The sequence below is a fragment of the Etheostoma spectabile genome, chromosome 10, assembly GCF_008692095.1.
Source record: "Etheostoma spectabile isolate EspeVRDwgs_2016 chromosome 10, UIUC_Espe_1.0, whole genome shotgun sequence".
NCBI lineage: Eukaryota > Metazoa > Chordata > Actinopteri > Perciformes > Percidae > Etheostoma > Etheostoma spectabile.
Genome location: NC_045742.1, coordinates 6,424,116 through 6,477,227, shown reverse-complemented (window position 1 = coordinate 6,477,227; position 53,112 = coordinate 6,424,116). Strand labels below are relative to the sequence as shown.

The 53,112-nt window shown below is 39.7% G+C and overlaps 3 protein-coding genes across 10 annotated transcripts in view; all 3 read right to left on the bottom strand.

The window, feature by feature from the left end:
- Positions 1 to 5,499, bottom strand: part of fgf24 (fibroblast growth factor 24) — a 14,393-nt gene extending 8,894 nt beyond the window's left edge. The window contains exons 1-2 of one of the 3 annotated variants that reach the window (XM_032527400.1): positions 4,627 to 5,499; positions 4,414 to 4,450 (exon numbers count right to left, since the gene is read on the bottom strand). In XM_032527400.1, the coding sequence (XP_032383291.1) occupies positions 4,414 to 4,450; positions 4,627 to 4,658 (69 nt within the window). In that variant the 5' untranslated portion in view covers positions 4,659 to 5,499. Of the gene's footprint in view, positions 689 to 4,413; positions 4,451 to 4,626 lie in introns of those variants that run through there. The other 2 variants (XM_032527398.1, XM_032527401.1) reach the window with 2 other exon arrangements.
- Positions 5,500 to 23,304: 17,805 nt separating this feature from the next.
- On the bottom strand, positions 23,305 to 43,736 carry npm1b (nucleophosmin 1b). 3 transcript variants are annotated; one of them, XR_004333716.1, is made up of 12 exons: positions 43,647 to 43,736; positions 43,249 to 43,331; positions 40,933 to 41,052; positions 40,477 to 40,570; positions 39,345 to 39,436; positions 38,910 to 38,968; positions 38,715 to 38,778; positions 33,223 to 33,321; positions 28,085 to 28,180; positions 27,919 to 27,993; positions 24,797 to 26,683; positions 23,305 to 24,656 (listed from the first exon to the last, which is right to left on the bottom strand). XR_004333716.1 is itself a non-coding variant. In XM_032527385.1 (11 exons), the coding sequence occupies exons 1-11, from the start codon at positions 43,693 to 43,695 to the stop codon at positions 26,630 to 26,632; spliced, it is 885 nt and encodes a 294-aa protein (XP_032383276.1). In that variant the 5' UTR covers positions 43,696 to 43,736; the 3' UTR covers positions 23,305 to 26,629. The 3 variants fall into 3 exon arrangements, 2 of the variants coding, with proteins under 2 accessions (XP_032383276.1, XP_032383277.1); XM_032527385.1 differs by having other exon boundaries at positions 23,305 to 26,683; XM_032527386.1 differs by having other exon boundaries at positions 23,305 to 26,683; positions 43,658 to 43,712.
- A 6,319-nt stretch (positions 43,737 to 50,055) lies between these two features.
- The window catches only part of tlx2 (T cell leukemia homeobox 2), a 12,711-nt gene continuing 9,654 nt past the window's right edge, over positions 50,056 to 53,112 (bottom strand). For 2 of the 4 annotated variants that reach the window (XM_032527372.1, XM_032527369.1), the window contains 3 exons: positions 50,951 to 51,131; positions 50,522 to 50,630; positions 50,056 to 50,440 (listed from right to left, as the gene is read on the bottom strand). In XM_032527372.1, the coding sequence (XP_032383263.1) occupies positions 50,403 to 50,440; positions 50,522 to 50,630; positions 50,951 to 51,131 (328 nt within the window). In that variant the 3' untranslated portion in view covers positions 50,056 to 50,402. Of the gene's footprint in view, positions 50,441 to 50,521; positions 50,631 to 50,914; positions 51,132 to 53,112 lie in introns of those variants that run through there. The other 2 variants (XM_032527371.1, XM_032527370.1) reach the window with 2 other exon arrangements.

Sequence of the window (53,112 nt, the reverse complement as noted above, 5' to 3'; positions counted from 1 at the left end):
AGCAGTATACTATGTGCCCCTGGCGATATTGAGAAACCTGTACTCCATTTCCACAAGCAAGCCACTAGCAATTATACACCTGAAGCATCCAGACCTGTTGCACTATCATCAAACAAATATCTGCCTGCAGGCAAAGTAGGGTCCATAAATTAGGAAATGCAGCAGGCGGAAGACAAGATGGCAAGAGGCACCTCAAACCACAAAAACACTCATGTAGGAAGACTTTCTGATCAAACTGTCCAATTCTATGTTTCAGAATTCACTATCCGGCTGTTTCCAAGTCATCTTAGAACTAACATAAAGAGAGAGGAAATCAGAGACTTTGACAGCATGGCAGAAAAGGAACTGTCACCCAACATGTGGAAGAGCAAGAGGAAACGTATACTTTCAGAATCCCTGGAATCTCACTTCACGCCAAGATCCCATTTCCCCAGCTGCATGGTGTGGTAATTGCACGGTAATGGCTTTTTATGTGGCTGTTCTCAGGTGGCTAATTATATACACATTACATACCCTGAATCCGTGTCATTCTAACTTCAGTAAATTAATGACAAGAAGCAAACATGATCGGAAATTGTGGCCTCAGAAGAACAAATCTTAAACTCAGAGAGGAAAAATTAAAATCTTCTGAAAGTTGGAGAGCAAATCTCATTGAGACGTTAAACATAGAACAGTTTGTGATCCCAATTCACTGCCTACTCCTTTAGAGAATAATGTCGCGAAAATGGGTTATTCAGGTTGGACCTATACGCCAAACTCCAGAAGGTGACCTATCAGAAACTAAAACTGATGGTCAATACAAGGAATTGGCCCTAAAATGCCCAATAGATTTTAAGATACATAATAAGGTAGCATCTCTGGGCCACATTTGGACTTTGGGCTATTGAAATAGAAAGTACTTGTTGGCTCATTATGACATATTCAGTCCAGAAATGTAGACCTCAGAGGATCCAGCCCCTGAACTGGGACACGGCTTCTGTATCTTGACATTTAGGAAACACGCCCATAATGTTACTTTTGGCATCAGGCAGTGTTTCGAAAACGGGAGGCTGGATATCAAAATGCATTACCTAGTGATGTAACAAAGTTGTGGTAATAATGTTGACTTCAAGTCATCAAACCACATGAATTACATGCAATGTCGGAGCCAGTATTGCTTGGGAGTAGCAGATTATGCATTTCTCTGATGGATAAATAGCTGTGACTCAATTGACTAATTTTTAAACCGCTTAGGTTCCAGTCCAGCCTCGTTTTCTCAAGAGAGGTGATATTTACTCCAAGTAAGTATTCCAACATGCAACACAGCCTGCATAAAACAGTTGCTTGGCCATGGCAACCATGCAATACATTGTCCTCTAATAAATGTTTTAATTCAGTCAACACAACATTAGAAAAATGAATAAGGACCATTTATTTCTGGAGCCCTAAAAATGAAACCCTATCCTATATAGGCAACCAATTCCTTAATTAAATCAACCAAGTACCCACAAGATTTATAATTTACAGCATGAAAAGCCAATGCAACCTATTCAATTCCAAACATGGCTTTGTCATTTTTAACACACCTGTGTGAGACGCTTTGTACAATACATGTCTGTGTTACGTTCAATAAACACATACGACAAAATGGGTACTAGTACTGTAAATCAAAACGTAAGGAAAGTCAAATATAAGCTATGTTAGGAGATTGGAGACCAAGTAGCTACAACAATGGAGCCAATAACTTGCAGAAGCTTTCATATTTGATGCTCTTAGTATTTGGTGTCTAGTGGGTGGTCACAAGGGAAACTCTGGAAAATTATTAATGTGAGGTCTGAGCATTAGCAGAAGCAGGAACAATGGCTGGACAAACAAAGACAAAAGTGGCACCTTCTCCTCCAAGGAAAAAGGCCGCTCAAATTAAATAACAAGTAATCTCTGCACTTCACAAGTTACAAAGTTTGGAAGCAAAAATATTACTAAAAAAATAAAGAAGCTGGATTCCCATGAACTACATGCTGGTTTAAAATTAAACATTCATGCTGCAGCAAAGTGTACATCCAGAACTACACACAAATGTGTTGAAAATGATGCATCCATTTCGAAAGCTAAACATCAGCAGCGTCTGTTGTCAACTTTCTCTCAAAATTAACCTCAATGCTGACGAGGTAGAAAATGAAGAAAAAAAACGAACAGACAACAAAATGTGGCTTAACTGGGCTGCTAAGGGATTTATCCCAAATCTTCCCCATCTCTAAACAAACATACAGGTGTGTTTGGTAGATAGTTGCATTTTGCGTCAGGGGAAGGGCAAGCCTAAGCACATGGCTGAGGTGAACACCAGCGATTTTTTTTTTTATCATGCTGTCTCCTTTCTTCAAAGACACAGAATGAAAACGGATATGGTTGAAACTTCAAAAGTCTGGCACTCATCTTCACCCAGGAAGCTTAGTTGTCGCATCCATCTAAGATACACCTTGCTATCTGCTTGACACACACAGACAGGGTCTCACACACACAAACGGGGGAAAGACACACTCTCACATGTTGGCAGTGCATTCAAAGTTGTGGTTGCTTCTGTTGTCTTTCCTCATGAAATCACAACCACATCATGACAAGTAAGAGTCATTAGCTGCATGCAAGAGTGCTGAGAAGAAGAATGGGCCAACAACATGGTGAGTCAATGTTAAAGGAGGACATTAAAGGGCTATTCCTGTATATTTTTTTGTTTGATCATTATCCTGAAAGCACTCCAAGAGCCACGATGCATTCCCTTTATTTGCCTTTACCTTATCTGACTTTTTCCTAAACTAAAGGAAACATCATTAAAACAACAAAAAAACATAAAACATAATTCCTCAAGGCACCTCATACGTCTGTTGAGACATTCTGCATGAAGTTCATCCTCTCTTACATGTGAGGAGTGGTCAGTCGACACCATAGCTTTGTTTGTGCCAGCTCTGTTGGAATAATCAGAGCACATAGACTTACGTAACATTGCAGTTTCTAGTTTTGGGAGTTTCAGGGTTTTATATTTTCTCTCTGAGAATATCCATTAAAAAAAACCTGAATCAGAAAATTTACTTTAAGAGTTTGACCTGCTATTTTTGAGTATACCTGAGAGCTATACTGGCCCCCCGGCCAGGACAAGGTGTTCCTAGCAGCACTAAATTAAAAAAAACAAGAGACTTGTGTAACCAATAAAATGTATTTTATATAGTTTACAAACAAACTTTGCCTCCAGCAGGGTTTTATTTGTGCCAAAAGGTCAAATGTTGACTCTCCATCTTGGTATGATTCCGTTTCCTATGACTTCAATATAAATAGATTTTGTAATCTGTTAAAGATACAATTACAGATAAAATGTTGCCAATTTACGTGGGAGTCAATGCATTCCAAAAATGGATGAGAGATAACAACCTAACCTGTTCTTTTTTTCTTCTTAAAAAAAATCATTCAATTCTGTTTTAATATTTAAGATCATAGTACTGAGATTAATTTAAAACAACAGCACGTGGATAATTAGGATCAAAAACGTCATAGCAATAAAGTGATCAGATAGCTTTACGAGTGGAGGAGCGTGCACTCCGCATCTTATCTGAATCACGGCGCGCAATTAGGTGAGTGGATGCCTGCAAATCATTACTGTTCAAAGTGAGACGGGACTAATAAAAAAACTGAGGCAACAAGCGCCAAACGAGCCCATCTGTTCAAAGAACAACTTTTAACCCCAGGGATCAAAAATATTTATTACACAATTCTGTTGTAAAAGACTGAAACTGCTACTTGAGCCCCAGATTAAAAACAAGTGGTTTTAATTATTATTATTATTATTATTATTACAGATTGATACTGATTTGAGACTAGATTTGTCCGGGGACAGAGCAGCTGATAAGCATCAGATAAGAGTTTCCCCAAATGCAGATTTCCCTATGACATTTCTTTACCACTACAGGGGGTTACAGTCTTTTGCGTTAGTGATTTTATTGGCACTATATAGCGAGAATTGGCAATGTATCTCGCGATGGTGCTGCTATAGTAAGAATGCAAATGACTTTACAGTGCGCCATACTGAGTTTGGTTACGTTTTCATACATTCATGATACTTGTATCATTGTGTATCACTAAAATATAGTTAGTATCTCATGTCTCTTCAGTTAGTTTATTAATCCTCTCCTTTTTTGCAATATCCTTTTTGATTCTAGAACTCATTTTATGCATAGCAAATGCTTTCCTTTTAAATGTACACGCCGTTTTTTCTCTCTCTTCAGGACCCTAATTGATATTAATGAATAGTAATTTAATATACGCTGGAAAATCCTGCGTTTGTAGAATGCAAATTTAAAATAATCATCAGCATTATTCACATTAAAAAAGATGCACAGTGACATGCATACACACAACAAAAAGAGTTGAACGAGGGAGGAAACATACCTGTAGCTGGAAATAGAGTACCAGAAAATGTAAACACCTATGTGGAGAGAGAGAAGGGAGGAGGGGAGTGAATCACACAGGCAATTACATGAAGAATAAACGCAGCCTAACCTGGATGAAAGCAATGCGCAAATATGAAGCTTTTAGCGACTTCTATTGGTAAGAATGCATGACCATCTGTAGAAAATACAAACGGAGATGTGAAACACTTACAGGTATATGAACCTCGAAGGCAGCACAGACATCTTGACTTGCAGAAATACACCTGCTTCCACAGATTTAGAGCCCCAGGAAAGGTTGGCGAAATCGCCACCCTCTCTATTGCGTTCGCTTCCCTGTAGGGTACGTCCTTTACGCACACAACTCCGGGGGTAAGTAGGAGACTGAATCCCAATGTAAGGATAGATCACTAGAGAGCAGCGACAGAGTCACGGAGTGCAACATTAGGTGTTTCCTTGTTGGGGGGTGGGGGGTGGGGGGGATTATCCAGAAGATTATTTTTTTAACTCAGTCTCCTCCGCTCCCCGAAATCCCACAACGTCTCCCTAAATCGGTGCCAAGAGTGGAACGGCTTCACAATTGAACCGCTCCAAAAATCCCTTCGCTCAAAAAATATCCTTTGAGTTTTGCACACCTAAAGCCAAGTTTCCGCACAATCCCAATCCTGTTGCTCCAGAGATCACAGGCTCCTCAACTCCGTCCGTACCTGCGGGGGGTTTCTACACCTTGCATGGGTCATTTTATTCTACCAAGTGCTGCGGTGGAAAATCGAAAAGGTGAATAATAAAACGCCCGTACACCAAAAAAGAACACGCTAAAAGTGAGCAAACAAACGTATCCGAATATACAAAAAGTTACGTTTAAAAAAAAAAATAGAAATCGCGGCGGCAGCGGGTCCCTGGAGAGGTTTGGGGTCTGATGATGGCGCAGCAGTGCCTGTCAGTGGTGTTTGTGCGTCTGCGGCTGGAGATTTGGGCACAGAGAGGCTTTTTTTGTTGTTGGTGGGTGGAAACATGTCAGCGGTTTGCACCTGATAGGGTAATCTTGGAGAGACCATCAGCTTGGAGAGGGTTTTTTTCCCTCTCGGTGGGCAAAGCGCTGCGCACAGGAAGACAAGAAGTAATTAAGTTTTTTTTCAATTTCTTTTTCAATTTCTTTTATTAATACACGACTTTGTCCCTAGTGAGTAGGTTTAGGAAATCATTTAATTGGCACTTGGATATGGACAAAGATATCATGATTTAAAAGAGCTACTGTACGTTTAATTACAAGCATAGGATAATATGAACTTTTGTGCTTATTTATGAATTTTATTTGACCAAGTTTTCATTTAGGTAATTTTAACTTTCACGTCAAACCACAGTTTCATTTTGTATTACGTGAAGGCCTATGCAATAATAACGCATTATTGTCATTATAACATTGTTACGGTCAGTGAAAAATAAAGAGATTCCCTTTGTGCGACAGAAACTGCTTCTCTTTCGGTTATTCGAGCTTTGTAACCTGCTGCTGGTTTGTGGATTGGCCTCGGCTCTTCCAGACAGCATTCAAATGCAGGTTGTTGTCGACCTCGATTTTTTTTCAATAATGTGCTATAACTTATCCCGAATTTAAATGAAAGAGAGGTGTGAATGTGTTTACGAGCTGGCAGCAGTAAAGTGAGCCCACATTCCCTGCTGCCATTAAAAAAAACCAAAAAAAAAACCTTTGTGGTTCGCCTTTATTGTCTCATTAAAACGGGATCCTCGGCATTCCTGCCCCATTGATATTCAAAATGAATCTAAATGATTACATACAAAACTTCCCATGTTGGGGATTTCAAAGGGCCTCCTGTTGGGAGTTCAGTGGGGAATGAAAATGAGTGTTTAACTCCAGCTGCTGATTGGAAAACAGACTGCAAAATAAACATAAATCAGTTATTTATCAGGAAAAATATTAATTGATGGCATTTGTTTAAAAGACTATCTAAGTGTTTGTGATTTATAATGAGGTGTTAAATTATTTGTGTTGTGTGCAAGTACAAATGTGGATAAAGTGGCTGTATGTGGGTTTAGCCTGTGATTCATGGCTGTCTAAGCTTGATCCTGTCAACCACAGTGCTCTTTATTAATCCCTGTAACACAACTCATGTATAATGTCATTTAAAGCATGACTAATTTAGTCTTGTCTGCCTAGGGGAGGGAAATCACAGCACAAATGGGCAAATAGTAATTATAGAGGAAGATAATTTGATGATCTCTTCACAAATACAAGGCGTTAGTTGTGTTTGATCAAATAAGGCTTACATTAGCTGCTGCTCACCCCCGATGAAGATTTCTCTGAATGTTCAAAATAAAAGCACCTGACAACTGATTTAAAGAAGGCAGGATGATAAACAGCAATTACCACACTGACTGTGATAGAGCCAGCATTGTGGAGTCACTCATCACCTCTTAAGCACATGTTTGTGACAAACTTCTCGGAGCATGACTGTAAGTCCACAACTGAGGGAAGAGAGTGCAGCAGCAGGCTTGATGTGGCCACCTGTGAGTAACGAGTAGAAGAAAAAGTATCTTTGCATGGGGAAAAAACGGAAGATCCTAGGACGTTTATTGCTTATAAGTCTTAAGAGTATGTGGAAAATAAGTAATGGCTACAAGCCACGTGTTAGATGGTTCAGCCATGCACTCATCTGGACAACCAGTCATGTTCACAGCTCGCCTATCAGGAGTCAGATGTATTCTAGAAATGTAAACTAACATGTGGCACCAAAGGAAGCAGAGTGGACAAGCAAAACATTTTTCTGCCCTACCTACACATAATCTGACAAATTGACAAAAAGGGACCCAGAGACAACAACTTGTGCAATTGTTGCATGTGGAGAACAAAGTGATATGAGGACTAATTCTTAATTCTAAGTAAACTAGGTTTCAAGACTTTTTTACTTATACAATTGTTTTAACTATACAATATACAAGTAGTTCCAGTTATTGATTGTGAATTATCCAGACTAAATAAGACTCTGTTTGGGCTTTTGAATTAAAAAAAAGGTTATCTGTCAATGCTTTAAGCACCACAAATGTAAATTCCATTCACCGTGGCGCAACTGTAATGGTGTGGTAGCTAAAATCAAAACTATCTAAGATGCTGTTTTCAATTCGGGGGAACTGACCCTTTAAAAGAATAGACTGCAGATGTGGATTTAAAACCACATTTTCACACCATCAGTCAAAAGAGTTGGTGCTTCCGCCAAATTGCCCGCTGACACTATATGAAAAAGTAAAAAAATTAAATAAAATAAAAACGGTAACAATCAATCAAATGCAGTATGCTGCTGGTCGAGCATAACAAGAGTTGAGCTTTATGAATGGGGAGAGCTGTTTCACAGTCCAGTTTCAGAGGCTTGGAGGAGGGAGGGTGGGGGGGGGGGCACTCAAGAATTGGGATAAGGTTACCCACAGAGATTAGCTGACAAGAGTGAGGGAGTGAGAAAAAACAAGCAAGCAAGTTAAAGGTCTTAGTTTACCTGGCTTGATGTGCTTGGCAGCCAATGAAAGTGCTTTCAAACCACAGATTCAAATGGGGCCTGAAATGAGACACTGCAGCCACATTTGCCAATTCTATTTCCATTTTGATGAAAACAAATTGAACTTTTAAGTCAAGAGGTGCAAAGTGGCGAATGATGTTATTTTGACGACTTAGATTCCTTTCAAGTCTTTGAATTTGAACCTTGCTGTGTCCTCGTGCAGCTATGCGTGTCTGTCCGCAGCGACGGGACTGTGGGAACGTCACAGAGGATATCTCATTGAAGCTAAAAGAGGATGCATCCGAAGGCGGGCGAGCGCTCAGCGGTTCAAAGGGCCCTAGCAGGCATTTAGGGCTTGACAAAAGAACTTGGCAGATCAGTAAGTGAAGCCCAATGTACTACATTAGTGTCAGGACCCCCTCCGCGTCCCTCCCACTTTGCACTTTCATCTCTGACACGGACGTATTGACTTAAAGGAAAGGGTCGCCAAGAAGGGGTGGGTAGTTGGGGTGTGTGTTTGGGGGAGAGGGTGTATGTGCCCTATTCAATTCTCAAGGTGAGACGATTGAAGCAGAGTTGTGACCACTGACTCATATAAGCCACCCAGAAGCCTTTTTTCTAACTAGAAGTCACAGGCCGACAAGCGTGTGAGACCTGAACAGGACGGCCTTCTTCCTCTCATCTCACTGAAATCAGCCTCACCCCATTAGTATATGCTGACCCCGCCACCGCCTCTCCAAACACACACTCACATCCCTTTTCACACTGTGGGCCATGCCCTTCTGCAGGCTACTGAAGTCCAACGGCTAACATGGGTTTGGGTCGTAACGGGGTCGCGACACCTTGACATTGTGGTGGGTGACAGAGAGAGGAGCCAGAGGAGGGAGGGTGCAGCTACAGCCTGCTACCTCGGAGACCTTTCAAGTATTACCTGAAGGAGAGGGTGGAGATAAAAAGCGGGAAGGGTTTTAGTAATTTGTCCCCCGTCACACGTTGTTTGCATGGAGTCATTAAGGGCCATTTAGGTATTGCCTTGAAGGATAGAGGCCAGAGAATTTGGGTGCGGGCGCTCTTTGGGGGAGAGGCCGTGGGAGTGAAGGGTGAAAATTAAAGCGCTGCTCTTTAACAAATCATCTTAAATATGCAGAACATATTAATGTTTTCATTGACTTCAGTCCTCTGTTTGACATTAATGATGATTTGCTCTATCTCATCCAGCAGGGAGTCTAGAGTTGTTGCTCTCTTGGTGCTAGTTGCTAACATGTGAAATAACTTTATGTGACTACATGCATTTTAAAAGACCTTACTAAACTATTCTTCCTTGGATGAATTCTTTGGCCGTTGCTCAATACAAAGAAACTGCCAAAATGTGTCACAGTGCTACAATTGAATAAAAGTCAGCCAACAGACCCCATGTGTTCTAAGGTTTTGGCCCATGGGTGACAGATAAATGTCAAGTCCCTTGGACGAGCAGAGGCAATCAAAAAGTCTTGTTACTCAGACTTTTGCAGTACAATATGAGTGCCGTAATGACATAATAAGCCTTCATAACTGGGTGGACTGGTGGTGAAAGTTTGGCAAGTAAAATGATGTAAGTGTTCTTTGTCAGCTATTTAAAATTATTTTCCTCCCTAAATTCAACAGCCGCATAATTGTTTTCTTGGATTGCCATAATTACCAAATTAAGGGTCTGGTTGTTTGTCATGTGGCATACAATTGCTAAAATACTCACAAACTGGCTATAAGGTTTGACTCATTCACACAAAAGTGTGTGATTATTTGACAATTATTAAAAACACCTTGGCTGCCCCGCTGTGTTTTAATGCATCTGCCGCCCTTGATGAATGACAGTTTATAGATCTCATTAATTTCACAAAGGTCAAAAGTAAATTAAAAATCATCTTATAAACAGCTTTGAAAAGGTGACGCTTTACAATCAAAAGGATGTTGAAGCCCACCAAGAGTGTGACCCGGACTCAACCACATAATTTGATGAGGACTTTGATTTTAAGTCCTTACCTTCATGTTAAGGGTGAGAAGTACTAAGTGAGTGTTCAAAGCCGAAACCTGTCAGGCTAACGTTTATCTGATTACTGTGCTGTCTGAAAAGCACTTCCTCAGGTGCAACTGGTCTTTTGTGCGCTTGTTGTGGCAACACACAAGATTGGTCTCATCTTGTGTAACTATCCAATTCAGGAACTTTTTATTGATAACAGTATAATTTTGAAAATTGTGAGATACCGGCATTGTTTTAAAAAAGAATAAATCATTGTATCTATTCATTCATTATTGAATACATTCTTTGGGAAAAGACCCCATCATTATCCCTTTTTGTTAAAGTCAAAACTTGCTTTGTATTAAAAAATATATTTTTATTTATTTTTATTCCACCCACATTTTAGGCTAAAGTGTGTTTTTAATGTTAGATTCAGCAACTTTGCACATAGGTGGCCCAAAATTGGCAACATGAGGCAATTATTTTTTTTTAAATGACAAAGGGAAATTACAGTTTTCTTAGAAAGTTTCGACATGGCTCCTAATGAATCACTTCCTGTTTGCCGAAAAGCGTCCAAACCTGAGAACAGAGCCTCATTATTTGACATGTTGGCTAACATGTTGATTTATTGTTGCTTTAATAATAATATACTGTACATTTTAAATGAAAATAAGGACCTAGGTTTCTGTTGTGCGGCATCTGGAAAGAGTGACAACCCCAATCCAGAGGAAAACAAGAAGTCCGTCAGTCCCCTTTAAAACTCCTGATGCTCTCCCTTACAATTAAAGTTCAACAATAAGTCGCACTGGAGTGCAGCTGCTGCCCACAACTCCTCTTTTCCTAGTCACGGAAGGTCCCACAGCAGTTGGCGTTCGAGTCCCTCCTTGAGCTGTCTCTGCTCTGCTAAGCTAGCCTGAACCTGCAGTTCCACTCATCCTAATCGCTGAGCCCAATCCATTCCCCTGTCTAGCACCTCTTCAGAGGCCGCTCGCCCCTTTGTTCTGACAATACACAAACGACCATTCAAATGGAAGGACTCTGTAATCAGTGAAATACTAGCCTCTGGGCTTTGTAGAACAGAAAATAGGGAGGGAAAGAGAGAGCAACACAGAAAGAGGAGAGAAAGAGAGAGAGAGAAAGAGAGAGAGAGAGAGAGAAAATCCATCCATGACCAATCAACTCTAACTACCTGTCTGGCTTTTTAGCTGCAGATGTTATTTGTAAAAGAGGAAGGGGGGAGGGGGGGGGGGGTGCCCGTTCCAGATGTAAGATGTACAAAGGGAAGGCAGGCTGGTACCTCCACCCACCGAGAAAAAGGCTGGACCCTTCCACACCCATCCAGCTTTTGATATGGCTGATGTTGTTTTTGCTCTTGCCTACGCCATTTCCTTCAAAGAAATATGTGATGCATTGCGTCACCTTACACTAAATTTAGACAGTAGGAAAGATAAAATAAAATATGATTGACAGTCTCACCGTCAAATCATGCTGAGATCTTACCGGATCATTTGGTGCTGAACTCCATCTTGGAATGCTTCTGGATTATTTATGCGGGCAAACAAGAATATAAATATTGATAAAAAAAATGGTTTTATAGTGGGTATAATCCATCTATGGAAAATACAAGGCACATTAGAAAGGATTTCCAAGACATTTAGGGTGATGTCTTTTAATGTATGAACCTTGAAACATTGCTTCCTATTTTGATCAGAGGTCTTAAGAGGGCATTCACAAAGTTTGCTGTTTATTGTGTGAGTGCTCTGCTTTATGCCTTGAGCTGCTGCTCTCATCCAGATCTACTTAATTTAAGTGCAACAGTAGGACCAGCTTTAAGTAATGCATTACGATGCAGTTGATGGAAAAAGAAGCTACATATTGCGTCTTACAGCATCTTGAGTGCATGAATATGTTTAAGTGCAAGGTGACTGCGGCACTGAACCAGGATGGGTCGGTTAACTCTGTTGTGTTTGTGTATTTGGTTCATTTAGTTTCACCCTGCACCACAATAAACAAGCCAGGGCCTGTACACAAAACTCAAATGGGTCACTTATAGGTGGTTTGGAAACCTGTGAGGTAATAGGGCGCTGTCATCTGCAAGGTAACAGATTTTTGTTTTATTCGCCTTTCGTTTTCAAATCAAAATTTCTAAAAATCAATTTACTTTGATATTGAGAATATGGTGATCATTTAAGAATATCCCTGTTATCACTTTCCAAAAAAGAACTGAACATGATTAATATTGTTTCTGTTAATCAAAGCCTCGGCCCTGACAGTGTGAATGCTTTAAACTGTCAAAGAGCAAGAAAGTAAATGGTAACAAATACTGTACATGAACACTTAGCTAGGTTTATAATGATTATTTATATTATTAATTATGATATGTAGACAAGATATCTGAAAGTGAGCTAGCTAGACTACCTGGTGCAAGGCTCCAGGACGTTTCTGTATTGTGTTGGCAATTTGTGTCTCTGCATCATAATTGGTAGAATTAATATTTAGAAAATAAAAAGGAGTAGCCAAGCTAAAATAAAATCAGTTAAACCAGTAAATCAGGTCAAAGCCTAGTGTAGCGTTAGTAGGTCAAGAAAGCCATTAGCTCGAACCAAATTAAGTGAGGGATGTTTTGCATTGCCAGCTGTAAGTCATCCCTCCTCTGTACTCCTCTTGTGAAATCCATTTTTAAATGTGAATCATAATTGTCTATAGCACTGCAGCATGCCTACCTGTGCAGAGGAGGAACACATGATTGAGTTAATGTGTGTGCTGGATTTTCAAGGTTAAGAGAGGCACTTTGAGTGTGGCAGTATTCTTTTCCTGCATGTTATTCTTTGCAAGTAATGGCAATTGTATGTGATGTATAATGTTATGTTTTGTATGAAATTTTACTCTTACATGTCTGAAATAAAGGAACTGATTGCAGTCACAAAAATCTGTTTTATTCTTTTTTGTTTCATCTGTTAATGCACTTTGTCATGATTCTTTGTATCCTTAACACATTTCACTTGACTTGATGTCTGTGTATGCACTGACAGAGCGAGAAAAAACAACCCATCATTGTAGTTAGGGTGAGTTAAAAGGGAAGGCTTCACCGTGTTAAAACCAGAATCAGAGAAAGTGGAAAAGATGTCAAGTGAGACAACATGCAAGGTGGATAACGGCCTCACACAGAGCTCGGGGGCTAAAGTCATTACAAGATATCGGCTTTTTGAAGTTTGGGGACTGACAAATTACCTTGTTGAAACACATTGGTTTGAGTGAGGCATGTCTGTCAAAAACATGATAAAGCTGCTGCCTTAGGCTGCTGCTGATCTTAGACAGATATTTGAAACATAAATGTGCATATACTTGTGTTGTAGTATTAAATTAAATTGTAAGACACATTTAAACTCCGATCTGTGGTCACCACAAGGTCCCGGTCTATTTTATAAGTAAATACATTTGCTTAGAGCATATTTGTTATCTTCATAGTTTTGGTAATTATTCCTCTCAAGCAGATAACCATGTTACTCACCATTTACTTGCACGTAACCGTGGATCCGTAGACAACCGTTTGAATGTTGTCCTTAATGGCAGCAACTGGAACAGATCAGACAGATTGCAGATAAACCCTGCACATCAATGACTTATGATTTATTGGAAAGATTAATCTGAATGGTCGACATTGAGTTTCATCCATTCATCCATTTCCCAATGCTTATCTTTGTCTGAACTGTAGTGGCAGCAGGCTGAACCAGGTAGCCCAGTCACTACATGCACCTCCTCCTGGCAATCTACCGTGGTCAAGTGGGATACAGCCAACAGAACTACATCATTACGTAGTGAAAAGCAGATTTAGATGCGCCCTGGCATATAGTTCCATAAGCAATGTGATAATCCAATAATTGGTAATACGTAGGAGTCACCACCAAGTCTAATAGTCCATAAGACTTGTCCTGACTTCAACACAACACTTGAAAGGCATGCCAACCAAGTCCTAACCATATCCCCTGCCTTTAGTATCTCAGGGAGATTCTTATCCACCCCTGCCACCTTGCCACTGCAGGGCTTTTGGGCTGCCGCAGTGACCTCTGCCAGAGAACTAGACAAGGCTTCGCCCGAGTCTTCTGGCTCTGCCCCTCAACAGAGGTCTTCTAGTCAGGTAATACTCCGAGAGTATCAGCGGTCGAGGTCCGTAGTTTTCCTCTGTTCTTCCCATCCTGAGGCTAACAGTTTGACAGTACTCCAGTGAGGCCAGCCAAAAGTCCTTCTTTAAGTATCCAAGATTTTGCTTCCAGAGCCGGTGGTGTTGCTTAACTTTTCATACTAACTTGGGCTTGCTCACCACCAGACAAGTGAAGTACGATGTCCCAAGAGCCAGTTGTCAAGTGGCACACCAAGGTCCACAGGTGTGCCTTCTAACAGATTTGCAACCCATCCAAGACTCACACCTGACAAGGTTGGTGAACCTATACAGGGTAGCAACCCCTTTTTTATTTGGGCTTAATATGAACTGGCTCTCTTTCAAACCCTGACTCCAGAAAGGGGCCCAGGTTTCACTATTCAGAGTTTCACACATAGCTTGAGAACAGCTGAGCTTCTCAGGACAATGGAATCATGGTTAGTTTTTAATAATGGCATTCTTGGAAAAAAAGGTTGGTACATAACCAGTAATAAGTGTTACTGTTAATAATTAAGAGCCAGCAAGGCAATAGCTAGAATAACTTCCTTGGGGATGTAAGAGGAAATAAAGTTTAAGTGACTGGAAGGTTTTGTAGGTGACAAAATGTAGAAAGAGGTCTTGCAGGGTACTAGGTGCAAAATGGCTCCATAAGTGACAAAGTTTTTGACTAAAGGGTGAAGTCAAGGATTCTATGTCATAATTTTTTTACTTATAGAAAGAAAAGCAAAGATCCTACAGTTCAATTGGATAGGGGCTGGATTTACAAGATATCTAATTAATTATTACTTCCAAATCCTAAGAGGCTTGTGTCATTAACTTTTAGTGTTACATATAAATATGAGTTATTTTAGCTTTAAGTGATCAGAGTGGACCTTAAAAGATTTCCATTTAGGATCTAACTTTCTAAATTCCTGTTAAAGGGTTTAAATTAAATTATTCATGCTATGGGTTGGTTTAATCTGTTTAAAGTCGAGTGTTTTAGAGCATGGGGTATTAAAACAGTGACCGGGTCATTGTTTTAATGCCAAACCAAATAACATTGAGTCATATAAAATTTGGCATCTTACTGGACATTTTAAGTATACCAGTTTATCTTCTAAGAAAGCTAAGCTGCATTATGCCATTATTACTCTAAGTTTTTTTGCACTCAATCCATTCAGCCTTTTTTTCTGATGCAGTTACTTTGTATGTATATTTTTGTTTTTCTGTATTTACTGTTTATTTTATATTCATGTTTAATATGTTTGTTCGTTTATGTATGCACCTTTCCCCAAGACAAATTCCACATAGATGTATTGTGGCATAAAAGCTTTTCTGATTCTGATTGTTAGTCATACGCTGCCTAGATCAACTGTTACTGAACAGGTAACATAAATTCCAACATGTTTTTTTCAGTATATACCTATATCCAGACAGCTGTTGTCTCAGCCACTATTTAATCAAAAGGCAAATTAAAAAAATGAAGGTACTTTTCCAAAATTACCATGTGTGCATAATCTTAGAGAGATGAACATGTGGGAGATGAGGCCACAGCAGAAAGTGTAGGTGAGTTCTCTTCAGCAAAGCCTGAGCTCTCAACCTCCCCCAGATCTGAGCCTAACTCTCAGAAGCCTCTCCTCTATGTCAGGGGAAAAAGCTCTGCGTTTGTGGGCAGAGGAATGCAGCTCACATCTCTGCCATAGCAGCCGTAGAGGTAATGCGCTCGCATGTTGGCGCTTGTCGAGGTGAGTGCACCTCCCTCTTTTGTATTAATAACTGCATGTCCTATTGCTGTACCAACTGGGCTGTTTTACTGGGCCATAGTTGTTTTTTTTTGCTTACGGGAAGATAGATGATGAACTCCCCCACCTCTTCCTCTAATTTACACAACTACTTCCCCTGATGTCTGTTCCCAATCCTTAAATGAACAACCCTTGCACATCCCCACCCTGTCATCCCCCACACACTCTCAATGCCAAAAGACGCAGACTACAGCTAAAAACAAAAAAAGTGAAATATGAAATTGAACAATAGGGTGCAAGGACGCAATTAAAATAAAAAAAACTGAAAAAAAGTTTAAAATAGCTGTGTTAAATATTCAGTCTTCACAATAATGCCACAGAGTTCACAAATCCTGACAGGAAAAGAGTTGCCTGCTTTTTTTGTGCAGCAAAATGTTTACATAAGCGCATCATTCATGACAATTGACTTATACATAGAAGGAATTGTTATTAAGATAGTCAACTGTCAAAATGTTGCCGTGAAAGAGAAACTCACTGGTGATGACAATGATGGCTTCCTTTCCGTCTAATATAAACATACCAGCATGATCACTTTTTCCCCTGAGGGCAAAGTCATTGTTCCATTTTGAAAGCTCTCTGTGAATGCTTGAAATGTTCCCTTGATATTTTTTCCCTCTGCTAGTTTATTTGCTTGTATCCAGGTGATGTGCCAACCTGTCACATCAAGCACAGACGGCCTTATTTCCTCAGAGCAAAGGTCAAAACAATTGTCATGGGAGGGATGGGCGTGTGCATGTGGGGGTGGTAAAAGGAATAGGTGGGGGTGTGTGGTGGGGGGGGGGGGGGGGGGGGGGGGGGGGGGGGGGATGATAGACCACACTCAGTTTTAGTTGGACGTGTCACAAACTACCCGAGGAAACAGACATTGTTAACAACATGCTCACTCAAATATGCCTGTCAGAGAGATTTTGACATCTCGGGCAGAAATTTTCTGAGAGATCTGTGCTTGTTTGTCTTTTATTCTTTATCAGAATAAATCACAAATTGTGGCTGCATAGAAAATGATTTGATACCTTTAACATAGACTGTGTTTTGTTGTGTATATTAAATTAAATTCAGTTTGTTTGAGGACACTAAGAGGCTACTCTCCATCTTACTCCTCACGTACTTTGTCCATTTGTCCTAATCACATTATGTCACAGTCCCACTACATAGCTGATAGAGGGTAATTATGTCCAGAAATTCAAGTGATCTTTTACTGCCACTTGGGGCCGCCAAAGTGCAGATCTAAAAGTGCAGCTTTAAAAAGAATGCCTCTTTCTCAATACATCTGCATGTCTCATTTTGGAGGACAAATACTGAGCTGCTTTGCAACTTCACTCTCTTAATAACACTTATCACCAGTTACAGTACTAACCACATGTATTCTTATTATATAGTAGTAACATGTGTTAACACCTGTTGTCGTTAAGTAAGTCTTTTCAAACTAGACGCACAGATGTGTTTAAAATCACACATCCCTTTGGGTCATGAGAAAAAAAAGAGGGCGGAAATGTACATGCCTGCAGAGACATGACCTTACATTTCTTTCCACCAGAGATGAGTACGAAAATATTGTCCTCAATTAGATGTCCTGCAGGCAAACCCTAGAAAGACAATTTGACTGATGCTACATGATTTCACTGAACGTTTGCAAAACGTCTAATGTAGTAAAACAACACCTAATAAAAAAAGGCTCAAACTAAAATAGATTTACAACAACAAATATCTACATAAGGTAACATTACTTTAAAATAAATCAATAACAATAATAGAGTAGGTTTAGTTGCCATCCACCAGTGCTTTTAGCTATCAAAACTGGAGTTGTTAAAAAATGCAGGCTGAGGCATTGTGAGCGGAGTGATATAGTCAGTCTGACAGTAGTGTTAGCATTCCCCGAAGGCAGTTTAAAGAACAGTGTAGGATGAGGTTGCATAATCTGAGCCTCAGACTAATGGAAAAGAGTGCCTGGTCTTTTAGACAGATCTACTGACACTTCCAAGACGTCTATAGAGAAGCATGTGAAGTAATACTCTTGGCAGCAACACAGGTGATTGTATCACATTGAAATTTGTATCTTAATTGATACTAGTTGCTACAAGCCGTACTAACAAAAGGAGGTGATGAAGGGGTGACATATGTCTGAATGTTAATTTGAGAGTTTGTTTCAAGCACATGTGAAGATGTCAACACTCCTGAAATGAGCCCTGTGGAGTTTTTGACTACTTGTAGTGCAATAGGTACGGTGCACACTTGGTTTTAAAATTAGTTTCTATGATAAAGTGGACAGCCGAGACACTTCGCCGTTCACACCTGTGTCTATCATGCGTCTCCAGCTGACCACTTGTTTTCAGATTGCGTTATTGCATATGTCACTTGGGCTAGAAGGTCAAAGGGCCCGTGCACAATTATTACTTCCACACGCTTGCCAATCCATCAACGGTTGTGCCGCTACAGCTGGAGCTATCACTGCTGTCAGCACGAACTAACACATTTCCTTTCATAGGGCAAAGCAATGGACAGTCACACAACACTTTGTTCCAACTTGTCGTAAAACAGGCAAGTTGTAGAGCGTTGGTGTGTTGTCACCAAATCAACTACCACGTCCTGCACGGGTGACATGTTTTCCAGTTAGGTCCTTGTCAGGGACACATTAGGGTACAATAGCTTTTACACTACAAAAGAGATGGAGGTCATATGCGTCCCAGAACACTTCAGCAAGTGGTTTGAGTGATCGGCTCACAATACGTCTTGATGTTTGTTTAATTTAATCTTGTATTTAACGCTTTCCGCTTGTGATTCGATCACCCAAGATGCATTTTTAAAACTAGCTATAAACAGGGTCTTAGAGAAAAGAGTATGAGTATTATGAGTGAGTCTGCATTTTGTTGTTGGTTTCATAATATTGTGTTGATCAACAGTTGGTGGCTGTAACATGCCAATAAATAAAGCAATTCACAAACAAAGGTAGTGTTGGAGGAGACAAACCAGCAAACATGGTTGTGAACATGATTGTGAAAAACTAAATACATAATACATGTAGAAATTTGCTTTGCAAATGTTTTATGTAGAAGTAAATCCATTTAACATTTGCTAGACATCAAGGAGACAATACATTTTGGTGAGAAACGCTTAATGTAAACATTACTTTTATGAGTTTATAAGAAACCCTCACAGGGCAGCTTAAATTTGTTACACCTACAAACCAAGAGTTTGATCATCATTACTGGAGTTCAACCAGAATTGTAGAATACAAAGAAGGCCCAAAAACATCCTGGTAGACATAATATATTTGGCCAAAAGTCAGTATTTACATTTGCATACTTTGTGTTTTGCAAATAATTCTGTCATGGCTCATTGACCGGGTGAATTCAGGTGAAAGCTGTATCAGTTGTTGCTTTCATTAATTAAATCCACTACAACCATCATGCAAGAGACTGGACACAGAGAAAAAGTGTAAGACACAATAAATAAATGGTGTAAAACAGTGCAAGTGAATTTTAGTTGGCAAGGCAAGAAAGACTGAAGGATGGACTGTGTATTTACACAATCTTTCTATCCACATCCATTCTGCAACATTTCTGCAATAACATTTTAAGTTAAGTTTCTCATGTTTTGTTGTCATTTTGTGTTTTGTTTTGTTTGATGTTTGGTCAGATTAGGATATACTATTAGTTGCTTGTATAACATGACGATCTGGTTTATATTACATTCTATTAAAAGTTCCAGGAAACAATATAGGAACAATAAAAAGGTTTTTCATTTGTTAATAATATTGTTTGCTGCCTTCACAAACGTTTGTTTGAATGTACAAAACAACTCTATCTCTATCTTGCATTTCACCAAGAGCGGTGAAATTGTTGCGGTGGTTTTTGTGTGTGTACATGTCTGATTTTGATCATGTCTGACAATGACCGCAACATCACTGGAAGCTTTCTTGTTTTCACTATGGATGAAAGACTATATTCCCCCCCCCCCAAGGCAGATGGCAGAACAAGGTGGTTTTATACAGCATAAACTGCCTCTCCTGTGCTTCACTCACACATTCTTCGTAGGGGGCATAAACACACACACCTGCTCTTTTAAGAATGCTCTTAGACCCCACGCACACACTCACACACGCAGGAGGAAGAGATCGTCCTCAGATGGCAGCATCTATGACTGAGAACAGGCTGTCCTGTACCATATCGTGTGACTGCTGGATTAGAGAAAAGGGCCATATTTCCCTAATGGCCTAATGTTGTGGTTGGCTGCTACACACAGGGTAGGGACACGGTCCCAGTCTCACGAGTAAAACACACCTGCCTTGTCCCTGTGTGGTTATACTCCTATGCTGAGACGTGAACACTAACAGAATAAGGTGCATCATTAAAGGGTCAGTTCACTCAAATCACATGAAGAAACGTATTCTCACGTACCTCGAGTAGCATCTTGCCATGCAGACAGTTCTATTTGCTCAACTGGAATAAAACTCTGCAAGTGTCAATACAAGTATGTTCTCTTTACTGAGGTACACAGGGCATCTATAGGCCTACCATTATTTATATATTAATGTGTGTGTGCACTTGGGGGATTTTGATTGTGTGTGTGTCAATACCTCCAGGCTGGATCAGTCAAACCCTGGACTGGAATTCAAGTCAACCACAAAGGGGGGATTTCCACGTGCCTCTCAGCCGTCTTGTTTGGAACATAAAATTGTGCGTCATCCCGTGGCTGCATCCGCCTCACTTCCTCGTGGCTAGGGGGCAAAAACTGTTCAGTTGGCAGTGAAGTAATGCCTGACTCACACTACAGATAAAAGCTTAATTAATTTATATCATTATGAAATCTCGCTTTAAACTTGACGTGTGGACTTTAGTGCCATCCAGTGGTGGCATCAAGAATGGGTGGTTATTACAATTAGAGGAAAGGTTCCCATTTTCTTCAAATAATTCTTAAAACAGTACTCACATGCCAATATGAACATTGAAAGCACTGCTGGTTGCTTTAAATAGTTTCTTCTTGAAGTAACTTCAATATTAGAGACGAGGGACAAAATTCAGTTCTATTTCAGTGAAAACTATTTCTTAAGCACCCTGAAGTTAATATGAGGTTGTGCAATTTGAGTCAATCAAATAAAGTACCTATTTTAGTCTTTTCGTTACGATAAAACTTTTGTGTTACTAAGGACAAGTACACAAGCAGGCTCTTTTTTTGTGCCGCAATTGCTTTTCATCATTGTGTAGAAGCCGCATCCAGACAGAGCAGATTGAAATATCGCTTACTCCATGTTTATGCCCATTACGCTGATGAGAGACATTGGGCTAACAAAGTGAAGTTTACGTGCAACAGGCTGCGGATGTGCTTTTCCACAAAGTAGCTTTGGAAACACTGTTTCTGTGATGTGGTGATGGCTGGGAATCTCTCGGTTCCAGTACACTGAGCAGACCCAGTATTATTAAAGACTGACAATGGCTGGTCGTCAAATGCAATCGTGCATTGGGTAAGAGCCTAGTTATTTTCTTACAGCCAAACATCTCTAAACGGCTGGCATTGCTCCTCTTCTGTCGCCTATACCTGCTTGACCGAGAAGTTACTGTCGGATGGCTTTGAGGTGGTTTTGGGTGTGGTAGTATCAGAGTAATTTTATGACTACGAGTACGAGTACATGCGCACGGCATCTGACCGATACCAAATACTGGCATTGGTGCATTCCTATGTCTTACTATCCCTGTGTACCACCTCAGCAAGCAAACACTGGACCCCATACGCAAATAAAGTTTGTTCTTTTGATAGTTCCTAAGAAAAGTCATGATGTGTTCTTAAACCGTAGAATCCCATCGTCCTCTAAATTCAAAGCGTGTGCCAGCTGGTCCTAATAAACAGGTAAACACACAGCAAATCCACATAGAACGGAGCCATGTAAAGAAAAGTTGAGAAAATTAAGTCAACGATGCCTAAAAGGAAAGTCTAAAGAGGGTTGGGCACCGAACAAAGTAAAGAAAAACTTGAATAGTTCTGAATTGGAGGTACTTCTGAAGGAAGTGAACACCAAACAAGCTCTCATATTTAGAAGCATCTCATTCTCTGCAAATAGATCTACATGGCCCTGGAAGATTACACATTCAATTTAATTTTTAACGTCACTTACAGTGCAATATTGTTTCTTGTATCATGGCAACCGCACTTTAAAATACCTTTACTTGACACCATTTTGCTTACTTTCAGTCTGCCATATAATCATTGTCTATTGTTTGCCTGTATTTCTTGTGTGCTTACTTGTTTGTGTTTGCAAGAATAAGATTGAAGAAAATGCTGCTGCTGTAATAACAAAATTTCCCCGTTGTGGGATGAATAAAGTATAATCTAATCTATCTAATCTAAGATGTGGTTGCTCCTCAGGGCATGATATGCAACATTCTTGCAGCAGCAGTGCAACTGTGCGAGTAGGCCTAGGGTGCTATTATAGGACTAGTTTTGACCTATAAATAGCGTGATCAATCATCACTAATTATTGGATGGCATGGTTCCCAATTAACATTAACTTGTATACATTGAATTGTTAGCGTAGTATTTATTTTAAAATACCATAATTCATTGAAAAATATTTATAAAATTATTTTAAAAAATTATACAACTGTAGAATTAAAGAAATGCAATAAATAATTTTCCACGAACATGTCAGCACTGCATCGGAGTGTGCATAGATTGTGTTCGTACCTAAGAACAAATCCCAAATGGAAAACCATTGGCGAATTTCAGAATCTAAGTGAAAACTGTGCAAGTGGGTTTTAAGAAGAAAATTTGTATCAACTTGTACACCAAGTGTGTTTAACCAGCAAAAAATGCAGTCAAATAGCTGACGAACTGCTTAACACCAGTGGTTAACTCATGAAACTAGGATCCTACTAGTACTAGTAAAAACTACAAGTGTGGAATTTTACAACATAGATCAACGGTGAACAAATTGCAAGTATTGCAAATCTACCTTAACAGCCCATGTAGTGATGAGCAATCTAACCAGACTGCTAACCAGAGCAATCATTGAAGTTTATGCCTGACTTCTAGTCCTTTGGTCATGGCGGCTTTGCATCGATCTCCAATATTGATCAATAACCGCATGTAAACTCACATTGGTCCCGTTTGTCCCTCTGAGCCGCACCTGTAGTCCACTCTTCAAAGTACAGTAGATTGTATCTTCCATTGTCTCAAGAATACAGGTTAGCTGTTATTGAGGATCCACCTCTTTTCAAAAGAGGAAAAATAAAAGGGATTTAGTTACCCAAACCCTGACCCCAAGAAAGACTGAAAACTGAAAATGTAACTGTAAACATACTTAATCTATCATCATTTCACTTATCCCTTTGTTCTGGACATATTTTTTAATGTTGAATTCACAGATAATGTGTTCCAGTGGTGTCCATGGGTCAAATATTTCAGATATTTTGCCCTGGTTTAACAGTAAAAAAAACTTCAAAATGCATGACTCAAAAACAGCTAGAATTTACTTTATTCAGGTAAATGTTACAGGGAGATTAAAATAAATCGATTGATGTTTATCTCATTAAACCATGAATGACTGAATATCTACCATTGGCAGTCATGCATAAACTAATCAATAAAATTTGACTAAACGGAAAAAATGCAATTTTGTTCAACACGTTGAGTCAGCCAAGAAATCATCTACCGGTACTTATATCAATAGTACAGTGTATTACAATTTAGTTTGCATTGACATACACAGTAAATCCGTACAAGCCTTGTTTCTTGTCAATTGAAAATGTCTCTCACCACATCAGGACACAGATACAAGGCAAAATTATGGATAAAGAAAATACAAAGGGTCATTGGATTGAAACATAATTTGATGCTTACTAGTACTACTCAAAATCCAGAAAACATTTATAATGCTGCTATAAACTTGATGTTTTATCATGCTAATAGCATTGTGAGCTAATTGTATTTTGTCAATTTTCAACCACATTGTGCCCTAAACCTACATCAGTTTATTGTCAAAGACCACAATTTCTCTTTTTTCACATTAGAGCATATGAAGGGACTGGCTTTCAAATTACACAATAAAAAGTTGGACAACCTAAAGATGACCAACAGCAGGGCTAACATAAAACATAAAAACAAGACAGTATTTCACACATTTAAAAGGGGGTTTTACACTCAACATAAAACATTTCTATGCCAAACTAGAACAGAATGTTTCAAATAAAGATCACAACAATACTGCCAAGCTGCAGAATCACCTATTAGCAAGGGCGGATTAAGCATTCACTTAAAAAAAATTGTTCAGCTGCCGTACTGTTAAATAAAAGCAAGAGATGTATTCACAGAAAAAGAGTAGATCAAATTTGATACAAGTATTACAAACCATTAATGAACAACTGCCATGAAATCATACGCAACCAAAACTAAATCATAAGAATTGCAACCTGCTTCTACTGAAACCTCTCTACAAAGAGGACACTACAGAGGTAAATTATCTGGGCAACTTTAATGACCTAAATTAGTTGAGGAAGTAAAGTTTACAGCTAAGGAATTTCCCAACATGAAGGGTAAACCCAAGCAATATAATTAGTTAAAGCAGGTATCTAACTGCCAACATTTGGCTCATAAAAAGGCATTATACAGGATCATAAACACATAAGCACAGAGTGATTGTATGCTTATTGGCATTAGAGCACTGATATACAAGAGTGCAAACAATTATGGGGTTGAGTTCTTTATGGGGTTTCTGTAAAGGTGACGTGATGTTACTCTAATGAAATATTATGATATATGCCTTATGATTATGTTGTAATAAATGAGATAACCTGGTTCTGTCTGAGGTTTCTTCCTATAAAAAGGAGTTTTTCCTCTTGGGGGAATTACTAGAATTGTTGGGTCCTTGTAAATTACAGTGTGTTCTAGACCTACTCTATCTGTAAAGTGTCTTGTTATGAATTGATACTATGGATAAAATTGAATTGAACATAGTTTTGTAACCAGTTTTTAGTGCATTAGAGTACACAGAAATACACAGCAAATACCACATCGTAAATATAGTCCCGGAGCTAGTTAGAAATCCTTTTGCCTGGTTTTTGTGCATCATGTAAATAAATTACTTTAAAGAAAAGCATTTTAGTCTACGCACCTGTGTGGGTTTTATAGAGCTCATAATACTCAATGTTTTGTGTACTGCTCTTGATATTTTTTTACTACAGATTTTGCAATCACTGTAAAGAAAACCTCAGGTTATCACAGATGTTCACAGGCTTGATATAAATTCCCACTCCCGAAAATGCCGTCTGAAATAGAATTAGTCAGCAGGTTTGCAATATTGGCAGGTTCTGCAAATTTAGATAACATAAACATAACAACATTTGTGTTGAAAGCATTGAAAGAAAGAAGAATGACACTGCTCTCATACAGAAATGTCAGGTGTGTTCCTGGACATTTACTCAGATTAACTGGCAACGATATGCAACGGTCACAATGTTACAACCGCACTTGGATCTTACAGATTCTAGTATTTGTTTTCACTATTCAACTGAAAAGTTTTAAAAACATAAAGAAAAAAAATAACATTTGGTGTTGTTGGGCAACTTTAAAAACTAATGACTGCATGTTCAGCTGCAGTAGAAGCTATGACCAAACTGACTGACACAATTAAAAAAGAATCTTGTATTGACTTACTGACAAATTCCTGTACAATATGTATAGAGCAATTATGCCAGACAAAGTGATAGTACAATCTGTAAGTGTTTTGCAAGCTAAAAAATGCTTTGTAAAGCCAGTCAGAACCTAAAAAAACAAAACAAAACTAGACATTGTCCCCCTGTATCAGCTGTCAGCCTTATACTGCTTAAATTCAAACAAAATGGGACTCTGATTGATCTCAGTTTACAGTAAAGATATTTAAAGGCACATTCTGCAATATCTCCTATTGCATTGTTGAATTAAGAAGGACCCACAGTGTCATGGATGTGAAGCACCTGACACCGGGCTCAGCCCATATCATCATTTTGCAGAGCTATAGCACCAGCAGTTTGCAACAGGTGCCGAGTATACGTGAAGAAAGTCAGATCAAGGCATGCCTCTCACCTTCTTCAGGCAAGGAAAGGAATAGCTTCTGTAATTTGACAGTTACACCTCCTGCAGTTGCTTTCATTTTTATAGCTGCTGTTCAAGGATTTATATTTTACATCAAAGAGCCCTCGTTGGCAAGTTATGAAAATGTTTGTTTTTTAACTACTCCTTGTGGTAAAAAAAGAATACTATTTAAAAAAGGGTAGGACAGAGGGGCCACATACACTTATTAGCAATGAATAACTTGACTAGGTTCTGTCTTGTCTGCCTTGGCTTTGAATACTTGAATTATGTTGTTGCCAATTTAAATATGTTATATATAGCGACCATAAAAATCTGCAGGTGCAACATTTATCGCCTGCAGGTGGCGCAAGTGTTAACATTGCAGCAGCTATTTCTTTCCTGCAAAGACATCTGTAGGTCCTGATTGGTGGTGCTATTACTTTCTTTCCCTATAGGTGGTGCAGATTGGCATGCAATGAAGTTGACAGCTAAACGTGAATGAGCGAGTTTGTGAGTGAATTACGAACTAGCTCTAGAAGGTGCTTCGGATCTTAAAACCCGATGACACCTGAGTCATCAATGGCTTTACCCATTTTTCAGCACTTAGTCCTTCTGTTCACTCCAAATAATATTTAGCCATGATGACATAAGGCCAAGTAGGACATCTCGCTGACTGTGCCTTTAAATGTCTTGTAGGATGCAAAACATACAAATGTTACAAAGTACAAGGCTTGTTACTTCTTCTCAATCTTCAGTGTTTGTACAAAGCTCCAAAGATCCTTGACCACCTGAGAAAGACACAGAAAGTGGAGAGAGGGATAACAACAAAACAGAAGAAAGAAAGAAAGAAATTATAAATCTTCCAAATGAAGTGATATACAGCATTAGACATATGACTCACTTTTACTACAACATGCTTTTGTGCTTCTCGCCTGTGGGAACACTGAGTTTAGATGGGACTGTAGGGGAATGACGAGGGGCTGGGTGGGGGCAACAGCACATACCAGAGTATATGACTAGGTGCTCCAGGTCTGACAGATCTCAGCCTTGGCTGATGAAACCAAAGCACTTCCACAGATGTTTCTATACACTGAGATCAACAAGCTCTCCCCAATTCAACTCCACCCCCACAATTTTCCATGTCCACCCAGCCATCGTGCTGGTCTAAAGAGATTTCACCTGCTCTCATAACTGTAAAGTTCACATTTTAACACGGCAATGCAATCACAAATGAATGTTCAAATAGCCCTTTTCAAGTGGCTGCCTACTTACAGATGCTTTGATACAAAAAAAGACAGATTTTCTTTATGACACACTGCTTAGAAGTATTTAGTCTGAGGTGAAAATCTAAAGGGGTTTGGGTGAATAATTCCAGCTCTGCAAAATAATGTGCAGGGGCAGTTGTTTTTCTTCTAAAATGACAAGCAGCATTAGAAAAGATTTAAGTACTGCATTTAGAAAAACCCTCTTTTGGGGTGGTCAAAGGCCTTGAATGTGAAAGAGACTGGTACCATCCACATACCACTAGTCCCTTCATTAAGGCTACAAAAGACACACACTCCAGTAAATCACTGAGAAAGAGTTTGCCTTGGCAGGTGTACTCCCATTCCATCTCAAAGACACAAAATGAAAATAATTCAAAGAGAACACACTGTGCTGGAGAGACTTTTGAGGCATAATGGACAGCGTATGAGGACAGTATGAGGAACAATAATGCATTCCTGGGTATCCATCATGGCAAAAAGCACTTAAACCTTGAAATAAAGGTTGATATAAATGTGCCCATGGCTACAAACCAAACAACGCTGTTAACTGTTTATGAGAATAAATGGGTATATCACAAAAGCAAAAAGCTGAGAAATTGATATAAATTGCACATTTGATGTAAGATCAAAAAAGGTAAAAATGTAAAACTTAGAAAAAAATGAAGACTAATCTCAGATGCCTCGTAATCAGGGCTCTCAAACCCATGTGCAATCAATAAATATACAGATAATATATCAAATGACTCATGATTACTTACATTTTTGTCTGAGATTTTAAAAGAACTCTTCACAAAATTCTCAAACTTCTGCTCTGTCTTGGGTAGTGGTTTTCCCTGATGAAAAAGGCCATTAATTCATCATCTTAACTGGGCGTCAGACATTCAAATAAGAGTAATAATTTGCAAGAGAGGATGACAGCCTTACCTCCTTGGCTGCCGTTGACAACTTCTTCTTAATCTCAGTCAGAGGGGGAGATTTAGATGGGCCAGCCTGGGTTTTGTCTTTTCCTAGGACAGGTGTCTGGAAAAATATATCAACTAGTTAAGAAACACGGATTGATATATCATATAGAGAGAGATTTATAGAGATGTAGATAAAGAGATAACTTCATATTAGGCAACAATGTTTCTTCTTTTACTCAGATTCAGCTTTTGCTGAACCTGAGTAAACCTTTGTGAACCCTTCTTGTTTGTACAATTGCTAACTTATTAGTTATGAATCCTTTTGCTGACCAACAGGGCAGTGTGGACAACAGCTCTATCATGACCCATTTTGTCTGGGTCTGTGTTTACAGACTTGGCGTAGGCAACCAGCTGGAAGAAGATAAAAGGAAAAGGACAACAAATTCTATCTCAATTACACCATCTTTTCTTTTAAACAAATACATCAGGTACAAATTACTTTTTTATTGTTTGCAAGCAGGAGAGGGCAAGCTCTGACTCTCCAATGAGTATTACAAATGGTCAAACGTGTTTTTACCTTGAAATAGGAATAAAACACACTGCAATGAATGTTGTGCTTGTTTTTCCAATTACGGTTATGCTGACATTAAATTAATGACTCCCACATGAAAAGATTATTTTTCTGTTCAACATGTATGGTCAAGACTATAACAATACAGTCACAAGCAACCCTTCTATTTTCATTTTTGGTGACATAAGTGCTATCGCAACAAAAGAAGAGAGCAACATGAACATTGAACTAGCAGGCCCACAGGTGTGTTCAGACCTGGGCAGTCGAGGCCCCGGAGTTCCTCGATTAGGAAGTGTCTGAATGTGACACAACAACAACACACAAGCACAGGCCATTTGCTGTGACTGCATTTTACACAAGCCACAAAGCTTGCCCCTACATGTAAAGCCAGTGTGGAATTCTGTGAAATTGCAGGGTTTCATTGATAGCCAGACACATTTTAAAGGAGAGAGGAGCCCTGCATAAAGCAACTCTTTACCCTGTAAGTCAAAAAACAGCAAAACCTCATGAGCAAATGATTTGCCAGTTATTGATTTTCTTTATGGTTGATGATCGTTTCTACTTTCCAACAACATATTATTCTACACTGCAGTTAAGCAGCAGTGTGTGGAGAATGGAACGGATCATTTCAGGATAAAAGGTATCTATTCCTACTGGAAATAGCAAGCATTGTAAGTAAGTTTGGTATAATTCTTATGTTTCAGATTTTAACAATTTTTATTTAGATCACTACTTACTGGTTTGAATTAGTTATATATCTTTTTTGAGTCAGGAACTAAACCAAAATATGTTGAATGCAAAAACTTGGTTTATTTTCACCAGATATAGGCTGCCATAAAGATTGATTTGTCATAAATGTTAGATGTAGGATTAAGCACAGTATCTCAGGAACTGATAGGTGAAATTGTAAAGCAGGATTTCCTAACAATTTTCCACTTCTTACATTGGTTGCATTTACTTCTTACATTTAGAACTGGTTGTTTAGATAAAAGCAGTCAACAAATGGCATGTGTTCCTTCTTGACACTTTAAGCACCTTCTGCCATTGGAAACAAGGGTAAGACTTTAAATGGTTAAAAACAGGTGGAATGAACTGGAGAAATGATCTCTCTAGTTTAAAAAATGCAGTCATCTGTCCCTGTCCCCGAGAGATCTGCATTTTATAGCACAGATCAAAAGACATAAAATGAAGACAACCTTGAATCACACATAGCGCACTTTGGGTGGAAAAAAGAGCACATAAGCTGCTGGCTTTCAGCCAGCCAAATGTCCTCCATATTTATTATTTATGGGAAGCTCTCTACTTCCAAGGGACAGCTGTGGACCTGAAACAGCTGATAAACACACAACGCCAGCAAGCTTTTTCATCTGGACCAGACACTGATTACAGATGCCACGAGACAGAACTTAATCACAAGCACGCCATCATTTGATACAGTGTCTTGTCTTTAATTCATTGCAAACACATGATGTGACACCATCAGGTCTGTCCAGAGATGGTAATTGTCATTAGAATGAGAGCTATATGGCGGTTTTCCACTGCGTGGTATCTACTCGACTCGCCAAGGCTTACTCGCTTTTTTTGGGTTTCCATTACAAAAAAAGTCCCTGGGACCTGCTACCAGGTACTTTTTTTAGTACTACCTCAGTCGAGGTTCCAAGCGAGCCGAGGCATACCAAAGGTGACGTGGTACCTGCAGACTGCTGGTTGGTCGGAGAGAATCGTCACTTATGACTGCGTTGTTAGCAAACAAGAGGCGGAGTGTGTGTCCAGAACAAACGGGACATTTAAAAAAATCTAGCCCGACACCGACAGATTATCCACTCTCTGCACTATTCTCACTTTTCAACTGTTGGGCTATAGCGGCTTCATGTCGTTTCCAATATTGCACACTGTTACTTTAAAAAACAAGACAATAAATATATAAATATAACAAAAGTTTTTATTTAGCTTTTCAAGTAGCGATCAACCCTCCAAACATCCCGGTCTTCTTCCTCTGCACCCTGTGACAGTGTCCCCCCTGGCTCTGCTGTCCCAGATGCATCCCAGTCGTGTCATAAGACTGTCCGTGACTCTCATACAGATTATACGAAGCCCAGTAGTCAGAACCAGAGGTTTCACCGGTCGGACATCGCCCACCGACGTTCTGCGGCGGCGATTTTACAAAGCGTGAATGCTCTAAACACAAACAGTCCGCATCAGTCATGTTGTGTGTAATCATGGTTGTTCAGTATTATAGCGTATAGTAAATATGACTGCGACGCTGAACACATGCAAATGTTAGCTAACGTTACCAGGAAACTTAACTTACCCTGTTGTGTCGGCGAACAACCGTCATGTCGACGTCTGAACTCCGTCAGAATTCCCAAACTCCCGTTTTTTTTAGCGGTGATTTTTGTTGCTTCCTTCAGCTTCTTTTGAAACAAAACATTTCTTTGGCTGTGGCGAGTAGCGACGTGCTGTTGTGAGTCGCCTGAAAATTACGTCATCACGCGTTGCATAGTGACCAGCCACGCTCAGGCTTTACGCAATTGCCATGGAAAACGAACATAGAATGGGCGGGCGAGCCGAGCGTGCGATCAAGCCGAGGCGAGCCGTTACCAGCAGTGGAAAAACGCCATTAGAGGCCCTTGTCTGGGACGATGTCAGGTCACAACTGGGACTTAATCCAATGACTTGTAAGTGTAAGTAAAGGAGTTGGTCTTTTGGACATTTTTCATGCACAACAGATTCAGTCATAAGAGCCATAGATACTGTAGAAGCCAATATTCTTACACTCACGGGAAAAGTAAATAAGCACTAACAAGGTAGGCACCTGCTGTAACACACGTCAGTCAGTCGACTAAAACAATGACTCACACCCTTTTGGGATAAGCCTGATTGAAGTGGTATATAATTTACCACTGTGACGTGAGCTTGAAGGCATCGACTTCTCCAAACTCATCAATCAAAAGACACCAGCTGCAAGATAAAGTTACTTCAGACCAGCACATCTCGAGTTAGCTGGTTCTCATCTCGAGCCTGTTAAGCAAGAAGTTGCAGCGACATGCCGAGCAGCGAGAGGTGAGAACTGCGGTACTGGCAACAGATCTGACAAGCCAATCTAATGACCAGTCACCTGCATTTAGTAAAGAAAAAACAGACATCCACGCCTGCTTCCTCGCTCCTCAGGGGCATCTGGAAGCGCAAGCTGCGCCAGACATCAAACGCTGGTAATGAGAGCAATTGGGAGAAGGTGTGTCCAGGAAGTGAGGGGTGTGAAGAGGTTGTAGAGAGGGAACAGTTGTTGTGTACACGTGGAGAGGGGAAGGGGGCAGTTGAAGCACCACGGGCCACAAAGTTAAACTGGCGTGATGGTTTCGGGGGTTCAGTTGCCCATTGGCTAGTCCCCCAGTGCATTTCAAGAGCCACAGTGTTATGTCCGGACAACGGCCACTACAGAATTTCTGCACTCTCCCACACACCAAAAACCCTGGCCCTGGGGTAACAGCTTTCTCGTCACAGGAATTTAGCAATCCAGTGGCTTAGTGTTTAACATGATTCAAAATTACTTTCTATCAAGACGTCAGACAAGAAATTACTTTTTGTTTTTTATGTGTGCTGGGTTTGTGAATGTGTGAGATGGTGTGCCTTTCACATACGTTTTCCCATACAATGAGCCAGCATTTATGCAAACACATAATGCATTTTCTGAATTCGGTCCAAGTCATTTTTATCAAAGTAACATGCCCCATGAAATTTGTAAACTTTAAGAGGAGGTTGCCAATTTGTATTCCCTGATTTGTAAGTATGCTACAGGGAGTTAGGGGGGCATCAAAGGTGGCTGCAACTCAAGATGGCAGGGTCAGGCCAAGGGATCACAGGTTTAAACCCTGCCCCAGGGAACCCGTTTAGAGGTCAGGTGTGTTTGCTTAAAGAGAGGCAGAGTTCAAGCTGTGGGGTTTGAGAGGCGGCTGTCCAGGACATTCCATCCAAGAAATTAACTATCAGGTTGAGCTAATTGCAATGTGCATTTATCACATTCCTTGGCTGTGGAATTGGAAGGCTCTCCAAGTATGTTTTCTCTCTTTTTTGGCATGTTTAAATTGTGAAACCCTTGGTCGTAGACACCTTGCGTCTTTTCAGGCACAGGTTTGAGCAGAAGGAATTTAGCAGGTTTTGGTCTATTTTTTCTTGCAGGCCATATCGGGTTTTCATTTCTGTTTGCAAAAAAGTCCAAAGTTTTACATTTGCTGATAAATGCATACTATAGTATAGTATGAACAAACAAAAATAAAACGGGCCTAGGATGAGGAATAAAAGGGTCATTTTACAGGGAAGGGTGCAATATGAATACAATATAGACTTTTGAGATATCACTTATTGGTTTTCTGTGTGGCTAAATAAACATTTGATTTAAAATCTGAAAAAATACAATTATAATAAAATACAAAAAATGTCCCACTCCATTGCACCTTTTAAACCTGTGTTGCCCGTCCAATAAACAGTGCTGACAAATCTAGTTATTAGTTAGTTGAACCTAATAGCTGAGCCTTTTCTAAATAAATTATCAAAAGTAAAAGCTGAGCAGGTAATCCAGCCTTTCTTACCTTCATCTGTGGTTTGACCGCTGATCCTGACGGCTTTCCTGCGGGGCAGTTTTGTTTAACCACAGTCTTGTTGGGCTTCTTTGCTGAAAACTCTTGGCTCTGAGAAAGCAAGGGGGAAAAAAAACCTGTATGAATAAGACATCTCCAGTAAGACCCGATTTTAGGACACAGCTGAATTAATTAGTCTGCTTTACAGAAATGCTCATGAAGCATTTAAATATTGATATATAAAGGAGTAACAACAAAAACAAGCACAATTCTCCATCTTTGTATCTACAGCTCAGAAAGTATATACTAAATTATTCATAGTAAAAAAATACAACTGTGGGATGACATCAGGGGCACCAAACTGAAGTTAAAAGCAGCTGTGTATGTAATTAACACTTCATGAAAAAGTACCCTGACTAACTTTGTAGTGACAATGAAAAACTGCAACACTGTACAAAGGTTTAGTCATTGGCCAATTACCAAAGCAAACAGCCCCCCTATATACTGTGTATATACAGTATTTACCATATTATCCCTGTTGGTTACTTTCAAACTGCGACAGTGATTACTTTTTGTCAATGTGTGACGGTCAGACTATTCCTCCTGATGTTACGTTGGAAATTAAAATAACTTTGCCTTGTTGGGGCTCTGGAAGATATGTCATGTTGTTTTGAAAAGTCCCATATCAAAGCTCTAATTGCAGAGCCTTTTATAGCTGACAAATTATAATTGGCTTGTAAAATAACGCAAACCACATTTTTAGAAGTGTAATTGCAGTTGCGGTTCATTTTCTTCTTTTCCGTCTTTTGCCATGAGGTGTTACGTTATTTCTCTTCACTTAAGACAATTATAACAATGATGTGTAGACAATTGATAAAAGCATTTTCAACACATGAATACAGAATACACAAAATATTTCATTCGGCAAAAAAAAAAAAACTACGACAGAGGTGGAATGGTGGTTGGGGTGGAATGGGTGGGCCCTCAACCACACAGTTGGTAGTTCGATCCCAGGTCCACATGTCAAAGTGTTCTTGAGCAAGACACTGAACCCAAAGTTGCTCCCTGGACGCTATATGTGGCTGTCCATTGCTCCTAATGTTCATCCATCCATCTATCCATCTTCGTCAGCTATTGCTATTGTCTGGTATCAGCTCCAGCAGGGAACCCTAAACTTCCCTTTCACAAGCCACATTAACCAGATCCCGAGGTGTTCCCAGGCCAGGTTGGAGATATAATTCCTCCACCTAGTCCTGGGTCTTCCCCGAGGCCTCCTCTCAGCTGGACGTGCCTGGAACACCTCCCTAGTGAGGCGCCCAGGAGGCATCCTTATCAGATGCCCGAACAACCTCAACTGGCTCCTTTTGACGCAAAGGAGCAGCAGCTCTACTCCGAGCTCCTCACAAATGATTGAGCTTCTCACACTATCTCTAAAGGGAGACGCCAGCCACCCTCCTGAGGAAACCCATTTCGGCCGCTTGTACCCTGGATCAGGTTCTTTCACTCATGACTAGGATTTAACACATCCTAAAAACATTTTGGTAAAAAACAAATGACTGCAAATAAACCTGATTTGCTATGTAATCACAACGGAAATCACCTCCAAGCACCAGCGCTTCATGAAATTACATAGGAGGCACTAGACATACATGGCAATTTGTCACTGATCAGATACTTAGTACCCCAATGACTTGTCATTGTTCTTCTCCACAATGGAGGCCTTCCTAGGTTGCCATTGCTCTCAAGTCACCTGTGTAATTACCTTGTAATAGCCCAGGCAAGTACCTGCATTTCCTGAACACCAACCCTTTCTTTGGAATGGGCTAGAAGTGTAATTGCCTGTGTTGACATAACTGCTACAAGGCAATTACACGTTATTTCCTAAATCTATGCCTGACAATACAAGAAGCTGTAGGGCTGTTCCAATGTGGTTGCACAGAATACTTTTTTTTTTTTTTTTTCCTTTTTAAATCAGAGGGATATTATCCTACAAAAAGTAGAGAAACATTTTCCTTTCTTTTAATCCTTCATAGATGCACCTTAGTTTAATGTTAAAGAGTTTTACACAAGATGATGTCCTTCTCTCCTTTAACTAATGGCTTAAATCATATTGTTTTGACCACCAAGTGTAGTAGTAAAAGACTAGAAAGTGTAGACTTTGTGACAATTTATGGCATGTGACAAGAAAAAAACAGAGTTATTGTGTTATTCATGAGATGTTTGGATAGAGAGATTAGAATGGAGGTTAGAATTGAAAAGATTTGCCAAAAAGGTTAGACACCTGTCACTGCTGTAGTGCGGATCTGCTTATTCGACTCATTTAACACAAACACACTGAAACACTTAGCATATAAACTGTTTCAGTTTCACTCTCATTATCCCACTTGATGACATTGTCATGTTCTTTGTTAGACTACTTGGAAGTCACATGACTGCAGTCTCGATGAATACTGTACACAAGACGTAGCAGCCTCAAGACTTGAGTTGGAGCAGTCCGAGATGTTCAGCACCTCAAACCATGATGTCCTTTTCCTGTTTTTGACGGAAAAGTGTCTTCTTAAATACAACTGAACTCAGCTATATCTTTTTCTTAACACTGGCTGTGTTATAGTCTCAAAGCCAACACTGGCACTGCAAGGCTGCTCTGTTGCCAAAATTATGATAATTGTCTCAATTAATGATGTAAGATTGACTTGTCATGGCAATGCTGTCAAACTGCAATTCAAACTTCGACCACATGCCTCAGGCTGTGGTCCAAACCAGAATTGAAAATTATGCAACTCTAATAAATGTGTTTGCTCATTACAAAAGGGCGGGAAACATCAAAATCACTCTGGAAAAAAAACACAAGCACACTTTCAGCTGAACCTAAGGGGGTTCTCACACCTGCCTTATTTAGTTCCGGTAATTCACACAAGTTTGTTTTCCCCCTTGTTGCAGTTTGTTTGATCAGGTGTGAATGCAGCAATTGCACTGGGATGCGCACCAAAAGCGAACATCAATCGAACTCGGGTGCGGTTCCTTTGTGATGAGAACGTGGCCCAATCTCGAACTGCACCAGATGCGTAGTCTGCAAATCTGAGGTAGCTCTTGTAGTCAGGTGGCAATCTGCGATGCAGCAGATCATGCACACTGTAGCTACTTGCAATGTTTCTCACGCAGAAATAACTAGCATTTCCATGGTCAAACCAGCCGCTGCTAACATGGGAGACAGGCACAGTGCAGGGCGAAGTCTCGGTTACCAGAGCAGACGTAGTAACGTCACTTGTGAGAACACTGTCTGATTATTTAACTGAAATGAGGTGGTTTGACCTTGGAGATGCAAGAAATATGCAGAACACAGGACCTTCTTCCTGTATTTATTAGCTCCCGCCCCAGACACATCCGACCAATGAACGGAGTGAACGTTGCGTGGTTTGTAAGGACGCATATTGGTTTGCATGGATTTTTCTATGTGTTAAACAAAACTGAACCAAGGGGAAATCAAAGTTTACAAACTCATCAACTCATTCGTACCAAAGGAAACCAACTACAGGTGTAAAAATGGCCTAAAATTTAGCTCAGATTCGGGGCTTGACTTTTTTTTTTTTATTTTTTTTTTTATACTTTTTAATGTTAATAATCTCTGCTTAGATCAAATATATGAATCTGACCAAGCATCCGAAGGCAAAACTATCCATACACAAAGCTATGGACACATTTTGATTGATACTTAAAACAGTAATGAAGTTTAATTCAACAAAAAAAAAAAGGTTGGAAAAAATTATGCGCAAAAAAAAAAATAGTAATTGTTCCAAACCCTACTTTCTAGAGTTTTGTGCTTTCATTAGTAAAGAAGAAGACAGGATAATTACAAATATAAAGAGAAAAAGGGTGAAGAAAAAGATTAAGGTCATGGAGGGGAGGGCTATGGGGAGAAGGAGGTAGAGGTATTAGAGGAGAAGACAACAGAATAAATCAACAGGTGACAGAAATGCTCAGCTGTCATCTGACCCTGAGGCAAGGATCGGTGCTCACGTTGCAGGTATGCGCGCATCTGCCCTGCTTTGATCTTTGCCTGGCACACATTGCACTTGGATAGCCCGTTAAAAAAAAAAAAAAGACAAGAAATCACAAACAGACACAGAAGTAAAAAATGAGACAGATACACACATGTACCCACACACTTGCAAATGATTGTGGTAACACGCAAAACAAGTGTTCAAAGGCAACGTCCAGGTGCAAAGCTGAAATGGCATGAGAGACGATAAAAAGGAGCATTCATATTAACAGTGGGATGACAGAGGGACAAAGATATGCAGTGTTAAAGAAAAATGAGGGAAGATGTTTCCCATAACTGGTGTGTGTGTGTGTGTGGGTGTGTGCGTGTGTGTGTGTGTGCGTGTGCGTGTGCGTGTGCGTGTGCGGGGGGATGTGAGTCTCTCTGCATTGGTACTGTAGATGCATTGTTAATATTCGCAGAGCGTGTGCATTTTTGTAGCAAGTATGCATGTGTATTTACATATTTCACAGTAAGTGTACATGGCTACAGTGTGTACACTCTATATACCTTTGAGTGTGCGTGTGTGTGTGTGTATAGGATAACACATGCCGACTTGTTGGTGAGACGGTGAGAATTCAAGTAGATTACAGAGGAGAAATCCAATCATTACACTACACAGACCCTGTGTTTTACTCATGGAAAACAGGTGGGTACATAAGCAAACAGGATGAAAAAGTTCCATGTTTTGTCTCATACAAAGAGGTGGACGGTCAACGAGTGCAAGAATGGGAAGGGCCTTCTGAAATGAAATGCTACTATAGGATATAGTGTGCCGGAGTTTACATGGTGTGGTAAAGACAAAAGGGGAGTGTGCAGACAGCAGCAACACAGAGAAATTCCTTTCACACAAATAAAACTGAGGGCAAGCCCTTGGCTACTCTGACACCTGGTGGACAACAGGGGACAGGAAATAAATTAAAGTTTGGTTAGCTACAACGGCATTTCGTTTGTGATAGAAGTGATACAATTAAAACGGATTAACTCAGGGTTCAGTGTCTTCCCCAAAGACACTTCGACATGGGACTGGGGGTCGAACCACCAACCTTCCGATTGGCAGGCAACCACTCTACCGCTGAGCCACAGCCACCCCTTGTAAAATACAGTCCATTTAAAAGGTAAACACATAAAGATATTGTGTACCCTGGCATAAAAGTATACATCAATACTCCAATATCCAGTTGAATATTACAAACTGCCTGATTTTTTTTCTCCATAGATTTCTACTGTGATATATATGCGTTTATTTGCAATGGGCATCAGAATTAGATAATCCTATCATTGGAAAGTGTAAGTCACGTTGAATTCAAAAGATATGTGTATCATGTCTGTGTCCCCCGACCCCCCCAGGGGAGGTGCCCCTGAAGTATCTTGCTGCTACTATCATGTTTTAGTAGGTGCGATCAAAGTTACACGTTTTTAACACCATTTATGAAAAAGAACAAGTAAAAAAGACCAGGCTTACTTTTTTGAGATCTTTTCCAACATTCTTCTCGGGCTTCACACCATTTTCTTCACTGTCGTCATCGCTGCAAAAAGAAGGAAAAGAAAAACAGGTAACTTAAATTATCTGTACATATGACTAAACATTTAGGCAGACACGTGGTGTTTTAAGCAATGATCGTTTAAAAAAATCTGAATAAAATTTTAAAAAACCTACTCATCATCATCCTCATCGCTGTCGTCTTCATCGTCGTCAGAATCCATCTTTAGTTTTTTCTATGATGAACATGAATCATGTTTTTTTGTCAGAAACACTATTAGAGATTTGTAGAGTAGAGTTTACAGTTTCTGTTTGGGTATTAGCATTAGATGACAAAATAACAATATAGAATGTTTTCAGTTATGATTATGACATTTTTACACTCAATGTGGCAACATGCAGTGTTTCCTCTATATATTTCTTTAGTAGATGAGCAGCAAGCAAATGAGCGCCACTTCTACAGAGAAGCCGTATTAAACCTCATTTAATCATGTTATCATCTAAACGCAAAAGGAAAACGATACATCAGGATTTGAGTAAAGTTCAAACTTTCTTCAACCCCCAGAGTTGAAGGCAGCTATGTAGCTTAAATGAACACACTGAGGTACCTACCAATGGAGGCTTTTTCCCCGATAACAGGCTTGCAGGCCGCTTCACTGGCGATGTGTTGTTCTCCTCTTCTTCATCCTCTGAATCCTTCACACCTACAAAGCAAAATTAAGGTTACCGGCACTGCACAGTGATGCCTTCAGTTTAGTTCGGATTTACCTGGACAGACCCTTGTACACTGTTAAACATTATTAGAAACAGAGAGTGATATTTGTCATCAGTGACTATGTTTACATGCACATAATATTCCGCTTATTTCCCTTCTTCCGAAAAAGACAACATTCCGTCAGTGAATATTCCCTTAATATTACCGTTTACATGTAGCCGTGCAAAATTCAATTTTTTTCAAAAGGATATGTCACACAGCATCCCTCTTTCATTCCTTCAACCAGCTTTTTTAGAAGATTGGCATAGCGATGTGTGCGCATAATCATAAACCTGTTGATATCCAAGTCTTTGATAATTGTTAAAAGTTGCTGTTTCTCCTTCTTGTTTTCTTGCTTCTGTTGTAAACAGGCATGAGGCCATAAACCGGGCTTAAATTGCAGTAAAAATCCTGATTGAGACGCATAAAAGTTGTTATTTGGAATGTCCAATAGGACTATGCTGTTTACATGACTTGTAACAAATTCGGAATATTGTAATATTCCGAATAATAGTGGAATATTGGTGTGCATGTAAACACACTCATTGAATCAGTGAAATGCTAATTCTAACAATTAGAAATACATCTTTCTTTATCTCCTCATTAGTCACTGCAGTAGTATTAGAAGCCATTAGTAAATCAATGTTTGTGATTAGTAAGAGTAAAAAGAGTAGCAGTGTTTTTCTACTTGAAAATGTGTTTCGCTGTTATTGGTTTGTCCCACCAAAAAAGGAGCAAGTCCTGAAGGAACATGTTTACCACAAAATGAAAGTCTGAGGAAATATAATGAACACTTTATAAATTCAGGGTCTATAAAACGACGCTCCATCAACTTCACTGTCCATCTGACTGACACACTGGAGCGTGGAGTAGGTAAGGACTTCATTTTAAAGATGTGGTGAACTGTTACCTGAGTCATATTTTATACGCGTGTGTCTGTAATTCTAGAAGAAGTAAAGGCAGTAGCAGCACTGTTTCCTTAATACTCACTAACAAAATGCTGCCCGCTGATGTGAACTGGTCCAGAGCCTGACTGGAGACGGAAAGTAACTGGAGGCGTGATCTCAAATCCCCCTAAACTCATCTGGACAAGAACAAATAACAATTACAACAAAATAAGCAGTTGTATCATTGCTAATACAATTATGCATCCTGTCAATAGGATGAAGACTTGGCATTTACATTCTACACTACTGGTTTCAGTATGCTCCATAGTATAAATGAGCTGTCTTTTTTAGTTTTTGTCATTTCATTAAGCATGAAAGAGGCTGAAAGCTATTTTTCTTTTACTTGCTTAAAAAAAAAAAATAACTCAAAAATAGGCATTATGAACTATATATATATATATATATATATATATATATATCATCATAGATGTGCCTTTTCTGTACTTATACACCCGAGAAACCCTTTTAATTCGTCACAAAATGCTATCAGTTCACTCACAGAAGGCAGGACGGACGGTTTCAGGACAGCCAGTGGCACTTTGGTCGTCTTTCCATCATAAGTGAGGCCTTCGACTTCCACCATGTGAAAATTATCCTCAGCCTCAGCTCCCAGACACACCTGGAAAAGCAGCGCAGCTGAATCTATACAACTCAACATCATCTCCATGTCTTTGCATCCTCATTGCTAACATTTTCTAGGAAGATTATTGCCTCCAGTAAGGATCTACACTCACCGGCCACTTTATTAGGTACACCTGTCCAACTGCTCGTTAACACTAATTTCTAACAGCCAATCACATGCGGCAACTCAGTGCATTTAGGCATGTAGACATGGTCAAGAGATCTCCTGCAGTTCAAACCGAGCATCAGTATGGGAAAGAGGTGATTTGACTGACTTGAACGTGGTATGATTGTTGGGGCCAGAAGGGCTGGTCTGAGTATTTCAGAAACTGCTAATCACTGGGATTTTCACCCACAACCATCTCTAGGTTTACAGAGAATGTCCGAAAAAGAAAAAACATCCAGTGAGCGGCAGTTCTGTGGGCGGAAATGCCTTGTTGATGCCAGAGGTCAGAGGAGAATGCCCACTGGTTCGAGCTGTAGAAGGCAACAGTGACTCAAATAACCACCCGTTACAACCAAGGTGGCAGAAAGCATCTCTGAACGCACAGTACGTCGAACTTTGAGGCAGCTGGGCTACAGCAGCGCAGAAGACCACATCGGGTGCCACTTTCAGCTAAGAACAGGAAACTGAGACTACAATTTGCACAAGCTCATCGAAATTGGACAATAGAAATTGGAAAACGTTGCCTGGTCTGATGAGTCTCGATCTGCTGCGACAGTCGGATGGTAGGGTCAGAATTTGGCGTCTACAACATGAAAGCATGGATCCATCCTGCCTTGTATCAACGTTTTCAGGCTGATGGTGGTGGTGTCAGTGTGTGGGGAATATTTCTTGGCACTCTTCGGGCCCCTTGGTACCAATTGAGCATCGTTGCAACGCCACAGCCTACCGGAGTATTTGCTGACCATGTCCATCCCTTTATGACCATATGTCCCCACTTCTGATGGCTACTTTCAGCAGGATAATGCGCATGTCATAAGCTGGAATCATCACAGACTGGTTTCTTGAACATGACAATGAGTTCGCTGTACTCAAATGGCCTCCCCAGTCACCAGATCTCAATCCAATAGAGCATCTTTGGGATGTGGTGGAACGGAATTCGCATCATGGATGTGCACGACAAATCTCGGCAACTGTGTGATGCCATCATGTCAATATGGACCAAACTCCCTGAGGATTCTTCCAGCACCTTGTTAATCTATGCCACGAAGAATTGAGGCATTCTGAAGCAAAAGGGGGTCCAACCCGTTACTAGCATGGGGTACCTAATAAAGTAGCCGGTGAGTGTAAATTTCTTCATTACCCGGTAAATGCCAGTAGAATACTACAGTCCCAGTTTGACAATGCTTTATTCATTTTGATCTATTATACTGTATGTGCTGAAACAATTAGTTTATTTAAACTTTTACTAGTTAAAAGGTGTTCTAAGTGATGTCACGCGCTTTTTAAGCTACAACATTTTTTGTCACATACAGCACATCATCTCTTCACTATCCGCTGGCTGCCTGTCTGTCCCCTGAGCGGATAGTGAGGAGATAAAAATGTTGTAGCCTAAAAAACATGTGACATTGCTTAGAGCACCTTTAAACTATTAGCTGTCATTTCAGTAAAGGTATCAAACATTTTTGTGGTACAGCTGTTGAAATCAGAGCCAAGACTTTTAGGATCTAATTTTAGGGTTGAAAGGATTCTTGCTTTTCTTTGTTTCACATTTGGAAAAAAATTCTTTGACTAAGGCAAGCAAATCCATGAAAAACATTCATTTGGTTACCAAGGATTTGTGATTGGTGATCTCCATTATTAACTTGGTTTATAAATATTTAAGAATGGCTTTTTTTCCTGTTTTTACAGATGAACTCCTCAAAACTGAACTGGATGTACATCTTAGGAACATAAAACATGAAAATATTAGTACTAAGGATTATTTATTTATTTTTATCCCTACTTTTGTTGAGCACCCACACTGAGGTTTGCCTAAATTGTGACCTCACTGCATGCGTCACGTTACTGGTGTTACGTTAAGTTCTGGCTACATTTACTTATAATTTCAACAATGCATTTCACGTTTTCAACGTTTAAACAAACTGCTACTTCATACATCTAGTTAACCATCGTGTTCTTTTCCTTGAAAACATGCCCGTCAGTGATGCTAAGTTAAAATGGAAAGTCAATAGAAAGTGTCTTCCTTACTGCTTTGAGTGACAGCTGTTGCTCCGTATCATCGTCGTCTACGTCAACTTTGAACTCCTGTTTGTCCGATTTGAGGGTACAACCTGAGGAAAACGATACACGCAACGTGTAACTAACCGTATGTTTGCACTTGTATTGAACAAAATACACAAATGCATGCAATAGTTTGGGATACGGGGGTTTACTGTTTGCTATAGCTGCTGTAGCTACATCCATGCCTTGCTTCGGCTAGCTAACAAAAGAGCTGAATTGGCGCCTGTAGGGGCAGGCAGCTATTTAACGTTAGCTATCTTCTTCTAGCTAAAAATATTAAATGGCTATTTGTGCATGATAACATGACAGTAAAACTGATTGTGCGACCGAATTTCTTTCAGGTTTGCCAGAAAAAGAGAGCTCACCAAACAAGTACATTTGTGGTCTGCTCAAGTCTGAGATATCGTCCTCCATCTTTGAAGTGGGTGGTTACAACTAAACTGGTGTGACGGACACATTGCCGAGCCTATGGGGAAGCAGAACGTGACTGACGTTTAAAAAACGTGAGCCAGTAGAATTAAAGACTGGGTGGGAGAAATGAAACTGAATGTTCTGATGGTTGAAAGCTAGATGGAGCTCTCGTTATATAAAATGAGGTAATCCTTTGTGTAAATGGCCTACTACAAACAAAAATGGGAAAAATAATAACAACTTAATAAAATCATTTATAAATAAAAGTTAAAGGTTATGAATTATATTTCAACAGAAGCTAGTGTATTATTATTATTATCCATTATTTATTATTTATACATAGTAGTTAGACAGCCTACACTATGTACTCAAAGAAAGTGTAGAAAACGAATAGGCTCTAACATCATGACAGACAACAAGAGGGCAGCACAGAGGGCAAATACTGTTCACATTTGATTATCAAGTAATTAAGTGTAAGTTGTTCTTTGCACAACCTCCAATTTTCTGAAGATCCGCAGGGTATTTATACAGTAGTGTGGGTCTTTCCTAATTTGTAATGACTTCCTCTATTAAGCTTTACACCTTTTTATTAAGATTGGGATATTCTCCCTTATGTCTATCACTATAAAGTGCTGTTTGGACTAAATAAAAGAGGACTTTGGTCAGTTATATTAAAAGTGTAGCTCAGGGGGCAGTTGCAGCCTTTGATAATAAAACAGAGAGCCATTGAAGTTTCAGATATTACATAGAAGAGAAATTAACCTATGCACCTTTCCAAACTGCACAGAAAACACAGCTTTAAGTGTATTAACACATTCCTCTTTTTGGTTTGTTGATTATTATTGAATTATAAACATAGTCAAAAATAAATCAGATTATTAATCCTATATGTTGCTCAAATAAGGCTGTTACACATTTCAAAGCCTATTAGTTCATTTATTTATTGTATAAAAGCACTATAGATTTTCATTTTTGATACTATATTTCTTGTTCTTGCTCTTAATGTTAGGAGTCACTGTTTTGCTCAAAGGAACTGCAGGCAGGTTCCTAAATTTGCAGGGGCTTTCAAGGCCATTCGGAAGTTGGACATTCTACTTACCCACTGCGTGCTGCAGGTTTCTGACCTTCCAGTTCAGCACTTTTTGGGGCAGCCTATCACCTTGATTCCTTAAGTGCTTGACTTTAGTTAATTTCTGTTGCAGGAGTAAACATCTCAGAGCGCAGACACAGGCATCTAAAACAAAATGCCTGAAGTCTAATAGTGAAGCAGGAGCTGAAAACTGCTCAATGCTAAATGTTTTTCTAACCTTAATGAAAGCCTAAGAGTGTGTCAATAGCCGGCCCGTATTGAACAGGTGTGGAGTCACTGATCCGCAGTACCAGTATTACCTAAAAGGAATGAGTTGTCTTCATGCATGCCTGAACGTTTGAGAAGGCTTTAATGTGCCACAGACTGCCAGGACACGTCCGCAGATCCCTTGTCATGGAAGATATGATTTTGTTGTCCATGGACTTACTCAACACATGTACTTCACAATTTAGTACAGATTCCTGAAGGTGTAAACATACAATAATTTTACTTTTTTTTAATATTTACTTAGTCATCTTCCATCACCCCAGAGTCTGTTCCCGTAAAGTATACATTTACTTTATTATCAGACCAAAATGACTCATTATTATTGCCTTAGTGCTTATTTTATTTAACACTACTGTTTAAAGGAAGATGGTGACATCTGTGTACTTTTTGTCCCTGAATGTGCTCTTCCATGCACATACTGTGTGAATATGTGGAACTGGTTGTGGATGCATATAAGGATGTATATGCCTGTAGCATATGCACATACATACATGTCAGCAGGTAGAGTTAGTCTCTGTCATGCTGTCAGACTGCAGAAAGAGTTGTTCATTTTTCACTTGATTCAGCTGCAAGTGACTCGCTGCTCCAGGATGTTCCTGCTAGAGCAGCCAAATAATGACAATAATTAATAAGCATCATATTAAACCGCATATCCAGAATATGATGACTTTTAGTTCAAACCCATATGGATATATTTTCTTTTCTTTCCCTCTAGTATTTGGTCTTCTGTTTAAATACATACTTGAAATGTTTGTAGATTTCTTCTCGTGTTAAGGCATTGCTAAAGGAGAGGACCGATTTCAAGTTTTGGCATTAAAATTATATAATTTGTTCTTCTGATTAAAAAAAAAAGAAAACTGCCCAAACCAGTGACCATCTTTTGAAACAGACAGTCCAAGCAGGAAGTTTACCTTCATGGGATTTAGAGAAAGTCACATGACATCTTAAAGTATAAAAATGTATTTCCTGAGCACTAATACATTTAAAGACTAAACTAAATAGCACAGGACCATTACATCTATCACAGGAGCGTTGTGGTTCTGAGTCATCATTATTAATGTTGGGTGATCAATGAAAAGGTTCTAGAACAAATGGCGGTGGGAAAATCAGTTTTCAAATGCCCATGATGTAAAATATTTGTATTTTACCATTTTTTTAAATGACTGCTCATTTCTTTAAATTTCTTATGCTGCACTGTAACTTTTACTCTTGTGTTTTATGTGTCTATTTTTTTAACTGTCTATTCATGTGTTTTACCGGTTTTTAATGCTTATGATTTTTAACTGTTTTTACTTGTGTTTTATCTGTCTAACTGATTTTGTGTAAAGCACTTTGAATTGCCCTGTTGCTGAAATGTGCTATACAAATATAGCTGCCTTGCCTTGCCTTACTAAGCTGATGTTAGTCTGGTTCAGCAGAGTTAAAACTTGTAATTTGTTTTTCACATCTACCGGAACAAAATTATTTTCATTTGTCCCCACTCCTTGTTGCTCCCACATGGAAAAACCTGTTTATGAATATGTATTGCACATAGGTATTGTATACTCATACCTCTACAACAGAATACCTCTGCAATATGCAATTGTTATTTTACAAGTAACTTAAACTAACAGGCCGTAGCAGAATTTTAAAGTCCACCATAAAAGCCTATTGTCAACAAAGCCTCACATGTCAACACATTAAGCAGTGATGTAACAGAGTTTGGCAGTCCGTTGCTTCTCTCCAGAATCTAGTACAGCAGCTCTCATGGCCTAAAAATGGTCATTGGGACTGTGGACGAGTATTATTACATCTGATATCAATATCAAAATAATAATTTTAATAGCACACTTGCTCGTATTAGTCATATGTGGTAAAACTGTTGAGGTGCTGCAGAACATTTTGACAGTCAGTTAAATAAACCAGATCCTCAGTAAACTATAACTAATCTTCATTTTAACAGTCCTATTCGTAAGTTCTTTGCTTTGTATGAAGTAAAAAATGTGTCACTAACACAGATACAATGAATACTGAAAGTACTTGTTGTCTGGATTAGGTTGTGGGACTATGTTGTTTTAAGTATGCGTGAACCTTCTGGTTTGACATGCTTATCATACTGTATATAAACACTCTTTCCTACAGAACAGAGATCATTGACAGGGGGTCGGGGACCACGAGAGGAGTCCTCAGAGTAAGATCATGGGGGCCTCCAAATTATTGTTCATTTTTGAAAGATTTTTTTTCTTAACAAGAATTCAACATATCATTAGCTAAAATTAATCCCTATTGCTTACTGGCCTGTTATCCACGGATAAATAAAAGCATGGCAACAATTAATAGGCTACTTGAACAGCTTAGTAGTGTATGAAAAAAAGGTTATGTATAAAGGCTTAAGCCCCCTATACAAGTTATTGTAGGCCAAGTTTAGTATGCAACTTCACTTCATACAACATATGTAGGGAGTCACTGATCCATCTCTCTTTCAGTTAAGGGGTCCTTGCCTTAAAAAAACGCTGAAACCCCCTGCTATAGAAGTCTCAGTAATAGCTATGGTTATAGTTTAAAGTTGTAATATGTGTGTTAGATAATCTATGAAAATGCAACAAATTACAAATTATTGAACGTGTTTGTTGTTGTTACCTGATAGCTGAGTATTGGACTGTCTGAATAAACCTCATAATGTTACAATCACATGTAAAATATGACGTTTTAGGGCATCCAGATAGCGCAGTGGTCTGTGCGGATGCCCATGTATAAAGGCTTGCCCCTTGACGCAGTGCGCCCGGGTTCAAGTCCGGCCTGTGGCCCCTTTGCTGCATGTCGCTCCCCCCTCTCTCTCTCCCCCTTTCACACGTACATATCTGTCCTGTCTAAAAATAAAGGGAATAAAACCCCGAAAAAATAACTTAAAAAAAAAAAATATGACATTTTCTGGAGGTCTGCCAGCATCTCAATCAGCCTCTCTTCATGAATGAAACGTGACTGATCATTGAAGCCACAACAGCTGCCTGATAAGGACTTAAATGTTGACTAAGTTTCTCAAGAATGGAAACAACCGATGGGAGCCGAAGGAGCGTGACACAGAGAACAACACAACATATGTGGTGAGAAGTTTTTTTTTTTTGGTGGCCCTGTTCAAAACAGAGTGCTCGATAGGAAGTCTGATATACCCGGAGCCTCTCTTGTTCAGCTTGTGTGGTGACATTTTATTGGATAAGGACCCGGCTCTTTGGCAGCGTGAGAGAGAGTGGGGAGAAAAAGGAACGACAGAGCCATGACAACAGACGAGACAAAAAATCTTTAAGCACCTGTAGTAAAACACAATGCACGGTTTTGAAAACAGTAAAGGGAGGAATTTTTCTAAAATGGGCCAAGTCACGTCTTCAAGGCATTCGAGACAGAGAGATGAAAGCACAAGGGAGCGGGGGATATGGGGGATGAGGAGGCGTCACCTGGGGAACTGCCTGCTATTGACAGGATCCCAACCAGGCAAGACGCCCTAAAAACTGACTAAACATAGGCGCTGTGTTTCAGAGAAGGCGAAGGGTTGTTGGGGGTGGCTGCAGCTGCAGACAGCTGTTTCGAACCAGATCATCAGCTTGCTCTGAGCAACAACTTGGAGCCGCCAGATGCTGTTGATATCCCAACAAAAGGTACAAGATGTTTACCCTGGAGTTTGCAAAGCTAAATATGTCATAAAGGTGATAGGTATTTGTCAGCAGGATGCACGGCCAAGATTAACAAGAAGCTCATATTAAGCTCACAGTCCAATGGAATCTAGTGATTTGCTGTTGAGCAGAAAAGGTGGGCACGGCAAGGCTCATTTCCTCTGACGTTCATGGTGGTGGAGGCTTATTTAAGTGCAAGAAACCCGAATGATGTGTTTACTCTGCTTCAAGAGCGTCATTTTTGTTATGACTTGAGTGATAAGCGTTTTTATGATAGGGTGGATGTGGTGATAACAAATGTTTACGGCTGTCTGGTGTCTATGTGGCCGTGATTCACCAAGTAAACAATTGAAGCCAATACCAAAAATGGTTTGGGGAGCCACCATCCCCCCCAAAAAAAGGGTGCGTTTTGAAAAGATAAGGCTGTTGTCATTTCCGAATACATGTGTTCACTAAAGTTGTACATTGTCCTAAAGCCTCTACCCATATTTGCTGTAAAAAAAAATAACTTGCTTCAAAGAAACTCCCATCCAAACTATAAAGCATCAACCTGAATACAAAACAACAAAGATGTGATGATAAAGTTCGTCAGCTAGGTATTTGAGGGATTGTTTGACGGCAGAGATTTCCATTCGTCCTGTAGGTGTCAACTGATTAGCCGGAAGCACAGTGTAATGCAACCACTCATAGAAAGCTTCTCGCTTACCATGACTGATCATCTGAGTTGTTTTTCACACTACGCTAGAATGAAGGCAGCAACGGGCTTCTTCAGGAAGACATTCAGCCCTTGATAGCTTACTGTGCTGGCCTGTGCTGACTGCATGCAAACTCCAACAGGAAAAGTAGAAAGGTTAAGGGCAACCTTGACAAGGGACAGAAACTTGAAACACACCATCCTTACTGGAAAATCATTGGAATAAAACAAAAAACATAAATAAAAACCAGGCTTTCAAATGTTCCCTTGTCAACAGCACAATGTGTATTTTCTCCTGTACTCTCATTCTAATTTGATCTGGCATCAGTTTTCAAACCTTTATTTATCCAGGGAGGGTTTTGCTGAGCCCGCTTGCTGTTTTTCGGCAACGCCCTCCTTCACATTCACACCTGGGAGCTGTAGTCATCAGTTTTTATGGATAAAAAAAGGTATTGCGCTGTCCTTCTGATATAATGCAGTGGTATCTTACCTTTGGGTGGTTTGAAACTTTAATGTGTAATCACAGCTAAATCCCATGAGGCTAACTAACTCGCTAAAATCATAAAGTATTTTTGTGTGGTTTTCATAATGGTGACAAACAACAAACAGGCAGTGAGTGAAGGAACCCAACCAGAGACAAAGAGAGGAAAGGAGAACAGAGAGTCTTTGTCTTCTTTTCAAAAAGTCACAATATCATTTAATATAAAACACCTTTAAATTGAACATAATAATGAGGAATTCGTCATCAGGAGTTCCACCAATCCACTACCACTTGAACACCGCAGTCCACCTCAATGGCAGCTGACTTCAATGGTGCCTCCGAGTGCACACAGAAAAGGGTTGAAACATGCATTTACTACATTGTACAAAGTCAAAAGCGAAAAACACGAGGTCTTTTTTTTTGCCATTATCGGCAGAGAGTCTCTGCTGCCTCGTGAGGGATCCAGAGGCAAGAGAGGGGACAGTCTTGATAGTTGGGCATGTACAGAGGTGTCCATTTGTTTCCTGGCACTTATGGATAAAGTGCCCTCCTCTCTTTTAGACCGTCAGCTGAAGGGAAAGCGGAAACTTGGTGTAAGGCAGGAAAATGACTCAACATACTTTAGATATTTAAGATAACAGTTGCTTAACTTTGACAAACAGCGGTGCGGCTCCTGTGCTGTGAAGTCTGCATACAGTGTTTTGTAGGTCTTGGCAGTAACAGATAGCTGTGTCTCTCTACACACGCTCCCCCATGTTGCTGGTAACGATCAATGAGTGAGGAAGCACAATGTCCATTTAATTTATTTATTTTCTTCCAAAGCAAGCATCATTCTCCCGTAACTATGACAATCCCATAATGGTGCTGCGTTTTTGAACGTCAGACATGTCAGAAACGGACTGAAGAGATTCTTCTCTTTTGTCCATTCACACTGATGACACTTTGATAAAGATTATTCTCACCTTCGTCCCTCCCTCTGTCTGTTTCTCCCTCCCTCTCTTTTACGCACAATCTCTCACACACACACACACTCACGCTCACGCTCACACTACAGATGCCACGGAGGTGACGGAGGTCACCTTATTGTCGTCTGCCCAGGGCTGCAGGTTCTGCAGGGCGTACAGGGAGGAGTTGTGCAGGCAGAGCGGGTCCGGCTGCAGAGGCTGGCTCAACGTCTTCTGGAAAGCTTCCTGCTGAAGCTGCAGCATCAGTCGGTTGGCCTGCTGCCTCTCAGCCTCTCTCTCCTCTGCAGTCTGTCTCCTGGGTGGATGGGGGAGACCAAATGGGAACAGAGAAAGATATAAAACATGTCACGTTCATTTTTATGTACATAAGATTTAATAATGCCGCGTACCACAGTATTGCTTTTATCTTATGTCCTTATAAAGCTGTAATAGAACTTTCTTTTTTTAAATAGACAGGATGGTTTATATTTAAGCAGTGGTTCCCAACCTGGGGGTCCGGATCCCCACAGGGGACGCAAATTAAATCTGAGGGATTGTGAGATAATAAATGTTTTGTTTTTTCAACTTTTTTTATGTTTTAATAAATAATATGATTTAAGACATTTTAGGGAGTACATTTCTTTTCTTTTGGCAGCTTGTCAAGATTATTAATGTGTGCAGTCCAAAAAAAAATCCAGAAAGAAATTTGCAAATTAAATCCGCTCATTTGCAAACTGGCTGCTACTGTATGTTTATTCAACACCTGTGCCAGTTATTCGAGCTCCAGGCTAAATGACAGCTGATCAGGATGAGTGACAGGTGTTGGGGAGGGGACGTGACTAACGGAAGAGGAGGAGGTACAGGACACTTCCTGCCTCAAGGTGAAATGTTACATCTGTTTTCTTTTTCAGAACAGCGTGTGTTAACAGTACATCCTGTACATTGTGTCGATCGTTGCTGATACCAAGAAATGTTACTGTAACATAATGCTGGTTTGGAAAAGTAGCAGATGGGTGTTTTCCTGAAACACACACAGAAACTGTGTGTTTAAAACCATGTGTGGTTTTCATGGTAAAGTTGCAGTGTTTAACTTTTAGCGATCGGCAAACTTTTGAGTCTGCAAGAATATACGTATAATTAAACAAAGTGAGCTGAGAAAATAAATCCAGGAAAGGAACAAAAAAGTTCCAAATTTAACTAGAGAGAAACGGCAGCTTATCTTCATAATTTGTTGCTTCTCATGAGTTAGTTTCCTTTACATTGAAATTAACTAGTATTGTAATCAGGACATTTACTCCTCTGTGTGTGTGTGTGTGTGTGTGTGTGTGTGTGTGTGTGTGTGTGTGTGTGTGTGTGTGTGTGTGTGTGTGTGTGTGTGCTAATATCAGTCAAGAACTCTGACCGGTCCTTATCTGCAACACAGATTAAGCAACAATATACACTTTACAAGGCTATTTTAAAATTATTTTGGGGTTATTAATAATACAAACCATGAGAAACAAATTTGCAGTCGGCATTAACTGCAAAATACAAATGGCAGGTAGAAATCACAGGCGGAAAACGCACCTCTAAAACACTCTTTCATGCACGCCAACCTCCATCCATTAGCCACACATTATTGTTAACAGCATTATCATAATCTAATTCCCTGGCTGCTGATTTGATCATCCTCTTGTTACTAGCGTAGTCGTCACGCAAAGACATCCCTCATGCTCATCCAGGTGCACACTACAGGGAAATAGCATAAATCTCAGCAAAACTAGGAAATCAGAAAAGCAAGTTAAGCCTATTCCCTTGTTCCCTTTGACATGCCATTTAGTCTTGGATTTATTTTGGTGGTTTTGATTTCAAACAAAATTCCTTTTTATTAATCTTTTAGTGAAGCTATGGCTTGTGTTTTTTTACTGCTACAAGATGTGATTGTTGGAATTCTTTCCAATAAAAGCAACATTTTCAATGGGATCATCAATCCAAATTTCAATATAATACATTTGTTTAGAGCAAATAAGCCGATAAACAAAGTGATAAATATTAACAAGCCCAAAAAACAGTGTTTTAAGTGTATTCTATGTGTATTCAATTCAAAACTCATTCTAAAAAGCTTTTAGGATCGTTTAAACATTAAAACCCTAAAAGGCCATTTAGCTGTTTGTAATATGCTCATAAAATATGTGTCCTGTCCCTTTAACTATGGGCAGGGCTTCATAATGTGATTTCCGACTCATTTACTTCCAAATGGCTATAAACAACAGTTAAAAATGAAGTGAATGAGTGTGTGTGTGTGTGTGTGTGTGTGT

Bases quoted from the DNA above. Each gene is read 5' to 3' on its own strand.
- npm1b (XM_032527385.1), bottom strand. From the start codon at position 43,695: ATGGAGGACGATATCTCAGACTTGAGCAGACCACAAATGTACTTGTTT. The intron at 39,437-40,476 runs GTGAGTATTAAG...TTTGCTTTGTAG, and splicing joins CAGCGGGCAGCATTTTGTTA to GTGTGAAGGATTCAGAGGAT. The intron at 38,969-39,344 runs GTAGGTACCTCA...TGTTCATCATAG, and splicing joins CGGGGAAAAAGCCTCCATTG to AAAAAACTAAAGATGGATTC.